The sequence below is a fragment of the Trichosurus vulpecula genome, chromosome 8, assembly GCF_011100635.1.
Source record: "Trichosurus vulpecula isolate mTriVul1 chromosome 8, mTriVul1.pri, whole genome shotgun sequence".
Taxonomy (NCBI): Eukaryota; Metazoa; Chordata; class Mammalia; order Diprotodontia; family Phalangeridae; genus Trichosurus; species Trichosurus vulpecula.
In genome coordinates, this window is record NC_050580.1 from 200915012 (window position 1) to 200987100 (window position 72089).

Consider the following 72089-nt stretch of genomic DNA (forward strand, 5'->3'; position numbering starts at 1 on the left):
GGTCTCACTGGGATGAGAGTGGAGCACAATCCAGCATAGACAGCACTTTATCAAGCCTCCAGCAGGCCTTGGGGGCAACTGAATTGGCAGTGGTGGCTTCTAGGGCAGAGCTCTCAGTCCTCAGACCATAAGGGGATTTGCCAACTAATCAGAAGGAAATTACAGGGGATCCTTTGCTGGCACTAAGTGAAAAACTCTGTTGCATTGCCCACACATGATTCTAGGTGGCAGTCCCAGGGTGAGGTGGAACACTAGCACACTACAGCGTGTGGCCACAGGGAAGTGGGGCCCCTGGTCACAGTTTTAGGGCAGAAAAGAGTGCTTGTGGTCATGCATAGACCAGACAGGCACAGGCCAGGACAGCAGTGACAAAATCTCTCCTTAGATCATACCACCTTGGAAGAACTGAAAACTTAGAATCTCCAAGAGCTAGCTCTGAAAATAGCAGCACAAAAAACTTAAAGTTTGGGATGGTGCCTCCTTCACCCCAGTATCAGAGCCCAACTTTAACACAAAATTAAAGGCAAAGAAATAGACTGGAAAAATGAACAAACAACAACAACAACAAAAAAGGACATGACTGTAGAAAGCTATTATGGTGACAGGGAAGATGAAAACACAAACTCAGAAGATGACAACAAAGTCAAAATAGATACATTCAAAGCTTCAAAAAAAAAAAGTGAATTGATCTCAGGACCAAAAAGAATTCTCGAAAGAGCTCAAAAAGGAGTTTAAAAATCAAATAAGAAAGGTAGAGGAAAAATTGGGAAAAGAAATGAGAGCAATGTGAGAAAATCATGAGAAAAAATAGAGTCAACAACTTGGTTAGGATAACACCTTAGAAAACAAGTAAGCTAAATGGTAAAAGAGGCACAAAAATCCATTAAAGAGAACTTAAAAAGTAAAATTGACCAGATGGAAAAGGAGGTACAAAAACCCAGTAAAGAAAATAATTCCTTAACATTTAGAATTGGGCAAGCAGAAGCTAATGACTCCATGAGACAACAAGAAACAATAAAACAAAATCAAAAGAATGAAAAAATAGAAGAAAGGGTGAAATATCTCACTGAAAAAACAACTGACCTGGAAAATAGTCCAAGGAGAGACCATTTAAGAATTATTGGACTACCTAAAAGTCTGGACATCATGTTTCAAGAAATTATCAAGAATAACTGTCCTGATATCCTAGAACCAGAGAGTAAAATAGAAATTGAAAAAAATGTAGTGATCATCTCCTGAAGGAGATCCCAAAAGGAAAACTTCCAGGAATATTATAGCCAAATTTCAGAGCTCATAGGTCAAGGAGTAAATATGGGAAGCAGTCAGGAAGAAACAAAATCACATATCATGGAGGCACAATCAGAGTTACACAGGATTTAGCAGCTTCCACCGGGCTTGGAACATGATATCCTTGAGGTCAAAGGAACTAGGATAACAACCAAAACTATCCAGCAGAACTGAGTACAATCCTTCTGGGGTAGGGGATGGAGGGGGGGCGGTGACAGAATTTAATGAAATAAAGGACTTTCAAGCATTCCTGATGAAAAGACCAGAGCTGAATAGAAAATTTGACTGTTAAATACAAGACTCAAGAGAAGTATAAAAAAGGTAAATAAGAAAGAGAAACCATAAGGGATTCAATAAGATTAAACTGTTTACATTCCTAAATGGGAAAATGATATTTGTAACTCCTAAGAACTTTATCATTATTATTATTAGGGCAGTTAGAAGCAGTATACGTAGAGAGTACAGGAGTAAGTTGACTACAATAGGATGATATCTAAAAAAAAATTAAGGGATGAGAAAGAGGGATGCACTGGGAGAAGGGAAGGGTAGAGGTAGAATGGGGGGGGGCATTGTCTCACATAAAAGAGATGTGAAAGAGCTTTTACAGTGTAGGGGAAGATGGGTGGGGTGGACAACACTTGAACCATACTCTCATCAGAATTGGCTCAAAGAGGAAATAACATATACATTCACTTGTACATAGAAATCTATCTTACCCTATAGGGAAGGAGAAGAAGAAGAGAATTTGAGAAGGGGGAGAGGGGGCTGTTAGACTGAAGGACAGATTGGGGGAGGTGATGCTCAGAAGCAAAACACTTTTGAGGAGGGATAGGGTGAAAGGAGAAAAAGAAGGATGAAGAGGGGGAAATAGGATGGAAGGAAATATACAATTAATAATCATAATTATGAAAAAATTTATAGTGAGTTTCTCTGACAAAGGCTTCATTTCTCAAATATGTAGATAGCTGAGTCAAATTTATAAGAACACAAGTCATTTCACAATTAATAAATGGTTAAAGGATAAAAACAGACAGTTTTCAGAGGAAGAAACAAATCTTATCTATAGACATATGAAAAAATGCTCTAAATCACTATTGAGTAGAGAAATGCAAATTAAAACAACTCTGAGGTACCACCTCATTCCCGTCAGATTAGCTAACAGGACAGAAAAGGCAAATAACAAATGTTTAAGGTGATGTGGGAAAATTGGGACACCAAAACACTGTTGGTGGAATTGTGAACTGATTCAACCATACTGGAGAACAATTTGGAAGTATGCCCAAAGGGCATACCACTCCTAGGTCTGAAAAGATCCCCAAAAGATTTTTTTTTAATTACAAGAAAGAAAAGGATCTGTATGTACAAAAACATTTATAGCAGGGGTATATATGTGTGTGTATGTGTGTGTGTGTGTAGGCAAGTCATTGGAAATAGAGGAGATGCCCATCAGTTGGGAAATGTCTGAACAAGTTGTGATATATGATTGTAATGAAATTCAATTGTCTTATAAGAAATGACAAGCAGAAGAACCTGGAAGGACTTACATGAACTGATACAAAGTGCAGTGAGCAGAACCAGGAGAACAGTGTACATAGTAACAGCAATATTGTATGATGATCAACTTAGTTGCTCTCAGCAATACAGTGATCCAAGACAGTTCCAAATGACTTTATGATGAAAAATGCTATCCACCTCCAGAGAAAAAACTGGTGGAGTGTGAATGCAAATGGAAACATATATTTTTTTAAAAAAAACTTTATTTTTCTTGGGGCTTTTTTTGGTCTGTTTTCTTTTACAACATGACTAATATGGAAATATGTTTTGCATGACTGCATGTGTATAACCTATATCAAATCCCTTGCCTTCTCAATGAGGAGAGAAGGAAGGGATGGAGGGAGAAAATTTGGAACACAAAATTTTTTAAAACGAACGCTAAAAATTGTTTTCACATGTAATTGAAAAGAATATTAAATATTTAAAAACAAATCACTTTGACAACTGTATGGAGAATGGATTAAGAGACCAGAGACTGGAGGCAGGGAGACCAATCAGGAGGAAACTGGAAAAAATAGTCTAGAAGAGAAATGAGAGAGCCTGAGCTAAGGTGGTGGCTGTATGAGTAGAGAGAAGGATTTAAGAGACAATTGTTGGATATGTGTTGTGAGAGAGAGTGAGGAGCCAAGAATAAGTCTGAGTTCATGAGCCCAAGTGTCTATCTGCTGGTACTTTTAACAGAAAAAAAAAGTTTGAAAGAGGTATGGGTTTGCAGGAAAAAATAATAATGTTGGGGACACATCTGGTTTGAAAAGTCCAGTAGGTAACTGGTGATGTGAGACTGAAGCCCAACAGAGAGACTGGGAGGCACATGTAAGTCTGGTAATCATCTACACAGATGAGCTAATTAGACTGTGCTATGAGAAGTCCAGCAAAGAAATCATACTAACTAATTTATTGTTGTTGTTGAGTCGTTTCAGTTGTGTCTGACTCTCCATGACACCATTCGGAGTTTTCTTGGCAAAGACACTGGAGTGGTTTTGCCATTTCCTTCTCCATCTTATTTTACAGATAAGGAAACTGAGGTGAACAGGGTTAAATGACTTGCCCAGGATCTCACGGCTAGTAAATGTCTGAAACCAGATTTGAACTCAAGTCCTCCTGACTCCAGGGCTGGTGTTCTATCCACTGTACCACCTAGATGCTCCCATTGCTGCTTCATAATGAAGTCAGTCAGTTGGTGAGTCAGTGGCATTTATTAAATGCCTACTATGCATGTGTCATCAATACATTATAACTGCTTCTGAATATTTGTATGATGTTATAGTCCAAATAATCTCTTTTTTTTTAAGCCAGCTACTATAAAATGACAATATTCCTCCTTCCTTTACACATTTAATAACAGTTTGATAGTTCATACTGTTCCTCTATAACTCTTTACCCTGAAACACAGTGGAAGACTTTGCTCCTGAGCTGACCAGTAAGTAACCTGTTTTCTTTCTGACTCATCATGTTCTTCCTCACTTTCTACCTTGATCCCATAGCCCTTGGGATCTTTAACTATGCTTACGTGCCTTTTGCTACAATAGTGGTCACAGAGGATAGGTTGTTTTCAAAAAAGGTGACTTCCTGGTCCAGCCCTTTTGGAAATCTACTTGGAACTATGCCCCCAAAGTCACTATACTGTGTATACTCTGACACAGAGCTTCTATTACCAAGCTTATACACCAAAGAGATCAAAGAAAGAGGAAAAAGACGCCTATTTATAAAAGTGCTGATAGCAACTCTTTTTATTTGGTCTGTATGGTATCAAAGAGTTGGAAACTAAAGGGGTGCCCACTGATTGGGGAATGGCTGAACAAATTATGGTATATAAATATGATGGAAGATTATTGTGTAATAAGAAATGAAGAAGGGGGAAGTTTCAGAGAAATCTGGGAAAACTTATATGAACTGATACAAAGTGAAGTGGTCAGAATCAGAATAATTTATATAATAATGACAGCATTGTAAAGACAAACAACTTTGAAACTCTAAGAACTCTGATCAATGCTGTGACATTCCACATACACACACACACACGTATATGTCACTATCCACTGTATTGCTGTATCTTTCTATCTATATCATATATATCCACATGTGATAGATATTTGTATAAATCTATATATCTATAGATACGCCTCAGTCATCCTGATCTATATCTGGCCACTGGCCCCAGATGGCTCCAGAGGAGAAAGTGAAGCTGGTGACTTTGCACAGCCCTCCCTCACTTAAATCCAATTCACTTGCATGTCATGGCATCATCTCCCTGGTGTCATGGTCCTTTTTGAAAACGAAGTACAAAAAACAACATATGTAGATATTTCATATCCATATGGAGATATATGGTGTGATATAAGATAGATACACATATAGGACGTGGTCAATGCGGTAATTTGTCTTGCTTAACTATGCATATTTGTTACAAGGGTCTTTTTTCTTTCTGGATGTGGGAGGTAGATTTCATTAATTGAAAAATAAAATTTAATTTAAAAAGAAATAATAGGATTTAGAGCTGAAAGGCATCTTATCAATCATTGTCCAACCTCCATGTATATAAATGTTACAATTAAATACTGAATTCTTCTTAATATGTTTTTAAAAAGTGACTTTCTTTCAAGCCTAGTTTTCCTGGCTTTGTCCTTGAGATTTAAAACATTCAGATTTAGTTAAAATGCAATGAAGATTTATGTGAAGTGATGCAGAGCAAAGAAAGCAGAACTAAAAGAAAAATTTATACAAAAGCAATAACGTTATAAGTTTAAGCAACTTTGAAAGACTTAAGAACTCTGAACAGTGCAATGACCAACCATAATTCCAGGCTGTTGTTGTTTGTCCTTCAAAGAAGACCCTAACATGAGGAAGATGATGCCCTGACTTGCAAGTGAATTGGATTTAAGTGAGGCAGAGATGTGCAGAGTCATCGACCTCATTTTCTCCTCTGGACCTATCTGGGGCTGATGAGGTACAGGCTGTGGGAGCCCTCTTGAACTCTCCTTGAATCTTCCCTCTTGATCTGGCCTTCACCTGAGGCCATAAGCCTTCCATTGTGACTAGGCCCAAATCTCTGTTATCTTTAAGCTAGCCTAGCCCGGCTTTGTCTGTTACTTCCGGATTGCCTCCAGCTGCTTCCCACCCTTGATCCCATCAAAATCTCATTCTCTTGGTTCCAGAGTCCGACCTCTAGTCACCCCAGTCCCATCAAGATCCTCCTTAGACTCTTCCTCAAGATCTTCCCTGGACCCCTTCTCCCATCACCCCAGACTACTTGACCAGCCCTTGATCCCTCCCACAATCTTGCAGTATGCAAATCTCATTTTGCCTCCCCGAAGGCTGTCAGATTCAATCTAGCTCAGCTTGGATTCAATCTGGCCCACTGGCATTAGGGTCATAAATGCTCAGGCTCCCTAAGAGTCTACCCATTATGGGGAATCTTTAATAAACTTTGTTTTCCTTTGGCTGAAAGAAGGTTTGAGTTGAATTCATTCGGCAGGACCTAGCATGTCAGTATTTTGGGGTCCCGAGCTCCCCTACACCCCCAAACTCAACATATGGTTCCCTAAACCTCAACAGGTCCAGTGGCCAAATATAGATCAGGACAACTGGAGATGGCTCCCTGGATGCATTGGGAGACCTTGGACTTTTTAAGCTAAGGTCTTTCCTAGTTCTCACTTTGACTGAGGCAACCCCCATTCAGTGATTAAGGCTTTTTAAAGAAGTGAGCCAAGGAATGACCCCTTTTACCTAATAAAGAGGTTCCCAAACTTATTTGGCCTGTCCCCTTTAAAAAAAAATACTTAGTGCCCCCTGGACATCTACTTTCTTTAACCTTTTAACATTTTTTTTTAATTTGTGTCATTTCAAAAAAAATTTTTTAAATGAAGTATCTTAAATTTAATAATTTATTGTAAACTTGTGGGATTTTTCCTGCATTAAAATTTTGGTGATGCAATATTGTGTCATATAACCATATGGTATGAAATTGTAAACCAGTCATTACGTGTACATATTCCTGCCAAAGCATCATCTTTCAAGAAATTCTCAAGGAAAACTGCCCTGATATTCTAGAACCAGAGGGTAAAATAGAAATTGAAGGAATCCACCTATCACCTCTTGAAAAAGATCCCAAAAAGACAACTCCTAGGAATATTGTAGCCAAATTCCAGAGTTCCCAGGTCAAGGAGAAAATACTGCAAGCAGCCATAAAGAAACAATTTGAGTATTGTGGAAACACAATCAGGATAACACAAGATGTAGCAGCTTCTATATTAAGGGATCGAAGGGCCTGGAATATGATATTCCAGGATTCTAGGATTAAAACCAAGTATCACCTACCCAGCAAAACTGAGTATATTGTTCCAAGGCAAAATATGGATTTTCAACAAAATAGAGGACTTTCAAGCTTTCTCAATGAAAAGACCAGAGCTGAATAGAAAATCTGACTTTCAAATACAAGAATCAAGAGAAGCATGAAAAGGTAAACAAGAAAGAGAAATCACAAGGGGCTTACTAAAGTTGAACTGTTTTGTTTACATTACTACATGGAAAGATGATGTGTATAATCCATGAGACCTTTCTCAGTATTATGGTAGTTGAAGGGAATATACTTATAGATATAGACAGAGAACACAGGGTGAGTTAAATATGAAGGGATGATATCTAAAAAAAATTAAATTAAATTAAGGGGTGAGAGAGAAATATATTGAGAGAAAGAGAAAGGGAGAGATAGAATGGGGTAAATTATCTCACATAAAAGTGGCAAGAAAAAGCAGTTCTATTGGAAGGGAAGAGGGGGCAGGTGAAGGGGAATGAGTGAATCTTGGTCTCATTAGATTTGACTTGAGGAGGGAATAACATACACACTCAATTGGGTATCTTACCCCACAGGAAAGTAGGGGGAAGGGGATGTAAAAAGGCATGATGATAGAAAGGAAGGCAGATAGGGGGAGGAGGTAATCAAAAGCAAACACTTTTGAAAAGAGACAAGGTCAAGGGAGAAAATTGGATAAAGGGGGATAGGATAGGAAGGAGAGAAATATAGTTAGTCTTTCACAACATGATTACTGTGGAAGTGTTTTGCATAATGATACATGTGTGGCCTATGTTGAATTGCTTGCCTTCCTAGGGAAGGTGGGTGGGAAGGGAAGAGGGGAGAGAATTTGGAGCTCAAAGTTTCAAAAGTAGATGCTCAAAAAAAAAGTTGTTTTTGCGTGCAACTGGGAAATAAGATATATATGGAATGGGGCATAGAAATCTATCCTGACCTACAAGAAAGTAAGGGGAAAGGGGATGTGGGGTGGAGTGGGGTGACAGAAAGAAGGGCTGACTGGGGAACAGGGCAATCAGAATATATGCCATCTTGGAGTGCTGGGGAGGGTAGAAATGGGGAGAAAATTTGCAACTCAAAATATGGTGGAAATCAATATTGAAAACTAAAATATTAAATAATAAAATATGAAAAAGTTTTTAAAAAAAGAAATGAAGAAAGAGACAGTTTTAGAAAAACCTTTGTATGGACTAATGCAGAGTGAAGTGAATAGAATCAGAAAAACAACTTATACTATAGCATCAATATTGGAAAAAAAAATAAGTAATTCTGAAAGACTTCAGAATTCCAATCCATGTAATGATTAACCATGATTTCAGAGAGGATTAACCAATGATGAAGCAGGCTACCTTCCTCAGGACAGACAGGTAATGAACCAATATTCAGAATGAGACACATTATTTTTGGATGTGACCAATGTAGGCATGTTTTAGCTAATAATGCATATGTTACAAATGGGTTTTTTTTTTTGGTAGTATTTCTTTTTTCTTTTTCTTTTTTTTCCCCAGAGGGGAGGTGGCAACTCAGAGGAAGAGAGAAAATAAATGCTTGACAAATAAAAAAAAGTAGGCACTCAAAACCTTTAAATAGATGAATAAATAAATAAGCACAAAAAACCAAGTTGCCTCTTTTTGAGTAAAGATTTCACACAAAGGTTTCAGAGTTTTTGCTTTGTTTTGTTTTATCAAAGGATCAATGTATTTGTACAGAAAAGGGAAATAAGTTTTATGGCACTCAGTTTTAGCAAACATGCTTAGCAATCTGAGTCAGTGGCATTCTCTTTGAAAGATGCCAAAAAAAAAAGAGCAAAAAATAAGATAGAATGTAAATGCAAATAATAAAACCAAAAAAGTTCAGAAGGAGGCATAAGCAGGAAATTTTGTTACTACTACTCTGTTAAATTTAATATATGCTTATTTCCTTCAAAAAATCAAATAGCATGGAAGAAACCAACTACCTAGGTTTTCTCTGTGACAAAATTAAGTGAAAAGAAATAAGAATGATGTCATTTATACAACACTTTGTGGTTTGTAACGTGCTTTCTCCCACAATTTCATGAGTTAGGGAGTACAAATGTTAGCAGCACCATTTTACAGACAAAGAAGCTGAGATTTAATAAAGTGACTTATTCATGGTCAAATGTTTATTAAGTACACTCCCATATTCAATGAGTCACCAAATCTTGCTGTTTCCCCTTCCATAACGTTTTTGGTATCTATTTCCCTTCTCTCAATTCATATGATCAGCACTCTAGTTCAGAGCCTCATCTCCTATTAATGCAATTCTTCAATTCTTTCCCTTCTACAATCCATCCTCCATACAGCTTCCAGAGTGGTATTTCTAATACACACGTGCCCTGATCAAAAATCTCCAGTGGTTTCCTACTAGCTAGGGAGGTGTATGAGGTGTTGAGGGAGAACTGACACGTCTCGTATGATCCCTTTTCAGGGCTGTTCACCCACCTTTGGTGTCCACCTTTCACCCCACTCTCTCACCTATGGCCCCAAGAAGCTGTAGCATGTACAATGGCCACACCCCAGTCCAGGCAGATGAGCTAAAACCAGGCTGAGGGTAACCAACATGCCTCAAACCCATTGGTGAGTTAGGGGGATGTCTGCCCCAGCATGTGAAGACTTCCCCTGGTAGAACAGGCAAATGAGAGCAATTTGTTTCAACAGCCATAAAGGTGGCTGAAGCAGGTGTTATGGAGCGCTTATGGCTTGGTCAGACATCAAAGAAGCCAAGGTCATCCATTGTAACCCTCACCATTATCAGTCGTCTTGACTTTTGTCCTGCCCCTGGACTTTGATGACTCTGGAAGAGAGAATGAGGGGGATAACTTTGCACAACTCTGCCTCATTTAAATCCAATTCACAAGCAAGTCATCACCTGTGATGTCATTGGTCCTCTTCCAAAAGGAAGCATGAACAACAACAACTAACTAGGAAAATTCAAACTACTCAGCTTGGCATTTAAAGCTCTTCCAAAACTTAAAGTAACATATTAATGCTATTATTATTATTATCATTATTATTAAGTCCTACTGGGGGTTTATTATGCATTTTCTCTCTTCATACATTCTATGTCCCAATCACACTATTTGGTCCAGAGTTTCCTATGCATTCCTTATCTCTATCCACCTTTGCTTGGTTTTCCTCCAAGCCTGGAATCCACTCCCTCCTTTCATCTGCCTCATGGAATGCCTAGCTTCTTTCAAATTTAATTCAAGTGTTACCTTCAACATAAAGATTTCCCCAGCCCCTCCCCCAATCATTGCTAGTGCCTACTCTGGCCCTCTGGCCCTCTGGCTCTCTGAAATTACCTTGAAATTCCTTTTTTTAGATTCTCCGTTCACTAATATATGTAAAATTTCCCCTGGGAACATATTAGGGGAAACAATACATTTTTTTTAATGTGTATTGTTTTTCCCAGCCCATAGAAGGCAGGGGGCTGTTCTTCCTCCCCTCCCCTGTCCCCTTCCTTCCCCTGTCCCCTCCCCCCCTCCCCTCCTCCCCTTCCCTCTCCTCCCTTCCCCTCTCTTACCCTCCTCTCCCTCCCTAGCACAGTTCATGACATATGGTAGAAACTTAATGATAAATATTTGTGGATTGTTTTATTAATTCGACAGATCTGAATTTTTGTCCTCATTTTACCACTAACTAATCTTTGGGTTTCAGTACTCTAACTGGTAAAATAAATTTGCTGAACAGGATGCTATCCAAAGTCCCTTTCAACTTTAAAATTTTATTATTCCTGTATGAAAGAATACGTGGGGAAAGAATTCGGCATCATTCTTTTTGTTAGTTATTTACATTTTGAGAAAGTGTTACACGTTCAAACATGTGAATCTATCATGGTTATTTTACAGGGAGATGTTTCACTTGTTATTAATCTGAGAAAGTAGTGTCAGGAGGCTTGGATTCAAATTCCCACGTGCTGGGCAATTTTCTTGACTTTTAGCCTTATCTGTAAGAGAGGCCTAGTGGTAGGCCTACTATCTACTTCTCACGGCTATTGTGAGGGAAGCATTTTGTAACCTTAAAATATTTTATAAACATGAGTTGTTCTTATGATATTATTATTACAGTAACTAAAATGAATGGGTTAATAACTAAAACAAATGCATTCTAAAAGTCAGTTATTAGCTCCATGGCTCTGACAGTTGGAACCACTCAGAACAAATACCAGGCTCCAGCCTGTCTGTGCTTTGTTGTAAACAGACTCTGATTTTTTGCCAGCCATGGCATCCCTCGTCTCTTCTGCCAAATGCAGTACTGGCATCTCAGACTTGGTTTAGAATCATAGAATATCAGCACTGGAAGGGACCTCGGATTTAACTTCAATAAGCTTGCCCAAGTCTCTATTTTTGTCCTATGAACTGGGGTGAATGGTATCGGTTGAATAATCTTAAATGACCGTACGTACCACAGACAAATAATTTGGGTGGGTGCATCTAACACAATTTTCTGATATTAATGGCAGTTTGCTGTGTCCATGCATTTATGTCTGCCCCTCAAAGCTCTTTATCCTGGAAAGTCATTTTGGCTTCAAAACTCATGAGCTCATCCTTCCGAAGTCCCCTCTGCCCCAGGAGAGTGATCAGAAATGAGATAGCTGCCACAACTTTCGTTTAAGGAGCCATCTCTTCATTTCCCATCAGGTTTCACTCCTCTGAACTTCTCAATCACATCCCTGCACTGGGTATCTTCTACCCCTTTTCAGTTTCTTTTTTATGCATAATCTTCTCCATTAGAATGGAAGCTCCTTAAGGGCAGGGACTTGGATTTGTATTCCCGGTGTTTAGAACCGGGCACATATGGAATATTTAATTAATGCTCGTTAACTGAATGACTCAAGGTTAATGGTAATTCCCAGAGATGGTGAGTAGAATCACAGAGCAGTAGATTGTTATGTCCTTACAAGGAACTCCAGTATGGATTTGATTATTGTTTCTTAGAACTAGAGGTGGAAAGCAGGGGAGGCACCACATGCACCCACTTTAGAATAGTGCATAGACAAGAACCATAGTGTAGGAACCTGATAAAGAAAAGATTAAGGTTCAGGGTGGTTTGGGGGTGGCTTCAGGAGAACAGGTGCATGGTATGAAGATGGCCAGAAGACAGTCCCTTGCTGTCTTTCACACCCCCACATAAACAATATGAGGGTTGCCATCTAGGCAAACAGTTCTCTTTAGTAACAGATTTCCTAGTCCCCATTGATTTTTCATGGCAGTGTCAAGTCACTATTCTAGGCAGGAAGTATGTTTTCTAGGCATCTTACTGTCTGGTGAACTTTGGAATCAATTGTGTGACGTGGGAGACACTGGCACAGTACTGCCCAGCATGGTGTGCCCAAATCAAAGATGGCACTGTACTCTATGGGCAAAGTAAAATTGCAGTAGCTCAAAAGAAACGTGAGATGAACAAATTTCAAGATATCTCCACACCAAATGGTCTGTGGACTATTTGTTCCCGATCCGTGGTAGAAACTTCTGAGCTCATATTGATCTGATCAACCACAGGTGGACACACCATTTCATTTAATAGATGAGAAAATTGGAGCATTGAGAGATTAAATAATTTGCTCAAGGTCACATAACTGGCATATGTTGGAGGCAGGATTCAGACCCAGATCTTCTTTACTCCAGTCCAGCACTCTATCTCGGAAGAAGTATGCTTCGGACATTGATCTTGGACCTAAAAGGAATTAGAGAGGAGCCTCATTTGTGTCCATACCTTACCTTTGTACCCACATCTTTTCTTTGCTCCCTCTCAGATGCAACATTTTGGGCACATTTTATATTGCTCTTGTTTGTTTGACATAAGGGCCTAGACCACTAAGGATTTCAGCAATTTGTCCAAAGGCACAGGGCTGGTATGTGACAGATACAGGACTCCCACCCACATCTTCCTAGCTTCTGGGCCAGCTCTCCATCCCTGGCTGCCTCCTCTACCCAATTTATATGTACACCGTATTTTATATAAAATTTGATTCTTATAAAAACTCTGTGAAGGAAGTGACATAGTTTTTATCAACCCCAGGAAACTGAGGCTTAGAGATTAAATGACATGCCCAAGGCCGCATAGCTAGCTAGTAGATGTTCCGGGATGGACTCAAAGTTGGGTCTTCCTGAGTCCGTAATATCCTTAATAGCTAGCATGTACGTAATGTTTTAAGGTTTTCGGAGCATTTTACAAATATTAACTCTTATCTTCACAACAACCTGGGAGGTAGGTGCTATTATTAACATTCCATTTTGACAGATAAAGAAATTGAGACCGACTGAGGTTAAGTGGCTTGCGGGGGGGGGGGGGGGGGGTCGTACAGCTAGTACCCATCTGAGTCTGGATTTTAACTCAGGTCCTCCAGACTTCACTTCCAGTCTTCCATCTTCTAAACATACCTTTCAAGGGTACATTTTTTTTTGTCAAATTCAAATGGAAAAGAAGATAACACCAATATCTACTTTATACAGATATTATGGGAAAATAATTATGCAAGGTATGTGTCTTTTTCCCCCCTTTCAATTCTGGTCACTAATGTAAAGAAGGAAGGGAAATGTATAATCCATTAAACTGGGCTGTTTAATCTGCAGATAACTGAAATTTGACTTGTTTGGTTAAGCCCATGCCTAGGGTATAGTTCACCTGGCTATTAAGATATAACCATAATAACAACAAAGCAGGGGTTGGGGCATAATTACGCTGACACATATCATCCCAAGGCAAACATTTTTCTAGCTCAAACTCTCCTGCCTCACAGCACGTCTTGCAAATAATGGGCAGTCAATAAATATTTGCTGATTAATTCATTATGGAAGAGACGGATGATTTTTCTTTCTTTCTTTCTCTCTTTTTCTTTCTGTCTTTCCTTCCTTCTTTGTCTTTCTTCTTTTATTTTTAAAATTTTATTTATTAAATTATCTAGCATTTATTTTGTCTTATTTCCACCTTCCCCCAAACAACAAAAGAAAAAAAAAGTAAATCCCTGTAACAAGTAAAACAAATAACCAAACTGGATGCCCAAAATATATACATATATATGTCTCAGTCTGCACTCTGAGTACAACACCCCTGCCAGGAGCTGGGTAAGTTGCTTGGGTAATCTTGACTGGTCAATGAATTGATGAATCTGTATTTTCTAATAATAGCTCACATTTATACAGTACGTTAAGGTTTGCGAAGCACCTTAGAAATATTATCTCATTTGATCCATCGTTACAAAAACCCTGGGAGGTGGGTGCTATTATTGTCCCCAGCGGTACAGGTGAGGAAACTGAGGAAAGTTTAAGTGACTTGCCCAGGGGTACTAAGTGTTTAAGGCTGATTTGAGATCAGGGTCCACTGGACCATCTACTTGATTCGTTTTTTTAAAATTCTGGTGGGCATTACGCCGGGATTTAATATAGTTGCAGAACTTGGTATAATTATGAAGAAATTACGGAAAAACAAACAAAAAAAGCGAATCAGTAGCATCCTGAGACTTGACTTCCCCTGCCAAACAGTACAGACATGCAATCAGTCAGCCCTACAGAAAAGAAAAAAGAGAAGAAAAATGAAAACATTAACAAGAAACTGGAGTTCTGCCTAAGAGAACCCATCGGTCCCGCTCTTTTATAAAGGGGCTGGGGGGTGGTGTCTTCTACCACGCTGCCCCCTCGGCATTCTTCAGCCAGAGGCGGGGCCTCCTGACGTCCGGGGGAGTGAGTGTTGCCCAGTTAGGGGCGGGACCTGGTGACGTCCGGCGAAGTTTGGGTGGCCCGGTAAGGGGCGGGGCGGGACGAGAACGGATACTCTGCCCCGGAGTCTCTATCTCCGCCAGTCACTTACGCTCGCGCTCCAAAAAGGGGGTCCCTCCAACTCTGTACGCTGGGCCCGTCCAGTGCTGGGTCGATGAGCCCAGCGCAAACTCGTTTGGAGCTCGGACGGTGCTTTTGTTAAGTGGACTCCACTCAAAGAGTTGTGGGCTGTTTACCCTGGTTCCATCTCTCTCGCAGCTGCTGGTGCGGCGCCGCGCCCCCACCCCCGACCTCTAGGGGCTGGAGCCCTGGCACCCCGGGGGCCTCAGGCTGGGTGTCTGTCTCCAAAAGTTGCTCACACGCCGCCTCCAGTCCCGCACGCTGGGGCCGCCGAGGCTCCTCTCCACTCGGGAGTCGCGATGCCCCTGGGACACATCATGCACCTGGATCTGGAGAAGATCGCCCTCGAGTACATCGTGCCCTGCCTGCATGACATCGGCTTCTGCTACCTGGACAATTTCCTGGGCGAGGTGGTAGGCGACTGCGTTCTGGAGCGCGTGAAGCAACTGCACTGTAACGGGGACCTGCAGGACGGGCAGCTGGCTGGACCCCGCTCCGGGATCTCCAAGAGGCACTTGCGGGGAGATCAGATAACCTGGATCGGGGGCAACGAGGAAGGCTGCGAAGCCATCAACTTCCTCTTGTCCCTGATCGACCGGCTGGTTTTGTACTGTGGAAGCCGCCTGGGCAAATACTATGTCAAAGAAAGGTCCAAGGTAAGGGCGCTGTTAATTTCAATTGGGGACTGGGAAGAGCGGCGCCCTGACCGATCCCAAAGTTAAGCACACCACTCACTGTTTGCAAGAAACTTTCCTCCTGCCCCCAAACTGTAATACAAAAAAGACTAGGTTAAAAAAAATACAAAAATACTGGTTTGGGTTAAAACCTTGGACCATCGCTCCTTTAGCTGACGCTTAATTTTAAATGAATTAACCCCCCGGATAGTGCGGTGCAGGAGAACGAACGCTGGATTTGGAAATCTAATCCCGATTTCTCGGGCAAGATGTTTTTCTAGCTGTCGTCCGAGGTCTTTTCCTGTTCTAAAGTTGTGTTCAGCAGCCCTGCCTTTGAATGAACCTCTTTGATTGCTGGTAAAACACTAATCAACTTTTGTTCCTCTGTATTTTGGTGATAATTTGATACTGAGAACCAATGGATTAGGTAGGAGAAGAGGTTAGTATTAGGGACGTCTTAGTGATTTCGGAATAGGTGTAACTTTGTTATTATTGTGTAGCAATCCCATAGTCCCTTACCTGTTGCTCAGGTGTCCCTCCAAATTTAATGTCTTTGAGGACCCACAATTGTGATTTTTTTTTTGAAAGACGTCAGTTTGTTGAGTTTGTTGGACTCAATTCTAGTGCAAGGTGTAAGCTCTTTCCCTCCCTCTGTTTCAGTATGTGCGTTTGGCCCTTTGACCCCAAGGCACGGGGTCAAATTAGTTGAGCTAATTTGTTGGTCTTCAAGATCATTTCTTGCTTCAGCCAAGCCCTTCTGTAGCAGTAAATAGATGGTGAAATCCACCCAAATAACTAACTAATTGATCATGAGAGAGTAGTCTAGGACTTTTGGAAAGAAAAGAGGTTTCGGTTCTCTTATCCCTCAAGAGACTCCCTTGATGGCAATTTCTTAGATATGTTTACAGCGTATATTGGCAGCATCTCTGCAGAGGTGAGAAGTTACCTTTATTGTAGTACATACGCTGTTCATCTGCAGACTCGAGGGGTTTGAGGGCAATCTGTCTTCAGGTGTTTATTGGTCCAGCCCAGGTTGTTTCCGGTAGCAGCTCCAAGTGACTCTCCATTTTCCTTTATCGTAAGTGAGGCTGAAGGGTAGATGAGCATAAGTAACATTTAAAAGCTTGAGGTGCACAGAGGAAAGCAAACTGGCCATCAGGTACAAGGAGAACAGTCACCTAGGTATTATTTAGGGGGGAAATAGAGTATTTCACAATTCAATATTGATTCTGTGATAAAACAAGCCACCACCATTCCATTTGGCCCATGAACTGAGATGAGTGCTGTTAAGACGAAAAATAAAGGACAAGTAGCAAAGATGTAGAATTGAGTTCTTGGAGAAGTGAAGGAGGGAGGGAAAAAGGGACAAGTATTAATTAATTAAGTGCTTACTATGTGCCAGCCATTGTGTTAAGTGCTTTACAACCATTTGGTTGTGGGGAGGGTTGGAATAGACTATATACTTTCTGTATCCCTGAGCAAACTAGAACATTTTTTTAGGAGTTCAAATTCTTTGAAGGCAAAAACGACCCTTAAACATCTGCTTTTAACTTAGGGAAGATTACATTACCTTCACAGAATTCTTGAAGTCTATCAATAGGCATTTCTTAAGCACTCAGTGAGTCATTTTAATTAATCAAGATACTAGACTTTCTGGTCCTATTTTGAAGGACACTAAAGATGCCTAAAGTTCTTTCAAACCAAGATTGTACAAAGTTTGAAATAAATGCTTCTTGTTGCTACCTCCCCTTCCCCCTAAAGAAAAAATAGCTTTGAGGTAGTGAAGAGTAAGTAACTATGAAGGAGACCCATCATCACATATAAACCTCTCCAAGTTCTAGCTTCTTATGAGTACCAGCCTGGCCTACCTATAAATTTAGAGCTAGAAGGGACTGTAGATAATCCCTGACCAGCCCTTCCTTTTACAGAGAGGCTACTGTGACTTGCCTGAGTTCTCATAGTTACTACTTAAGTCAACAAGCATTTATTAAGTGTCTACTATGTATCAGGCACTATGCTAAGCACTGAGGGTATACCAAAATTGCCACCACCCCCCCCCCCAAGTAGCCAAACCCAGGTCCTGATTCAAACCAAGTGCATTTTCCACTGGACCACTCTGTTTTGCAAGGCCTGTCTTTCAACCCTAAAAGTTTAAGGGTAAGATTTCATTGGCAAGAGTTTGAAACTCATCCCGGGCAAGAAAAAGCTTATGGTTTCAGCAGAATTTGATGGTTTTATTAGTGTGATATCCTCCCACTATTGGAATAACTATTAAGTGTAATCCATCCAAAATGTAAGTGGATTATAAAGTCTTTACTGGATGGATCACTCAAATACTTGTCTTATCTGTCTTTGCACCCTCCTCTAATTGCCGGCCCCCCCCCATGCTTTCACACTCACCTATCCCACCCCACCCAGTGCTGCACCACTTAGTGAAAGTAGATGTTTGTTGAATGAATGCTTTTTGAAATTGAAGCAAGGGAATTTGATACTGATGTCCATTCTAAGAAGTGGGTTTTAGGAGGAGATCTCTCACTGGGAAGACTGCCTTTTTCTAGAATCTAGATTCTCATCTGTTGTCCTAATACATAGTTCCTTATTCTCTAAATGTATGATTAATAGAAAAAGTAAGGAAAACTATTCCCAAACCAATTAAAATGTGTATATATTCACACTTTAAGTGAAAAGCTGGATCAGAAGAGAAAGTCTGACAGAGATAGGGTCATATAAAGAAAGCTCTTTAGCTCTTTTGGGTTAGAGGGATAGAGGTGGCCATTCAGCTCCTCATTTAGTAAATTTTGGTAGAAAGAAATCCATTTTCTTTCTAGGAATTTTCTTAACTTTGCCTGTTTGTCTTCCTTCCCTGTCCTTTACTTATTTCCTTCAATCTGTCCAGTATGGAGAGTACTCTACCCTAGGCATGGAAACCTAATCAAACATAAAGCAGAATCTGCTACATTTATTTTTAGGTTTCCTACTGTTCTTAAGGCTGAGGTATATATTTATTCGTATGAGCACATGAATATACCTTTCTTATTTTTAATGTGTCTTGTGAGGGAGCAAGAGCCATCAAATTGTACGTTTGTCTAAACAAGTAAGTCAGCAGGCTGCAAAGCAGAAATATTGGTCAGACTTAAGTTGCTGAAGAAATAAAAGGCTGTTGAGATATTAAGGGAACCCTTCATTAAGTTACCTGGGCTGAATTGACCTTGGCAGTTGAACTTGTTGGAAACATTTTTTTAGGGTCTTAATTAAGGAGCCTTTGGGGAAACCTCCTGGTTGTAATTTCTTTGCAATGTGCAGCAGCATGGCGCCCCCTAACTTCAAGTGTGGTCCCTGCTCAGAGACCCTCCCTGTATTCATTTGCTCCCTCCTTTTTCAGGAATGTAGGAAATCTCCAAGACAAATATTGGTCACCACTTTCTCCTTTTACTTTACTGCATAAATCTTAGAGAACAGGGATTTATTTTCCACCGGGATTTTAATTTATAGAACCAGGAGTTCTCTTGCTCAGCAATAGTCAACAGCTAGTTAGATTTCTCACAGTAATTCAGCAGGTAAAAATGTCACCAACTCACAAAGAATGGGTATATAAATATGTGTGTGTATACACATACATACATATATATATGTTCTTATGTATATGTGTATATATATATCATATATGTTTTTGAACTTTAGGCCCAATTCTAATTTACATTTTCACTGATTGCCAAGCCTTTTCCTTAAACATCTGTAGAAACTGATTTTGAGTTCTTAGAAAACTCAAAGGCAAGAGATTTACTAGTGTCTCCCATTACTATTTTTAGAAAATCCACTTATTAACTGAGTTGATCACAAATAGCCTTTGCTGGATTAGCTCCAGACCATCATGTGTTTGAGGACATCTAGGAAGTAGCTTCCCCACCCCAAAGGGATTCTTGTGTGACCCAGCCAAACAATCTCTTAGGCAAACCTCTCCATTTCATCTTGAATTACTCTTGGAGAACAATTAAATTAAAAAGAAGCTTATAGAAAGTCAAAAAATAACAACACCCACCAATCCGGGTGTAGACTTTTGTGGATTTTGTTTCTGTGCTGATGAGTGGTCTTTCCTATCTAGCCTGGACCACTCCTTCGTGGGCCTTAGGGGAAGATTGAAGCCAGATATAATGGGGGCGGGGCAGGGGAGAGAGCTAATTTGCTTTTATTCTTGGGATCTGTGAATGTAGGCTCTCCTAGGTGTTGATAAGACGATCTTGTCGCCCAAACCTCTGTCTCTTAACCTGGATAAACAATCTAATTCACACGCCAGGAATAATGCCATTAATGTAGAGACTTTAAAGAAAAAGGTTTAGGTTAAAAACATTTGTACTTTCTTCAGATAGTATGTGTCACATCCTTATGCAAATACATCCTTGGGGCTGCCAATTTTAGTTTTTCTCGAGAAAGTGCTTTGATCCATCTGATCTCTGAAAAAGTCACAGTGTTGGCTTTTTGGAGGGTGACTTTTGGCATGGGAAGGCACTTAGAAACTTCGTATTTGTGAATTCTCAGTTCCAGTTGTAATGGACTGAGTAGCAGGGATAGAAGTAATTTTGAATGAGCACTTCCTTTAGAGAAAACCTGGGTTTGGTTTGGTTTTTTAACTTATACAATCTTGATCAAGTCTCTTTTTGTCTGCTGTGAATTGGGTTGAACTGTACTGGATCTTAGATTACCTTATATGCCATAAATAAATGACTTTTATAAGGTAATGCTCTGATATAAATGGCTGCATCTTGCCATTAAATGTTGAGATCTTTTAATTAATAGATATAAACCTTCCTCTAAAACCTTCAGTGGTTAGCACCTTGGTAGTCTAAAACAAAACAAAACAAATTTTTGGCTTTTGTGTGGAACACACCCAATTTGGAAGTTTCCATCTAGGGAAGCAAAGCATCTCTAGAAACCTATTTCACAGCCCTCTTTGCTTTATCCATTTGCAGTATTGAATTACCTTTCTAGGCTAGAAGTGTGTGTATATTATTTATTTCACTCTCTTGCCTAGTTTATAGCCATTTCCCTACATTCTGTGTTCAGTGAAGCTAGACCAGATGGCAGCAATTTGTTTATAGCTGCCAACTCTTGTCTTCTCCCTAGACTTAAAGAAATCTAATTTTATTAATTTCTCATATATTCTTTAATCTTCTTTCCCCTCTGGACCTGCTTAAGTTTTAGGAAAAGAAAACCTGTAGGCTTAGAAAAAGGATCTTGGAAATCCTGTATTCTACTCATTTAGACTTAACTAAGCTTCTTTTGCTTAAAGAAAAAATAAGTTTTAAGAAGGGTATTTAAGTAGCGGAAGGACGTGAGGTTGATAAGAGGCCAGTCCTTTTGGAAGTAAGCTGTATTGAGAAATCTTAGAAATGGGGAGGAACCCAAAATTGTCCAAATAGGTCATAAAGGACATAGAAAACAAATTAGCTAGGGTGGAGTAGTCTGTTTGGAATATTTGAGTACTATTTAAAATTTTTATTTATTTATTATTTTTATTCATTTATAAATTCATTTATTTATTTTGGGTGAATGAAGCTTTTGTTAAACACTTCACTTTTTATTAAGCACAGGGTTGAGTATCACAAATAGAAAAATAAGACAGTTCTTGATTTAAGGAGTTTATATTCTAATGGAGGAGACAATATAAATGGAAGGTTTTTAGCGGCAACTCCCTTGGGAAAGTCCCTTATGGTGCAGTGTCAAAACAGATGGCTAATGCCTTTTCTTTAATGTAATTTTTGTTTGGAATATTTGAAATAATTTTCATCCCTTCGTTCATATGAGTCCTTAAAATGGTAGCCACTCATGGGATCATCAATTTAGACTTTAAGCGGATCTTGAAGGCTATTAAACTATTGAGTCCAGCTCCCTCATTTTGCAGGTGAGGAAACTAAGGCATAGAGGTTGTGACTTGACAGAGCCAAACAGAGCTAGTGAAATATCTAAGATAGGACCCTTTCTGACGCCAAGGTCAAACTTTTAACCCTTTCATCACCTAGGTACTTCCAGCCATCTGGTCCCTCTAATCACCTGTATATTCAACTTTTCCCTGTGTTCTTTATCTTATTTTTCACTCCACCCCCCGCTCCCGCCTCTCCATTCTTCGCCTTTCCTCTGGTGAAGTGAATCTTTTCAACTCTGACCCCTTTTTTGGAATTGATGGTGGCCATTTCAAATCTGCTCTGCACCTTTCTGTATTTTCCCCATTTGACGGCCATATCTTACACTGTTAACATAGAATGGGATTTGTATAAACATGAATCCTTAAGTATCTTTTAATCAGTCAACAAGCCTTTATTTAGGACATCAGCAACATGGTACCCTTGAGTCTTTTAACTTTTAAAAGGTTACTCAATTCTCTTTCCTATGAGGATTGGGGTGGACGGTGCTGTTGGAATATTTTTAAACTGTATACATATAAAGTGGGGTGTGTGTTTGGGTGGGGTAAGGGGTGGGAGTAGGGCTTCATGCTAACTACTAGAGATACAAATATGAAACCATTGCTGAATTCAAGGAGCATAGGAAATTACATGCACATGACTTAAAACGTTTGGGACATCCTGGACTTTGAGAACTGTATTTCAGTATATTTGGTTTCCTTTGTATTCTGTATTTTGTTTTGTGTATTTAAATACATTCAGAGAGAAGAGGTTCAACTGTTGGTCAAAAGGATCCATGACAAAAAAAAAAAAGACAAGAATTCCAGATATTAGATGTTGTTAGAAGGTGGCACTTGCAGTGCCTGGGAAGAAATCCAAGGGATACCAAGCCCTGGAGGACTGAACATTTTTCTTGCTTTGGGGTCCCACAGTTCTGATCATGGAATTGCCTCCTCCCTTTGACTGCAACACCTAGGCTGGTCCCAAGCACTTTATTCCCTGACCATCTACTCACCATTGACCTTGTACTTGTACCCCTTGACAGTTCTGGAGCCATGTACCAACAAGGCAATAAACACAACATCAATGATAGTTGTGAATATGCCTATGTAGTTCTGTATCACAAAATATAAGAGACTCTCAGTATAGAAGGTAGAAGAAGTAAACAATTTATTGACACCAGATAACCAAATCCCATAACAATAAGTCCAACCCATCCAAGCAACAACCAACTCCTAAAACAAGTAAGCCCACTTTATCATAACCTAAAACACAATATCACAGCATGGAGCCTTGCCATCCAATAACCTTCCACCCCCCTGCTGGGACCTTGCCACCAACAATCACTCACAGCCCAGCACATGTCTGCTCTCACCCTCAGCACTAACTGCTCTTTCTCTGTTTCCTGTGACACACTTTCCTTTTCTTCTCAGCAATCTCTTCCCACCACATGTGATGGATTCCTGTGATGTGAGCACGTCACATGGTCTATTAATGGATGGGAAAGATCTTCAAATCTAAATTGTCATTACAAGCCATAATCAAATCAATACTGTCCTCCCTCCTAGAAAAGGTTTGCCAGTCTCCTCTATGGGCCACCATCTCTATAACTTGACAACCAGAAGACAAGCCCTTCCTGCTACTTATTCCCCCTTAAGTGATGGTATGTGTTATCTTCCTCTATTGGTACCTTAGCTCTTTGAGGAAAAAGAATTTTTTTTTCCTTTTGTTTTTCTTTCTCTAGTGCTTAGCTTCTGTGCTTGGCTCACTTCATGGTGCTGTTCAATCCTGTCTGACTTCACTGACCCTCAGGCCATAGCAAGCCAGGCCCTTCAACTATTTCTAAGTCTGTCCAAGTTCATGTTCTGTTTCACTATCTATTTCATCTGAGTGCTAAATAGATGCTTTTTCATTCATTCAAGGTAAGAGTGAGTGGAGGTATCACCTGTAAATAGGCAGTGATTGAGGAGAATGGTAGACTGCCTCCTTAGTATCCATCTATGAATTAGGCTGTATAAATAGATGAGTCAATGGAAGGGGATAATTTGTAGGAAGATGACAGGTTGTGAGACTTAAATGCCAGAGCACTTTATATTTGATTCTAGTGGTAATAGGGAGCCATTGAAGTTTATTGGGGGGTGGCAGTGATATTGTCAGAAGCTTATAGTATAAACCCTATGGCAATATATTTTACAAGTGATGGTTTGGTTTGGAGGCCCCTAGCTATGCTACTCAGTACTAGCTTTGCCACTGACTCACCTTTGTGACTCTAGGTAAATCAATTAACTTTCTGGTCTTAGCTACTGAAGATTAAAAAGTAGTTTGCACAGGTGATTGTCTGCAAAGGTGGCTTTTGTTTCAGTAGGCTTATGAATTCTTCCATAGCAGCATGAGTTGCAATTAGTTGACAATGAGATCTGTTACATATTTCTTCAGTAGTAGTACAGTAGCTATCATTTTTCTTTCTCTAGCTCTAATCACATGCTATATTCTGGCATAATAGTGGGTTCAGATCTGTTCTCCTGGGCAACTGCCAGGGTGCCCAGTGTGGAGTTGAGTCTACAGCCACTGGAACTGTAAATACCGAAGACAAGTCATTTTTATGATATCCAGCTAAGGAATTCAGTTTTGGCAGAGATCCAAAGAGCCAGTGATTTGGCATAGATTCAGAGTTGATGTTTTATATCTGTGTTAGTCAAGCAAGATTAGTTAGCTTGGTTAATTATACATAGAATTTGTTGGATTTTTTTTTTTTTACCTTGTCTTATCTTGTTATTTACATGGTTGAGAGTTTTTGGTTGTTCTTTCTGTAAATGTGTGATCTCATATAAATGTGAATTCACACCCTCCTCTCTTCCCGCCTCCAACTTTTTTTTTTTTTTTTGGCAAGGTACAGACTATAATAAACTATGGATTTCTTGAATAAATATTCAGCAAACATATATTGAATGTACTTTAAATATGAAGCAATGTGAATACAACTCTAATGTCTTGTCCTAAAATGGAACCATTTGAAAGCTGTGTTGTTTTATTATCATTTTGGTCATGACTTATGATTCTATCTGTGTGGAGACCTTCCAGTCGTAGTGATTTTCCTGGGTCATTGAGAAATTCAGTGACTTGGTGTCACAGCTGGTCTATGTCAGAGACTGAACTTGAACCCTGGTATTTCTAGCCCTCTGTTTAAAGTGCTTTTTGGAATGTTACACATTATAGAAAATTCAAATTTAATGATTAATATTTTTCAAGATGTAGATCAGTGTTTCATTTGCAAAAACCTTTCACACTTATTCAGAATGAGACTAAGTAGGGTAATAAACATGATATAATACAATAAATATTTCCATTTGCTTTGAATAAGTTTATGCATAAAATTCAATATACGTAATTTGAAAAGGTATCTTTTGCCAAAAAAAAAAACCCCAGATGGGATAACAAAGAGTTGAACACAACTGAACAACAACAAATTACAAAAGAGGGGAAGGAAATAAGCATTTATTAGCATGTATGTGCTACTTACTATGTACCAGGCATAGTACTAAGCTTTGGGGATATAAATATAAATAGTACCTTCCCCTCCAGGAGTTTACATTTTAAAGGAGGGAGACATCATATAAAAAGGAGTCAGATGCTTGTGAAAGAGGAAGTGGGGGTGTGCATCTAGGGTGGAGATTCACCATGATAAGAGGATAGCCCGTGAAGAGTTGAAGAAGAAATCTGGAGTAGAGAATTCTGGGTAATACGTTGATATTAGGTGATCTTTTGAATGAATGAACCTCTTTCTGAATTACTGTGCAGAGAATTACTATGTAGGGAATTTGCACGTCCTGCTGAGCAGTCTACAGTAGAATCTGGTGTTTTAACTGAATAAACAAAGATTATGCTGCTGGAACTCTTCCCATGACAAACACGATATACCTAATCATACCTGGTGTGATCAATATCCAGAAAATTGAATATTCATATGATCAAATTCCAGTTCATCTGTATTTCAATAGCTACCTTTCCTTTTCTTTTAACAATTGTACTAACACTCCTCCTTTGCAATTCCTTGGGAAATAGCGATTCATTGTAGGAATAGTGGTGGGAAAAGACTAAATTTTATCTGCTCATCAAATTATCAATCAACGAAAAGCATTTACTAAGTAATAATAACTAGCATTTATATAATAGTTCTTTAAAGTTTGTCCTCATAGCAACCCCGGGAGGTAGGTGCTGTTGTTATCCCGATTTTGCACATAAGGAAACTGAGGCAAACAGAGTTAAATTCTTCCCCAGGGTCACAGTGCTAGTAAGTGCCTAAGGCAGAATTTGAACTCAGGTATTCCTGATTCCAGATGCAGTAGCTCAGTCTACTTTACCCCCTAACTCCCAACACCATTTAACTCTACATGGGGAATGTTTGGGAGGAGGGTAGAGTTAAACAGCCAAACGTTTGAGGCATTCAAGAAGCTCAGAATTTTGGTAATATTTGTCTCTGGGGCAGATAAAACTAGCACTTTAGCCATAATTTTTTAAAATCATAAAATAATCCTTGGTGTGTGTTGAATGAAAGAGATCTTTTCACAGGTCTCTTCCCTACAAAGAATCTCAAGTAAATTTTTTGTATGTAAAGTGTCCAAAACTCCACTATTTGGGATGACAGTTGTCATCATTGTTTCAGTATATCATTGACAATTTTTTTACAGGATCTGTTTGGAGCCTCCCAACAACCTATAGGTGCTATCCCCATTTTATAGATAGGGAAACTGAAACTCAGAGTAAGTGAAGTGACTTGCTTATGGTCTCAGAGCTATTGTGGGGATTTGAACTCAAGTCTCTCTTGTCTCCAGATCCAGAGGTCTTACTGCTACCTGTATCCAAACAGAAGACTAGTAGAGAACTGTGGTATTAGAGGGTCTTAGAGAGCTTGGGGAGGCAGCCAAGGGTAGGATAGTGAAGATAGGTTATATATAATTAATAAATTATATATCGGCTTCAGGATCTGGATGAGCTGGGTTCAAGTCCTGCTTATGAAACATACTGACTGTGTGGCCCTGGTCACAACACTTAACCACTCTGTGAGCTCAGGGCCACTCTGTATTGCAGAGCAGTTGCTAGTCTGCATTGGTGGCAGGAGTGTCCTTATAGGAAGTTCCTCACATCTGTAAAATCACAGGTCTGGTTTAAAAAGCAAAGGAAAACAAAACTCAGTTACTTTGGATTTATATTTTTTAAAAAAATTAAATGTGCAAATTAAGTGATTAAAATGTCTATGCCCTTTGAACTACAGACTTGATTACTAGACTTATATACCCTAAGGGAAGCCATCAATAAGAACAAAGTCCCCACAAAGTCCACAATTTTGTAGCAGCACGTTTTGTGATAGCAAAGAATTGGAAACAAAGCAGATGCCCATCAGTTGGGGAATGGCTATACAAATTGTGGTACATGAATGTAACGGAGTGTCACTGTGCTATAAGAAATGATATATGATAAATACAGAGGAGCATAGAAAGATCTATATGAACTGACGCAGAGTGAAGGAAGCAGAGCCAAGAAAACAATATACACAATCACTAAACAATGTAAATGGAAAGAACAAATCACATGCCAAAAAAAATCAAAAGTGAATAATAAAATTATAAAGGTCAAGCAGGATTGGAATGAATACATGAGAAGACACCCCCAATCTACCCCTTCGTGGAGGGGGGAAGTCCACAGCTGTTATACATTGCATATGTTTTCAGACTTTTTCAATATATCCAACAGTTGTGCTGACTTTTTTTTGCTTTCCAAAAAAAAAAAATACTGCCTGTTATATGGGATGGCTCTCTGGAAGAGGAAGAAGGAAGGAAACTTGGTAAGAAACAGAAGATCAATTTAAAAAAAAAACTGAAGCAAAAAATTTAGAATAATCTCTATTTTTCAAGTTGGCAAATTTTAGATGCATTCCCTCATCTGGCAAACAGGTGGTTAGACTAGATTATCTTCTAAACCAAAGATTATAGATTTCTCTCCTGTTTTAAGTATATTAAGTCAAGTCTTTTGAATGCTAAGGTCTGCTAAGGATAATCAATAGGACTGGAGTACTCACTTCAGTTACATTCCTAGAACAAACGTACATACCAATCTTCCGGAGTTTCAGACTACATTAGCCTTGACATACATGACAGTAATCCTCAGAGGTAAAACCCAAGACTTAAGATAACAATACTAGAAAAAGACTTGAAAAGTTCCTGCCAGGTTTGTAATCCAGAGATGAAGGGAGCCAAAGAAGCTTCTTTATTATATAGCAATTCTCTAACTTTTTGGTTTGAAACCCCTTTATAATTTTAAAAATAATTGAGGGCCCCAAAGAGCTTTTGTTGTCTATCAGTATTTACTATATCTGAAATTAAAAGTCTTAGTACTATTAGGAAAATAATTTTGACTTCACAGAGCCCACTTTGAGAACCTGCTGCTCTAGATCATTTAGAACTTTCTTTAACATGCTTCCCAATATTTAACTAACTCAGTTAGATAATTGTCCTTTCTCCTTACTGTTGTGAGATGAGATATTTAGACGAGTGAATGCTTCAATTAAATTTGATGCATTTGCTTAATGGTGAAAAAGTTGCTGAGAAATAGAAGGCTGAAGAACAATTTTGTGGTCAATTCTAAGAGTCCACTAGCTAGCAGGACAAGCAGTTCAAACCTCTTTAATCTCCTTGATCATATCCTGTTTAAAAATCTGTCATGATTAATTAAAGTACTAATATACTTTGAGTGGAAATTGTCAGCATTAAACATACAGCTGGTCCTTGAACTTAGTATTAGCTGTACTGATAAAATTGAATTAATCAGAAGAATGATGCTACCAAGGCCAAAAGTCTGGGATTGCGTTCTCCCTGTGTGATTCCATAGAGAAAACCAGTTTGACTCCATAGCTTTAGCTAACCCTGACCAACAACCTTCATCAAAGCCCCACTCTTGGCTGTTGCTGCTGTGTTTATGCATTTCAGTCATGTGCCACCCTTTGTGACCCCATTTGGAGTTTTCTTGGCAGAGATACTGGAGTGGTTTGCCATTTGCTTCTCCAGCTCATTTTTTACAGATATGAGGAACTGAGGCAAACAAGGTTAAGTGGCTTGCTCAGGATCAGACAGCTAGTAAGTGTTTGAGGTCAGATTTGAACTCAGGAAGATGAGTCTTCCTCATTCCAAGCCCACTGTGCTATCTACCATGCCACCCAGCTGCCCTATAATCCTGGCTAACAACCTTGCAATTATATGTTGATAGTCACAAGGGAGAATAGTTGAAAGTAAAGGCATAGCTCAGTTCAGGTCAGCAGACATTTATTTTGTGCCAGTGTGTTCAGAGCATAGGGATATAAATGGGAAAAAAACAACATTGCCCCTGCCCTACCAAACATTTATAGTCTTCTAAGGTGGTACCCTTAGTACACAGGTCAGTATAATTCTAGGCTAGACAATGACGGGACTAAAGAGAGATCCTGACAAATGTTCTTGGAAAATTTCAGGACATGAGAGAACCTTAAGTTAGAGCAGGGATGTCAGGTGGAAAAGAGATCAAAGAAAGCCTTCATGGAGCAGGTGGCACTTGGACTGACTCTAGAGGGAAGCCAAATAGTTTATTAGGTGAAGAGAAATGAGTGCATTCCAGGCATGGGGTTGTTGGTTGAGAACAAACCTGAAACCTAAAAAAGGTTTTCAGAAAGAATTTCATTAAGTTGGTTTGGCATAGGAGAGAGCTGGAAAAAGTAATGGCTGGCTTCCCCACCCCTCTCTCCTCCCCCAAGTCTCTGTAAGTTTTACATTACATAGAGCTCAAACAAAGGGTATAAGGAATGTTCTATAGATGGGTAGTGTCTGAAAGGGGTAAGAGCACATAAATTGCCACACAAGGTAGGCAGTTTCTAGATAAGGCACTATTTGAGATGTATACCAACAGGTAAGTATTAACCTTCAATAAAATTTGGCCTACCTCAAAACACAAGCTTTGGGTGGGGTCCTAACCATTCCTTGAAGTAATGTCAGGCTTCCCCTGGAGTGTCTCTGGGATCAGCATGACTTTCATGACCTGGGTTAAATAATATCTCACTACATTAGTCTAGGTTCAAACAATATAATAAATACTATTTCCCTAACAATATTATATTATAAAGGTTTTATGATATTATGAAGTCTTAATAAACACTTAATAAAGTTTTATTATTATATTATAATTATTTATTATAATAAAGACTTGATGTAATATATTAATAATATAATAGATATGTATGTATAGTACTATGCTAATAATATAATTTATTATAATAAAGACTTAATAAAGTTTTATTATTATATTATAATTATTTATTATAATAAAGTTTTATTTATTACAAATATTGTATTATAACGTTTTTCCCACAGGGTACAGCCCATGCAAATGTGGAGAGGTGGGAGATGGCATTTTGAGTTCAAGAAACAGTTAGACTCCATTTGGCTGCAATACAGAGTAGAGGGAGGGAAGCGGGGTACAATCAAGCTAATAAGGCAGATTGGAGCTGGCTTAAAGAGGATGCTGAATGCCAGGCTAAGGAGTTTCCATCTTTTTAGGCTTTAGGATAAAATATTCTGAAATTTCTTAAGCAGGGGGATATCATGGCTTGATTTTTGTATTAGGAAGATTATTCTTGACAGTTATATGAAAGCTGGACTGGAGACAGAAGGGATTGGAGGCTGAGAGACCACTTAAAACATTCTTACTTACCAACAATATTCTTACTTACAATCATACTTAAAATATTTGAGGCAAAAAAAGGCATTTGAGGATGTGTACAGGGGTGTTGGCATTATAAAAAGAGGTTATGGAGTGCAGCGCATAGGACTTGTCCTTGGGACATATGTGTGTGTAATGGGGAGAAGGATAGGGAGGAAAGGTAAGACAAAAGTTAAGCTTATACTTCTTTCTAATTCATTTAATAATCATTCGACTAGCTAATATTATGTATGTGCTAAGGTCTGAAGAGTTTGTCTGGTATAGAGGAAAGTACTTTTGCTTTTATTTACTAGCTGTATGACTTTAGGAAGCTTTCTGAACCTCAGTCTCTTCATCTTTCAAAGGGGAACACTATATTATCCACCACTTCCTTTGGCACCAACTCAGACTTGAATACCCATGTTGATAACTTTTTTTTTTTTAAAACATCCTAATCATTTCCTAAGTTCTTTAAAAGTCCTTCACTCATGGTGCAATGGACGTACCTGCTGGAAGGAAGCCTCAAGTTCATACTCTGCCTTACTTAGTTGCTATGAAACTCTAGACCAGCTACCCAACCTTTCTGTGTCTCAGTGTCCTTATCTACAAAATGATGACTTGATAAGGTCCTTTCCAGCTCTCTATCTGTGTCACTATGATCTCCTGTTTCCTCCATCTCCACTCTACAGCAACTAACTGCCCATCATGGTGGTTTCACCTTCGCTCTCAACATTGTCACCATCTATGAAAGCTCTCCTACCTTAAAAGGCCCTAAACTCTGGTTCTACTGGTTCTGCCTTTCCCAATGCCTTAGTTCTCCCACATGCCTATCTTTTAATATCAGTGGTTTGTCAATCCACCTTTGGCCTTATTTCCTTCTCAACTATAAGTAAAGTCAGTGATTTCTTATAATCTCTACCCTTGAAACCTTGGATGCCCTGGCCTTCTACTGTCTCTGATCCTGCTTCTGAGCTGCAGGACATGTTAAAGGCCATTTGGACACCAGGTGTCTAATCTTAACCGTGCTTTCATGAAAGGCTTTTTATTCATTTTCTTAAAACTCTTACCACATTCTCTGTTCCAAAAATTCTTTTCTCTAATCCCTAAATCTCTCTTCCTTTGCCTTCTGACATATAACCTTCTTGTACTCTGACATCTCTCTCTCTCTCTCTCTCTCTCTCTCTTTCTGTCTGTCTAGATAGATAGATAGAGAGATAGATAACCTCTTCTACTTTATTGAAGGAGCAGTTGGGTGGCACAGTGGATTGAACTCTGGGCTTGAAATAAGAAAGACTGGTCTTCATGAGTTCAAATCCAGCCTCAGGCACTTACTAGCTGTGTAACCCTGGGTAAATCACTTCATCCTGTTTGCCTCAGTTTCCTCACCTGTAAAATGAGCTGTAGAAGGAAATGGCAAATCACTCCAGTATCTTTGCTAAGAAAACCCCAAATGGGATCACAGAGAGTCTAACAGGACTGAATTGTAAACATTTATTGAGGTCATCTGATATGAATTTCTTCAACTCTTCTTCCACTTCTTTAAAGAGGCACTTATTAAGTCAATAAGCATTTGTTAAGTGTCTACCATGTGGTTGATAGAGTTTAAGCCTGAAAATGGTTTCACCTCCCTCTTATTCCTTTGGTTTGCTTCTTGTGAAGGGTAGCACTTCTGGCATATCTTACACCATCTTCTAACTATCCACGATTGCCCTCAACCCTGTCTTTGAATCCTTCCCTCTCTATTCATTCACTTTTCTTCTGTCTACAATCATGTTGCTCTTTTTCCTGCTCTCTAAAAACAAATAAATCAAAACAAGGACAAACTCTTACCTTTCCTATTAAGTCTTCCAGCTATCATCATACTGACCTTCTCCCCTTTCAATGCCAAATTGCTGGAAAGAGTAATCTGTCACTGCCTTCACTTCTTAACCGCCCATTTCCAACTTTACTGAAATACTTTCTTCAAGGTTAACTAGGGACCTTATCAGTAAAACATAAGAGCCTTTTTTGGGAGGGGACCATCATCCATTATGTTTGTGTGGCATTTCACATTGTTGTCTACCTTCTTTCTTGATGCCTATCTCTCCTGTCCTTGATTTCCATGACGCTTCATTTCTGTAGTTTTTTTACCTTTCTGACCAGTCTTTGGAACATAGATTTTAGAGTTGGAAGGGACCTTGGGCAACTAGGTAGCACAGTGGCTAGAGCACCAGGCCTTGAGTCTGGAAGGTTCCTCTTCCTGAGTTCAAATCTGACCTTAGACACTTACTAACTGTGTGACCCTGGACACTTCAGTTTTCCCAATCTATAAAATGAGGTAGAAATGGAAATGGCAAACCAATCCAATATCTCTGCCAAGAAAACCTCAAATGGGGTCATCAAGAAAAATCAATTGAACATTAAAAGAGGCCTTGAAGGCCATCTAATACAACCTAAACATTTTACAGATAAGAAAAACTAAGGTCGAAGAAGTAACTTGCCCCAAGTCATGTGGTAGCAAGGATTTGAACCTATTTTCTCTAAATTTAAGGCTCTTTCTATACCCATGCTGTTTCCTTGTTCTCTTTCAGCTCATTAAACAGTTCCTGTCCCCCAACAGTTCTGTCCTTGGGGCCTTTTCAATCCCTTTTTTGGTCCCCAATTCTCATGCCTTCAGGTACCATTTCTATGCAGATTGATGACTCCCAAATCAATAGCTCTACTCTGAATCTTTCCCCAGGGCTTCCAGTATTTCATTTCCAACTGCCTTCTTTTCCACATTTGTAAATCAAAGCCATTATCATCTCCCCAAACCGGCTCAGCCTCCCACCTTCTCTATCCATGTTGATGGCATCACTTTCTCAATTCCTAAACTCATAATTTCAACTTCGTGACTCATCGGTTGGTGATTTTTCACCCTAAGCAAAAGTATTTAATGAAATAGAATGTTTAGGAAAACAGATCTTTGGCTTTGGAGTCTGAGTACCTAGATTCAAATACTTCCTTTGATGCTTGTTGCTACCTCTGTGACCCTGGACAAATAACCTGGGTCTCTGGGCCTCAATGTCCTTATCTTGGATGAAGGGGTTGGACTAGATGACCTCTGTGGACCCTTCCTGCCTGACATCAATAATCCTATCATTCAGATATTTTGTGCCTACTCTGTCATAAATACACATTGCACAAATGGGAGGAGCCAGGACACGCATATAGAAAGGCAGCTCATAACACCAATGCACCGGTGCTACCAGTCTGTCCTGGCTATTCTTTGACTTTCTGTCTAATTGAATTTCCTCTCTCTTCTCTCAAATCCAATGAATTGCCAAGATCTGCCTATTCTAATGTGGTAATATTTCATCCACTGAATCCCTTCCACTTAAAATACCCTCTTTTGGTTTTTCCTGTTTGGTTTCACTTAGGTTTTCACTTCAACTATTGTAATAAATAGCAGCCTAATCTTCTTATCTTTTGGCCTGATCTTTGTTCCCTTTCTGCATACTACTTTCCAGCCAAAGTTAGACTGTATCTATCGCTCTCCTCTTCTCTTGCTATTCCCTATGCTTACAATGTCTCCTTCCTGCCTCTTCCCCTTCCCTGACATCTTTTATCTGTTGAAATCCATCATTGTAAGACCCATTTCAGGTACCATTTCCTCTATGAATCTCCCGACTTCAATGTTTCAGTTTAAATTGCCTTTCATTTTGGGATAATTCAGGTACATGTCTTTCCTCTTGCCTCTCAACATAACACCTTATTTTGACACATATCCAACAGGTAGAGCTTGAACTCTCTCTCTGTAAGTCACAAGTGTCTTTTCCTTAAAGTACATCAGCCCTGGAAAAATTGAAATTATAAGTAAGATTTTTTCCCAAGCTATTTTTATGTTTCATCCTTAGAGGTTTCATCCTTAGAATGGCTTAAGTGTTACATATGTCCTGTGTCAAATTAGACATGTACCATACCATGTGTCTAATTTCTCACCCTTAATGCTCTAAGGGAAGGACAACTAGCTTTTCTTTTTGAATGCATGAACGGGACTAATTTATTAGACGTTTCTATCAGTAGCCTCTTATTTTAAATTCCCAGAGTAATTTGTCCTTCATCCAAGATTTTACTGACCTTGCACCAAACTCAGAATCAGCCTTTCACCCAGGTCAACAGGAAGAGTCACTGAAGGGTTGAAAGTTTTATAGACTTCCTTCCCACAGGACAAGGAATCCGAAAGAGCTGAATACAGCAACCAGCTCTCCCTGAGGAGAGTCAATAGAAACAGAGAAAATAGCCCTAGGTTTGGAGCGAAAGGAACTGGGTGTAAGGCACATTTCTTCCAGCTTATCACCTGTGTGACCTTAGGCAAATCCTTTAACTGCTCTAGCTTCAGTTTCCTCCTTTATTATTGTTGTTCATCCTTCATTCTAGTAGAGGACCCATGACGTTTGTAAGTGAGAAGGTGGACTAACTGACCTCTAAATCTGTGACATCAACCCATTAGGCATTTTCAGTTTATCTTCAGGACTTGGTCACTGTGCAGACAAGTACAAAGTCAATTTTAAGAAAATTGCACAGTGGAGAGGCCAGGAAGTTGGTGACAATAATAACACTTATTCACACTTGAAGGTTTGCAAAGGGCTTTCCTCACCACAACACTGAGAAATACAACTATCATTTCCATTTTGCAAATGAGGAAAATGAAGACCCCCAAGAGTCACTTACAGTGTTCACACAGTTACTTAGAGAAAGCCATTTTCCCAATTGAGGAAGCCACTACTTATTCTAAAATGCCAATGTACATATTTTGAGAATTTTACTGTCTCATTTAGGCAGGTGATATTAATGAAGGCCCTAGGTCAGGTCATTTATGCCTTGTAACAAGAGTTAAACTGTTTAATGTTAGATGCTTTTGGTATAGTAAATAGATTGTTTGAGAAACCCAGATACTGAACTTGCTAAGACTAATTAGAAAATACTCCTTCATGGGTTAAGAATTAGAGTTGCAGCTTCTTCTCTGTTCTAGGCTTGGCATATGCCATCAAGACACATCCTTTTTAATCTTGGGTTTTTTAATATGCATAGTGAAAAAAGACACTTTTGAATAGGAAAAGGGACAATAGGAAAGGGATGATAGGCATTTAACATCAAGGACACAGAGTAAACGTAGCTTTTTAAAAAATATTTAGGGTTCCAGTTTCTTAATTCTTAAAGTTATTTTATGGTGATAAATTTGGATAGTATTTATGGGAGTTACCAATTAATAAACATTATTTAGAAGTATTTAATAACTAGCCTCAGTTACCCCATTTGTAAAATAAGTTAGATCGTGATGACTTTTGAAACCTATTCCATTTTGAAAGAAGCTGTGAAACTGATAAGAAGCTATATTTAATTAGCAAGCCTTGGGAATCACCAATAAATGGAGCTATCTATCCATTAGTTGGTGATTCCCAACTCCTGTTAATTACATTGCTGTCACAGTGCACTTCCAGGAGTTAAAGGATTAATTTCAGAGGGAAATTCGGCATGTACTAATCCTACTTTTTTAAAAAGACTTTAGTTTAAAAAAAAGTAGCTTTTTGGTTTTGTTTTTTATAGTATACATTAGTTTATTATTTTTTAAGGTATTTTCACTCCTTTCGGGAACAAGTTTGGTATTTGTTTAAGTTTCACTTGTGAAATTGTTTTTAACAAGTTGTCTTGAAGAAAGGCAGAATGGCATAGAGCCATCTTCAGAGTTCCAAAGACTATGGGTTCAAGTCTCATCTGTGACAGCTTGGTGGCTTAATTTCTCTGTGCCCTCACACAAATCTCTGGAATTGCCAAGTTTCTGAATAATTGTTGGTCTGTATCAGCAGAGAGAGTTTCCTCACTGGGAGCTAAGTTCAGACCAAAAAAAATGGTAACTCGAAGGACCCTCTAAGTAGCCTGAGAGAGACATCAGAAAATCGTCTTGTGCTGGGTCAATTTCTTGGTTTTTTTGATTTCTCTGTAACTAGGGGAGGAATCCAGAAGGATGTGGCGACATCCCTAATTTCAATGTAACTCAAAGCTGGGGAAACCCAGAGTCGACAGGCTTTCAAGAATATAAGGAATCCTAGATGAGGTGGATGACAGCGTTAATGGACTGTTGACTGTGAGAGGGGGCAGGTGAAAACCAAACTGAGGAGTCTGTGGAGACTGCCTCAGTCCTCCCCATCCCCCAACAGTTTCTCTCTGCTGTGTTCTCTGGAACGAAGTTGGGTGTTTGATTGCTGATACCCTCACGCACTGCACGTAGCCCTGTCATTAAGCCATCACCCAGCTGGCGGGGAGCCAGGCCTCCGTGGCGAAGGGGCTGACTTCCTAAACCAAAACAGCTTTTATTGATAAATCGATATTGCAGCGGCTGTTTACAGTTGCTAATTGGTGGGCTGTAGCTGAAACTCCTCCTAGGAAAGTAATTAACCAGAATCTGAAAGTCATGACAATGGCCTCTTAAATTCCTGGTCTCCTGTGGTTTCTTTGAAAGGTTTGGGGGGTGGGGGTGGGGTAGGGTGAGGAAGAGTTAAGGAGTGGGGAGGGCTTTGGGGCCGAATGAAAGGAATCCCCCGAGCCTCGTCTTAAACTTGGAAAAAACTGAATGCAAAGTTCTGTAGCCCTGAGGCTTGGGATGCTACTAAACCCCAGACCAAAGTTCATGGTAGAGTCAAGGTCCTGAAAAATGTCAACTCTGAGACACAAGTGTTAGAATAAATTGGGAGGAGGTCATGGGAGCAGTAGTGGCTTAGCCAAAACATTCCTCTGTCTTCCCAACACATTCATCTCTAGTGCCAAGAAGAGGCCAGCCGATCCAGTACCTTCAGAGTGTTTGGAAGTCCCAATTAGACAAAAGTGACTTGCAGATTTCCATTTTGATTTTCTCACTTGCCTCTATCCTTTATACTGAAACCCAATTATTGTAGTTGACGGATGATGTTGCTGTTTTTAAGGGGGATATTGTCGATCTGGTTTCGGGAGGGAAGAGCAGGGACCCCTCCTTCATTTTTCCATCTGGATATACTGAAAGAAAATAAATGAACTTTTTGGGGGGGAATGTCTGAATTAAGATAAAAGAAGGAGGTGGAAATAGAGCTGGGCTTGGTTCAGTGTCTGTTTATCAGAAATTTTTGGTGGAATTGGTCCCAGAAAGTTTTTCCTTAGAGATTTGAAAGAAAAAAATTAAAGGTGGTTTTAATGCTCAGTTTAGGAGTGGAGGAAGAAGGGTGATGTGGGATATCACTGGGGGATTACAGTGAACATGACTCACCTGGAAGACATTTGGACCAAATGGGAGTGGATCTGCCCATGTGCTGGACTTGAATAATAGCATTAGGGTAACTTTTTTTCTTTCTGTTGTCACAAAAAGGCTAAGTAATTTACTTTAAAAAAAAACCCACAAAAATTAAAGAGGGTGGTGGTGGGGTTCAAGTAATTTATATCCCCAGTCAAAAAAGATTTTCTGTTTTGGAGGTAGGTGTTTTTTTCCTCTCCTTTCATTTGTTATATTGCTTTTCAGTAGGAGCAGTAATGAAAGTTTAAGCACCATACATATATGCTTTTCTTCTGAGCTTATACACTTTCTAAGAAGCATTGACACGTGGCTCTTTTGGTTTTCCTAACCTAGGTGGGTCAGGGGTGTGGTGGGAAGAAAAACATTGCATTTATGCAAGGCTCACATAGAGTTAATATTTACCACCCTCTTTGCTGAGGAGTACCTAACACCACTAGAGCAGTCATAAAACCCACAAATCTAAAAGCGTTTTAAAGGTTTACAAAGTACTTTTTAAAAACCACCATTTGGAGTTTTAGAGACCCTTGAGCATACCTTGCTTATCTTACAGGTGAGGAGATTGTTCCCCAGAGGGGTGAAGTGATACCAAGGTGACTTTGCTGACTGTTGTTCAGTCATTTCAGTTGTGTCCAACTCTTTGTAACTCTGTTTGGGGTTTTCTTGGCAAAGATACTGGAGTGATTGGCCATTTCCTTCTCTAGCTCATTTTACAGATGAGGAAATTGAGGCAAACAGGGTTAAGTGACTTGCCCAGGGTCACACAGCTAGGAAGTGTCTGAGGACAGATTTGAACTCATGAAGGTGAGTCTTCCTGACCCCAACCCTGGCACTCTATCCCCTGTACCACCAGACTACATTGACATTACTAACTAGTGGTCTCCTTGTATATTTGTCTTGTGGGTACTTCTATCCTTATTTAAATACCCAGAATTTACTAACAGAGTAGTGGGTTTTTATAAGCCCATATTCAGTGATTCTTCACTTTTCCTCCATTGCTTCCCATCTAGCTTACAATAACAGAATAATAGAACTACACAATCACCACCGAGTTCAACTCAGTAAACATTTACCAAGTTGTCCACCACACCCAGTGCTGGGCACAGCTGATCCAAAGGCCACAGCAATCTCTAATCTTTAGGATCTCCAGGAATTTTGTTCTTGGGGGAAAAGAGGGGAAGAAAGGAAGGTAGAGGGATAGAGTGGGGGAGGGCATATGATGCTGGTATTCACAAAAAGTAAATAGTAAATGATTAGTAAATGCTAAGAGAGAACTAACTAACAAGGGTGGTATGTGGGACAGGAAGGGAAAAGAGAATGAGAGTCAGAGACACCATCACATATCAACAGAGTGAAGAGACACAGAAAGAAAGAGACAAGAGACCCAGAGACACATATACATCTGAGGGAGAGAGCTGGAACCCCCCTGAGCTGAGCCTTGAAGGAAAATTCAAAGAGCCAGAGATGAGGAGATGATCTCTACTCTTAGTTAAGCCCCACTCTTTTCAAAAGTGAGCGTTCAAATGTCTGACCTAAAGCAGCTGTTTAGAGTTATGAGTAATCTTCATTAATTATCATGTTTATATTTTGGATTTTCATTTCGCTATGTATTGATTATGTATGGGAAGGGATGATCAGATGCCAGACAATTTTTGTGCCAGTTGCCTGCTATGTGAAATCTAAGAAACAATAATACTTCCCCACTAACCCTGCCCCAAATACTTGTATGCCTTACTAGCTTCTCTTAGTGTCTGTTTTGAAGGCACTCAAGAGAAAACATTGGATTCGTAAAAGGATTCTTGAAGCCCCACTCTTTGCAATGGGAACCTAGAGGGCAAGAAGAAACATTTTGTGTGTGTGTGTGTGTGTGTGTGTGTGTGTGTGTGTGTGTGTGTGTATATACATATATATATATATATATACACATATCTTTTCATTTTCCCTCTAGACCTAAGTTCTTTGCCCTTGCAAAGGATTTCCAGAGGTTATTTTTCATCCTTTTCCTCCCCTCTTGACATTAGTCAAATGGAAAATAACTGACATTAATATTTTGGTTTTATTTGCCATTAAAAGACCTTGCCTCTTTCAGGTCTTCTCATATTACACAGGGCATTTTGGTTACTTAATTAAAATTTTCTTTTAAAAGAGCCTCAGTACCTGGGCTAGTTAAAAACCAAGCTGTATGGGAAAAGATATATTGTAAACGTTTTAAGCATGGTGATGAAGAGAGGCTTAATTAGCTTTTCTTCCAAAATTGTCGTGTCCCATCTCTCCCTTTTCATTCCAGAGTCATTCCAGATGTTCCCAAACATCTTAGAATCAGTACCTTTCCAACACAAAAGTTTTGTGTCCATTTACATGCCCTTGACTTTGCACTGTCTGTGGTCCTCCATGCCTGAAATGCTCTTTCCCCTCACTTCACCTTGGAAATCCCTGGTTTCCTTCAAGAGTTAGTCTCAAGTGCCACCTTCTTCTGAGGCTTTTCCTGGTCCTCCCCAGCAGCTAATGCCCTTTCTCCCTAAGGTTATCTTCTATCTGTTTTGTATGACCCTTAGAGCTGGGGATGGGGGGAAGGAACTCCAAGCTGCTCCACAAACAACACGTCTCATCACTCAGCTCCAGGCATTCTCCCCGGCTGTCCCACATGCCTGGAATACTCTTCCTTCTCCATTCACAATACTGACCTCGACTGACCTTCCCAGCTTCCTTTAAGTCCCAGCTAAAATCCCACCTTCTACAGGAAGCCTTCCCCAACCTCTCTCAATTCCAGTACCTTCCCTCTGTCTATTATTTTCTATTTATCTTGTATATAGCTTACTTTGTCTATATTTGTTTGCGTGTTGTCTCCCCTATTCAATCGTAAGCTCTTTGAGGACTCCTTCTTCTGCCTCTGATTCCCCATCTCTTAGCACAGTGCCTGGCACATAAACACTTAATAAGTGTTTATTGATTTATTGAAGATGAAGCCACTAGTAGACAGTGCTACAAAGGATCTTGTAGCCTCATGTAAAAGGTGAAAACAAAGGGGTAGAAGAAATGTTGGCTGACAAGTTTGGGGGAAATCCGATAAAAGAGCAGAGGTCCCAAAGGGCACAGTTAAATGGGCTAAGTGTTGGGTGAATTGGTTTGAACTTGGGTCTAGGACGAGTAAGATTCAGGAGATAATACGGGCTTATGGTTTATACCCATAGCTTTGAGACTTAACGACTGAGAAGTTGGGATCTAATACATTAAGAAGTAGATTGGGGTGGTGTGTTCCTCCAGTGGAGAGCTTAACAAGATTAATATGTTTGTGTTTTGGTGCCTCATCTCAGGTTTCTTCCTTTCAATTATCAAATGATAATTTTGATTAATAATAAATCTGATTGATGTTTAAAGGAACTTGGTTTCTAGGTTGGGAATGCAGAGTGTGGCCTTCAAGACATTTCTTCCTTAACCATACAAGAAAATGTCATCTCTATTCTGTAATGTCAGTTTGGGAATGTTCACCTTTTCTGGTGTTTGACTTCCTGGATTGGGGACCTGAGACAAGGCTCAGGTCCAGCCCTGACACTGACTCTGAACTGGACAGCCTCTGTTTCCTTATCTAAAAAATGGACCAGATGGTCTCTGAAGCCCCTTCCAACTCTACAACTATGGCCCTAGGGTATTTTGCTCTCTTTAGGGTTCCTGGAGCTTGTCGTTGGTGTCTTGGTTCTGCAGGCCACAGAGAAGAGGAGCCCATGGCAATGGATCAGCCGTGGAGCTGCATTCCAAGAGGCTTGGTCAAAGGCCTTTAGCAGTTATTGGCTGGAAGGTCATTATATCACAAGGAAGTAGTCCCACATTTTATTTTGTGGTTACCATCTCCTAATTAAGTTATTTATTAGAAAGGCCATATGGCATAGTCATAGAAAGCTAGTCTGGCAGTAAGGAAGACCTTACCTCTAAGTAAGGAAGTCTCACCTCTGAGACATAAATGGCTATATAAAGCATTTACTAAGTACTTACTGAAGATACAAATGAAAGCAAGCATGACAATCCTTGCATTAAAGAGATTACCTTCTAATGAGGGAAGAAAACACTTAAAGGCGAGCTGGGGGGAACAAAGGGAGGTGGGGTACCATGTGGTATGGAGGTGGCCAGGAAGAGACTGGGAGACCTGGTTCTGGGCAAGATAAGGCAGAAGCTTAGCTATTAACTTTCCCATGGTTGGTATTTGGAGTTCTGGTAGGAGGGAGATAAGGATGATAGGCATAATGTAGATGACATGATGTAGTGATAGTTAGGAAGTATAGGGGAGGTCTTTTTGGAACAAGATGGAAACGACAACTTATCTATCACATCCCAGTGTCCCAGGGTGAGAGTCCAAAGTTCCAGTTGAAGGGCAGATGGTGGTGAAGATCAGAGTTGAGAAAATATGGTAGGGAGATGCTTAAGGAACACATTAACGGAACTCGGGGCAAGTCATTTACCTCTCAGTACCCCAGGAAGCTATAAGTTTCAGGGAAGGGTTTCCTTATTGAGAGCCCCCCTTGCCAATAAAATCAGAGATATGGTTAAAATCAACATGAAAATTTTATAACTTAAGGCCATTTCAAGAGATATAGCTTGGCATTTGAGGAAATTAAAAAGTCAGTAGCATCCTTTCAAGTATTGCTTTGCGTGTTTGTCGCACTGTAATCAAGGCACTTTGGCAAGACTCTTATTGTCTTGAAGCTGTCTTCTCCCCTCCTTCCTATGCTCCAATACCCCGACACCCAGCTGAGGGAGGCGGAGACAGCAACTCAGTTGACCTGCTTAGCTTCCGATGTTGGGAGTGGCCTCGTGCAGCATATTGGCATCCATCATGGCCGGTTACAAAAATAATGTTCAGGCTGCTTGTTTAGGTTTCTCTGGTTACTTTAGAATATGTTGGGAATTCCAGGCAAATAGCTGGGAATCCAGACCTCTGTCTCCGATGGCACTGAGCCAGGCAACACTGATAAAATTGGATATAGTTTCAACAGGCTCTAGGAGGCTCACAATGATTTCCTTTCATTGTTTCAAGCTTTAGTCAAATGACATCAGGTGCAAGCCAGAAAGGATGAATATTTTACCTTTGCGATTACTGGTCCTAGGAACTTCCTCTCCCTTCCCATAATACCCATGGAAATTGAACCAGAATTTTAAGTTCTGTAGCATGCCAGCCAATACTTAGGTAAAGATCCTCCCATTTTCATGTATAACCTGTGTCAGGTTGCTTGCTGTCTTGGGGAAGGGGGAGGGAAGAGGAGAGGGAGGCAAATAAGGCAAAAACTTCATTAAAACTAGGGTTTTCAGCTGTATTGTAATTCACCATCTTTTTGAGAAATTTGCGTAGAGTCAGAACATCCCATCACCACCCAAGAGTTTGCAATTACCCAGTACCAATGTGTGGGGAAGCAGAAGTAGAAGTTATTTCTTTTTCTTTTCTTTTTTGTAAATAGTATTTTATTTTTTCCAATTACATGTAAAGATCGTTTTCAGCATTCATTTTTATAAGATTTTGAGTTCCAATTTTTTTCCCACCCCTGGTCCCTAGGCTTCTGCCAAACAAATCATAACACCAAAAAAAAAAAGGTTTAAAAAAAAACTAAGTAATTCATGTTAGGAGTTGCTTTGGCCAAATAATGGCTACAAATAATAATCACCCATCATAATTATATGTGGTTGGGATAGGCTGAAAAGCAGAACATCTTCTAGGAACACTACCACCTTATGGGAAGCTCTTTTTTTAAAAAATGTTTTGTTTGCCATGGTAAATTTGGAACTCAAAATATTATAAAAAATGAATGCTAAAAACCATCTTTACAAGTAATTGGAAAAAAATAGAACACTATTTACAAAAAAGAAAAGAAAAAGAAATAACTTACATTTCTGCTTCCCCACGCGTTGGCACTGGGCAATCACAAACTCTTGGGTGGTGGTGGGATGTTCTGACTCCGCGCAAATCTCTCAAAAAGATTTGTAAACAAGACAAAACTTCATTAAAACTAGGATTTCCACCTTGATTCTAATTTACCATGGCAAATAAAACATTTAAAATTTTTTTTAAAAAGAGCTTCCCACTTGGTGGTGGGAGTGCTGGAAGATGCCATATTCTTTTCTAAATTAGATCTTGTAATATAGCATATGATATACTAAACGATGTCCTGAAAATGTTGGCTCACTTATACAAAAGACAGAATGTCATAACTGGAAGGGACCTCAGATCCTCTGGCCCAACACTGTTATTTTCCTAGAGAGGAGACTAGCATAAGTTCATGCATCTAATTGGTGGTAGAGTTAAGGCTGCAGTCCATGTTTCCTGACCCTTTCATTCCGTGTTTGCTTCTCTACAGAATCATCCTTCAAGAATTTTGAGGTTTTGTTCTTTCTTTTATCCTGTCCCAACTACATATAATTATGATGGGTGATTATGATTTGTGGTCATTATTTGGCCAAAGCAACTCCTGAAATGAATTACTTAGATTTTTTTAAACTTTTTTTTTTTGGTGTTATGATTTGTTTGGCAGAAGCGTAAGAACAAGGGGTGGGGAAACTGTGACCTCAAGGCCACATGTGGCCCTTTAGGTCCTCAAGTGATTGTAGTCAAAAGACTGCACTCGAGAACCTAGAGGGCCACATGTGACCTTGAGGTTCCCCACCCCTGCTATGGATCTTTTCTCAGAATAATATTTTTAATTGCATAAGATAAAATGCATAAGATTACATGAGAAACTATCCAATCATATTATAGTTACTAAAAAAAAAGATCAGAGACCTCAGCTTAAGAATCTCTACAATTAGGGGATGAAGGGGTTGAAGAGGTAGTGCCTACATTAGTGAAATGCAAGAGCTCTTAAAATATTGAAATCTATCACCCACATTGTGAAAAGAAAAGTTCTTAAAATAATGGCTCTCTTCCAGAGGTAAGTAGTAGCTGTTCTATATTATTTCTTTCTTTCTCTTATTAGGCATATTCAATAAGGTTGTACCCTCCCCTCCAACTCACAGAAAAGCACATCATTGAGGCAGTTTTTGAAAAGTGAGGACAGAAAGAAACACAGACAGTACTCTATGACCTTTTACAAATCTCAAGTCGTCTTGCAAAGCATTCATTCACATGATCCTAAATTCTTATCTATTGAAAGAGGTACCAAATTCCCATGATGCCCACTATGCCACAGGAAACTCCAAATCCATTTCTTTTTTGTGTTCAAAAATACTGATAGAAGCTCCAAGAGACACTCCTCTCCTCCCCACCCCCCATCCCCGCCCCTAATTGATCATAGAGGGACCCTGAGATTTAGAGCTGATCTGTGGTCCTTAGGAATGATCTGGTCTAATTGTTTCACTAAACACTAAAGCCCAGAGGTCACACGGCTAGTTATTAGAGCCTGGGATCTCTCCTTCAGCAGAGCTCAATGAGTAACTATTGAACCCATGAATTGCAATTGCTATCTGTGTGTAGGCGACTCACACTATGTGTGTTGTATGTGGAGAGTGAAAGAGAGATCCAAGAGTTCTCTGGGTTGTGGGGCATTCCTGTAATTTATAGGGGATGGCTTTTGGACAGTATTTTATTCTTCTAACACTACCAACTAAGGATAGGAGCCTTCATGGGAGATACTGACTTTATTCTTCATTGAGGCAAGGAAGGGGCTCCCACTATGAAAACTGCGCAAGGATTTTCTGAAAGGTTTAAACCTCTTCTGTTACTGGGGATTTTGTTTTTGCTTTGCAAAGCTCCTCCTCCCAAACATGCAAAGAGCTCAGGATTTGGAGTTGGAGGGCCTGGGTTCAAATCCTGACTGTTGTTTCCCTTCCTGTCTTTGAGTTGTTTTTCAGTCGTGTCTGACTCTTTGTGACCCCATTTGGGGTTTTCTTGGCAAAGATACTGGAGTGGCTTACTATTTCCTAGGAGGAACTGAAGTAAACAAGGTTAAGTGACTTGCCTGGGGGTCACACAGCTAGGAAGTGTCTGAGGCCAGATTTGAACTCAGGAAGTTATGAGTCTTCCTAACTCCAGGCTCGACACTCTATCCACTGCGCAACCTAGCTGCCTGTGTTATTTTACAGCTTTGTACAAATCACTTTACAGGGAGGTGGGACCAGATGGTCTCTAAGATCCCATGCCAGCCCCAAATCTGTGACAATAATGGGGATGAGATCTGAACCCCTAAAAGGAAAAGACCGTGTCTTTGGTATCTGGACCCCACAAAGGAAAAGCCCTTGGCCTTTCCCGTGTGGCCCAGAACCTTTTTTTATGGCTTTTGAAAATAAAATGGCATTAAAGCCCTGGTGATGCAGCAGACAGAACACCCGACCTGGAATAAGGAAGTCCTGAGTTCAAATCTAACCTCAGACACTTGGCTAGCTCTGTGAACCTGGACAAGTCATTTAACCTCTGTTTGCCTCAGTTTCCAAATCTGTAAAATGGGGATAATAATTAGCATTTACCTCCCAGGGTTGTTATGAGGATCAGACTAAATAATGATTGTAAAGCGCTTAGTAAGAGCTGTATAAATGTTGGCTACTATTAGATCCCCTTGCTCTTTCTAAAATGAGGTGATACTGTGAAATAATGCGTTTAATTCCTTGTATTGTAGTTTACATCCAAGCCAAAATTACCATTACTTACTTTTTACTCTAGTAGGAACAGAGTAGCAGGAAGTTGGGAGCATTTTAAAGGGCAGCCCAGGCTTTCCAAGGACTCTTAGTTGCGATGACTTGGCAGACTGTTGGTTTCCCTTCTGTGCCTTGAGTGTAATCTCGACCATTGTCCCAATGATGGTGAGATTTCACTTGTCAGGAAATATGACCTGAAGATCCTGCTAGATGTGTGTGCTCTAGGTTTTAAAATGGCTGAAAGAACGACTGATCTAGCCGCTTAGGAACTGAATTAGGAGGCAAAGGACTTCCAGCCTGTGTTGCTAATCTGTTTCCCTGACTCAGGATGTACAAATTCTTAATGAGATATGCTTTAGGAAAAAGAAAAAAAAGTACCTTTAATATTTTCAGAAATAGTAATGTGGGAAAGTTTTGCTTGACAATGCCAATTCGTTACAAGGGTTTTCTTTTCTTTTTCGGTGGGGGTGAGGGGCAGTATTGATAGGTTTGCAGAAAGAGAGGAAGGAGAAAAAGAGAGATAGAAAAAGAAAAGGAAGGAAGGAAGGAAAAGAGAGTTCATGGAAACATATTTTTTTTTAATGTACAGAAAAGAGCAGAAGAAAATGACCAAGAATAAAGCTTTGAAAGTTACAGGTTTCCCTCTTTAAAAAAAAGCAGTGGTGGCCGGGGCAGGGGGGGGGGGGGGGGGAGGGAGGGTGGAGGCAGCTAGGTGGTGCAATGAGTAGAGAGGACCGGCCCTGGAGTCAGGAGGACCTGAGTTAAAATGCGGCCTCAGACACTTGACACACTTACTAGCTGTGTGACCTTGGGCAAGTCACTTAAGCCCAAATGCCCTGCCTTCCCCCCTCTAAAAACAAAACAAAACAACAAATAAAGAAAGTTACAGGTTGAATTTATACTGTAATATGTTAAAAAGGAAACTTATTAAGCTGTGTATAATAGAGATTCACAGTTTCATGTTCAATCCTCCTTTTTTCTATTTGACTCTATATTTGGAAATGTTCCTCTTGGTTGATGTTTGTTATGTTCAGAACAAAAAATTAATTTCAAAATACTTACTCTAAGGGACAGGTATGATACTTAGCAGTACCTTTTTGCCCTTGTCCTCTACAAAAATGTCCATGACATCACTGAGTTTGTGTTGTCTAGTAATTCACATTGGGTTTGGGGCTTGGCTTCTGGTTTCTTCCAGAGAAGCCTCTTGACTATCTGAAAATGATTAGCAAGGAAAAAACAAAGAAGTTTCAGAAATGTTTGATTGCTTACGTGTGCAGCTAGGAGGAAGTGGAGTACTTGGGAGGTATTGTGGGAAGAATGAGGAAAGGGTGAGGAAGGTTATTGTCTTTCATTTTGCAGATGAGGAAACTGAAGTTCAACCCTTACCTTTTGGACTAGGAAATCCCACAAAAAACACCTGAGTGATTTCAGAGTTGCATAAAGCAGTTTCCGGGAGCACCCAGGTTCCTATGACTTCAGGATGATGCGTTCTCTGCTTTGTGCTGCCTGTGACTGTATCTCAAACATAATATTCTAACCACCTGAACTTCTTAGAATGCCAAAGACAGGCAGGCGTAGTACGGTATTCCTTGTTCACCTGGGTACTTCAGTTTTTGACTTTCTTCCAAGATTGCCCACTGAAAAGATACTACTGTTGGTTATGAATTTAGGAAATAGTGTTCAGTGGTGGGTACAGGGATGAGTTGGATTTTTTTTATGTTGAAAATTCTACATCAAGGGAGAATTAATTGTGAAAAACAGTAAGCCACCACATACCAAAGACTGCATATAAACAAATGTAAATGGTGATATAGAGGATGTCCCAAAAGTCTCAATTGGAACACCTTTATTAATAGGATTCTGTCTGGAGAACAATTAGCTGTGTCAACAGCTCCTTATTTATCTCCGCATTTCTCAGTGTCACTGTGTGTACTCCACCACCAACCCACCATCCAAAACAACTCTCCAACTCCCCTTTATATGTTGTCTTTCCCCCGTTTGAATATAAGCTCCTTGAGGGCAGGGACTGTCTTGTTTGACTTTTATTCATATCCTTAGTGATTAGATCAGCACTGGGCATACAGGAAACCCTTGATAAGTGCTCTGTCTAATCTGTCTATTAGGCAATGGTGGCTTGCTATCCTGGGAATGGGACCGGTTATGTTCGACATGTAGACAATCCCAATGGAGACGGACGCTGTATCACCTGCATCTACTATCTGAACAAGAACTGGGATTCCAAGGTACTTTGGGGACTTTTTGGACTATGTATAAATGTACATTGAGCACAGGGCACAGGGAGAGGATTATGCTAAGAATTAGTTTTGGGGGAAAAATTCACATAAATTAGAACTAGGAAAAACTTTGAAAATACTAAGATGTTCATTATCTTCCAGTGAGGAGCCTTTCCATAGTATTTTGGGGGAAATTGTCCTCCCATCCTTGAAAATCTAGACTGAAGGAGCTAGGATAGAAGTAATGATTGTAAAGCTGAATTAGTAACCACCCTACCTCCCCACCACCCCTGCAAAAAAAAAAAAAAGTCCCATCCTTGATTACTTGTCTTTCAGAGCAGAGGGATCAGATTTTGAGCCCAGCCAGAGCTGACATGACTTAGACTGCCGAAACCTAATTAGTAGCAACAAAATACACTTTTCCTCCCAGCAGCAATATTGAGAGAATTTCACAAAACTGATGCTCTAGGATATAAAAGCATCCCCAAGAGAGAATTTCCCACACAGCCTCTCTCACACAGAATAAAATATCTCATCAGTGGCCACTTGCCATGGTTTAGTATATGGGTATGAACTCCAAGAGAATCTTGGCTCATTTTATCTGTTCTCCGATATATGTAACTTATGTGTATGCTTATCTAGATTTAAAAAGTGATGCATATGGATTGAGGTATTTTTGAAAATTCAAGAATGATTTAGTAGTTTGGGAAGTGAGGGAATTATTCCAGCTTACTCGGCTTCTGAATCTTCAGCATCTCTACTTCCTGTCAGTTGGGGTCAGACACAGGCTGCCTCAGAGAAGTTCTAAGGTTTTTGTTTGGGGGCCAGAGAAGCTATTAAACCAGCAAGAAAAACAGTGAGCGGATGAAAACACCAGGGGAAAGTTCATCTTTTCCCTCTCCGCTTTCCTTCCTCCAACACGATGAAGCTAAAGTGTGTCTCTTAACACACATCAAATTTTGAAACAATAATAATTTTTTTTAAAATTTTAATTGTCCAATATGTTGCATTGGCACCATGGCATTGTGGATAGAGAACTGGCCATGAATATACCTACTGACTTTGTTTGCCCCCAAAAGTCACGTAAGCCTTCAGTGTTCTAGTCCACTCACAGACTCTTTGAATTGCAGAGAAGGTGCCAACCTGCATCGGTAGGAGGAGTTTCCTCACTCAGCTAATAAAACCACAGGTCTTTTCCTTCTCCCTATCAAATATGTTACTTTTATGTCCCCCAAATTATCTTGTGATTGTCCTGGAGGCCTTCACATAGCACTACATTTTGAAGTCAAAGACTCACAAAATTTTACCTCTCTTTACTCATGTATAATGTTGTCACTCAATATCTGATACAGTAAGATGAAAAGATTTAGCTGAGGTCACAAATAGGTATATGGTGCGACATTCCAGTGAAGAATGTGTGTGTGTATACACATGCACAAGCATGTATAGGGGAATCAGACTCCCTTTTCTTCACCAGTAGGAGAGTACACTAGTATGTTCATCCCAGCTGGGGAATTATATCTGTGCTCAGGAAATAACCTTTATTGTGTTTTTCAGCTGCATGGTGGGATTCTTCGGATATTCCCAGAAGGAAAGTCCTTTATAGCAGATGTGGAACCTATTTTTGACAGGCTACTCTTCTTCTGGTCAGATCGTAGGAACCCACATGAAGTACAGCCTTCCTATGCTACAAGGTAAAACACTGAGAATGACAAACACCCCCTAGGACAGATTTTCTTCTGGAGTAACCAAATCATTGTTTCCAAACAGGATCACATACTTTTTTTTTTTTAAAGGGCAGGAAACGATCTTAGATAAGTAGTCCAATCTTCTCCCCCGACCCCCACCCCTAACTGTCATTTTATAGGTGAAGAAACTGAGGCCCTTATTTGGCTTCCTGTGTGACCTTGAACAGTTAATCATGCTATAGTTATTTTCTTATACTGAATGTGTTTAAAGCAAAAATCTTGGATATATAAGTTTGAGAAAACCAGAGCTGTCATTGTGAAATACTCATTAAAAATGAAATATTGAGTTTCCCTCTAATTTCCTGCCTCCCTCTCTCTTTTTTTTGGGTGGAGAGAAAATTAGCCCAAAGGAAATATCAAATGTAAACTTTAAAAAAAATTATTTCATTTAAAATTTTTATTTTATATATTTTATTACAGTTTCATTTATTTAGATGACACTTCTCCCCAACTCTGACTTGTACCAAATATAAATATTTAAGCAAAAGACATGCTATATTAGCTCCATTCTCATCTAATCTAATCCAATCCCCCCTTAAGAAACAGAGGCCCAAGAAAGTTAAACGATGTTAGTGTATTTGGGCTTCGGCTTGGAATAGAGAGTAGGAGAATCAGACTCCTTGTTTCTTGTCAGTGATAGGTTGATATGTTTATGGTTTCTACAGCACATTATGGCAGAGCCAGGGGTAAAAACCCAGATCTCTTAGTTGTCTAATGTGGTTTTTTTTTTTTGGCAAGGCACTCAGGGTTAAGTGACTTGCCTAGGATCACACATCTAGTAAGTGTCTGAGGCTGGATTTGAAATGAGGTCCTCCTGGCTTTAGGGCCTGTGCTCTGGCCACTGCGCCACCTAGCTGCCCCTCTAATATGCTTTCTAGTAAGTACCTCAGACCACTACTTCCCTGGTAATAAACCAATAAAAATAATTTGTAAGTCCTTTTGGAAAAACGATGATGTAGAAATAATAGGAAAATGGTTCTTAAACCATCGTCTCAGAAGTTGGAAGCACTTTTGGTCATGACCAGCTATTCCATTATGGGTTGAGAGGAATGACAAGAGCAAACTTGCCTTTTGTCAGTGCTAAGGCAGAAAGCAGGATTGAGAATTGTAAATCTGTGGTAGGAAGTAAATATAAGTGAACCTAAAAAAACCCTTTTTCAGTAAAATTAAAGCATTCCTTTGATACTGGAGGGAAACGTTTCAGTGTTTGGCTTTTAACACATGTGAACATTTAACACATGTGCCTTATTTCCACACTTTTCATCTCAACCTCATTTCCCTTGCCTTTCACAGATATGCTATGACTGTTTGGTACTTTGATGCAGAGGAAAGGGCAGAAGCCAAAAAGAAATTCAGGAATTTAACTGGTAGGTCTTCTTCCAAATTTCTCCAAGGGGAACTTGTCTTGGGTCTTTTTAATTAAAAAAAAAACATCATCATTTTTGCTTACACAATGTCGGAAGCAATCATCGTTCTCCTCCTCCTCAACATAGTTTATAATGACATTTTTATAATAATGTCATGTGTTCTTATCCTGTTTTATGAATTATAAAGCATCTACTCATTAGATCCTCAGAATAGACTTGTACAAAACAGCTCAAACAAGAAGTGATGACAGCACTTGTCTGAGTCTTTTCCTCCATCAGTCAAGGCAGAGCTAAGCTTGTGATTTTTTCTCCTAGAAATCTAACATCTCTACCTAAAGAAAATGGAAGTATTTCCCACTTTCCTTCTTCAGTGTATGGGTAGGAAAATGAGAGAGAAATCTAAGTAAGATACAAATGGGAACAGAGAAGGTGTCCCAAAGAAGGATAAAGAAAGGCCACAGGGGTGTGGGGAATGGAGGCTTTGGATGAGGGAAAGCGTCCCCTCGTTCGGTCATTGTTATCAGTTTGTCCTTCCTTCTCGAAGAGGACCATGACATCAGGAAGGTGGTGCCATGACATGCAAGTGACTTGGATTTAAGTGAGGGAGGGCTGTGCCAAGTCACCAGCCTCACTTCCATCTCTGGAGCCATCTGGGTCCAGTGGCAAGATATAGATCAGGACAACTAGAGGTGTGCCCGCCTGCCCCCCTCTTCCCCCCCTCCCCCCCATCATAAAGAACATTTCACAATAAAAGCTGGGGGTAAACATATGACCTCTGTAACAGGATTGGGACTGAGGCAGCAAGGTCTGACCAAAATGCTGGTTTGTAGGAATGAAAGAGGAGATGATGATAAATCATATTTATTATATAGTCCTCTGAGCTTGGCCTTATCCCATAAGCTCCTTTAGAGTAGGGCTTGTTTTTAATCTCTGTATTTATTTCCCCAGCACCTAGCACAGTGCCAGGCATATATGAAGTACTTAATAAATTTTTGTTGATTTATATGTCATTTCAGGAAAAAAACTGTCAATGTACCTCCATGGTTAAAAAATTGGCTGGAAAACCTCCATATTTACTTTAGTGGTCACTTAGTCTTATGAAAATCTAGTGAGGATGACCCTATCACAAGTACTTGTAGGTTTTTGTATTGTTGTTTTTTTTAAGCTTAAGATGAGATAGCTTGTGATACAGGTTACACAGGTTAATTTGTATACTTCTGTTCCCCTCCCTCCTATACAACTGTGTTAGAATCCAGTTTCCTAACCTTCAGTTCTTATTTCTGTCACCAACACAGGGAAGACAGAAACCTCCCCAAGTGAGGACTGACGTGGAGATTGGTTGGCACTGTTCTTTTCAGAAACACTGTCTCTGAACTGTCTGCAAGCAACAAGATCCAAAGATGACCTCTTCGTTGACTTGGGGGAAGGACACTCTTTCCCACATGCTAGAGATGCACCGTTCATGTCTCTCATCTTGCCTGTGGTACTCAGCATTCTTCTGCCAGGACTCTATTCATCACCAGACACTCTCTGTGACTTTGGAAGAACTTGAAGATTTGCCTACTCCAGAAATACCGTGGGGCAATGACCCATTGAACAAGTTTAGCAGATGACTTTTTGGCTACATCAGTTGTAAAGATGATGAACATGGAAACATAGGGGAGGGAACAAATCTTATTTGCACTTTATGTAAACTTTTCGGATTGAAAGAAAGCTTTGCCAAGAAATGCTGCCTCTGGAAGCAACGTGAGAGGTTGGCTTAAGGAAAGCGTTTAGGGTTCCTAGTGCGCCACTCAGCTAGACATCATTGGATGGACTTTCTGTAGCATTGGCTCAAGTGTGTGTTTTCGCCGTTTCTACAAAGGGCTGTCCTTGTCATTGTAATACTTTCACATATGGCTTGTTGTCTGAACACTTCTTATTTTGTTCTTTCTTCCTGATCTCGGAAGAAAGGCTTCTTGCCGCTGCTCAAGATGGGTGAAAATATTAACCTTGTATGAGATAGAAGTACCGTTTACTTCCCTTTTTATTTTTTTCCCTCAAGAGGTTGGTTCCCCAGGAGTCTAGCCAAGACTAAAAGTTCAGCATTGTCTTACTGCTTCTTTAATAAGGTAGAGTTGTGAATCTAAGAGTAAAAATCTTGTCTGGACCTTAGTAGCAATCCATAATTATGTTAAAATGAAACCAGATCTCTGGTTAACAGTACTTTTTTTGTAGTTAACAAAAATTTTCTCTCCCCATCTTCCCCTGTATTCATTAAAAAAAAAAGAAAAACAAATACTTGTATAACATATGCCTCATCAAACAGAACAAACTGCTGCATTGGTTATGTCCAAAATTATATTTCTCATCCTTGAACCGTCATTTCTCTGTCAAGAGGTTAGATAGTAACATGGTTCCATTGGGCCTCAGACCATATGTGTCTCCACTGGGTTCTGGTGGGAAGGAGGTCTCAGAAAAATTAGTAATGTCTTCTCCTTTAAAAAAATGAGGACACCTTCCTTTGAGAAAGTGGGGTGAAAAATAAAGTCTATATTAAAAAAAAATAGAAATAAAAAATTTATGGAAGAAAAAAACCTACGTTGAGTCACTCAACTCTGTCTATCTCTATCAGCTTTCATTCCCACAACCAGCATTTTGGCTAGACCTTGCTACATCAGTCTCACTCCTATTGTCAGTATTACAGGGGTCATATATTTACCTAGGTGTAATTGTGAAATTGTGGGAAAAAAAAAATTGTGTTCTCTATGACTGTGCGAGGGAGCACTTTCCCTCATCTTAATAATCCATTTCCAACACCATTGTGGCCTTTTTTCACCTTTCTTTGGGGTACCTTCTAGTATTCCCTTTTGTATCTTACTCGAAATTGTTTAATTTCCCTTCCCTTAACAGTGAAGAAGGAAAATGGGAAACACTTTCATTTTCTTTAGGTAGCCATGTTGGATTCCTTGGGGAAAATCATAAGTTTAACTTTGCCTTAATTGATGGTTGAAAAGCCTCAGACAAGTGTTGCCATCTCCATCTGGCCCCACATCAAGCTTTTCTACATATATCTTTGGACACATAAAAATGTGTCCCTTCCTTTCTTCTCCGTTTGTGTGTGTGTGTACCCAACTTTCTACTGTCATACATTTGTGAACCCAGGAGATAAATTCTAGAGTCCTTTTGGTGTCATGATTGGTTTGGTGAACAAAACTGAGCTGATTATTCACCAAATGGTGGAGTGTTGTAGAACATGCTGTTGGAAGTTGGAAGACAGACTCTACCTTGGATCATTAAGAATATAAACTTAGCTCTGATGAATGTAGCTTCAGTTGCACTGAGAAAGGATCCTTGACAATTAACTGAAATATCACAGTGAGAGAAAAAGGGGTGTACTAGCTACTCTGGCAACAAGCAGTAACTATATATTTTGAAGTTGGCTGTTTTGCTTTGGGGTTTTTTTCCCCCTTCCTTTTCTTTTTGGGGGATTTCATCAGTATAGAGAACTCCTAGTGAGGAATTTCCTTTACCAATGCATCGGCATTATCTTTTGCATCTTATAACCTTGGTTGCCTGGGGAACCAATAGGTTAAGCTGCTTTCCAGTGGTCACAAACTCCTCCATTGGCTATTCTGGAGGTAGCCCAAAAGCCTACAAAATTCACTTAAAGCTTTTCCCCAGTCTTCCTCATGTACACTAATGGGTCATCTGATTACTGGGAATAAATGCAGATTAATTGATCAAGTAGCAGGCTATTAAAATAGTACAGCCCTGGTACTGTGAGTTGTCTTTCATTTTTTTTTTTGGCAAGTTTTTTTTTTTTTAAACTTGTCCAAGGTCTGATTTTTCTTATATCCTACCTAAACCCTTGGGAGAAAGGTACTATACAATAAATGTTCAAAATAATCTACTTTATCCTTGGCTGATTTGTTTGGCTGAATTATCCCCTTAGAAATCAAGCCCAGAACAGGTTGAAGATGAAACCATATACCCAGGGACCGTTTTTTGTTATTCCCTTAGACCCTGTTGTTTGGGAAGGACTGCAAACTGCCAAGGGAAAGTCATTTGTTGAGTAATCAAATCAATTTCATTTGTATTCCTGGCAATGGAAATGTTAAGAGCCTTCCTAACCATTACATCATCTAAATAGTGCAGGGTCCTTAGCAGTAGATTGAATTTTGATCCAAAGATCCAATTTCATGAGAGTAAAAAGTCTTACCTCAGTTCAGTAAATAGATCTACAGTAGAGTAGTTAATACCAATTAAATGCAGAGCTGTCTAAATTATGGATCATCTGTTTGAACCTGATATCTTTTCATTTTTAAATTACTCTGGCTTCTTAGTAGCAGAATTGTCCTTATTATGGCTGATCATTTAGTCCTAATATTTCCTTTAAAAGAAGTAGTGATGGGAAATGCCCATGTAGGGTCAATAGTCTTTATAAAATAGCTTACAAAATATAGAGATTTAAGGTGCTTTCTTTTCAAATATTTGCTTGGCCCCTGAAATGGTCAGCTATGGTGAGGAGACCCCAAAATGGCCTTGGTTTCTTTAGTGTTAGAACTCTTGAGCTGACAGAGAGAATGATCAGCTATGTAGCTTTAGAGAATCTCAGCATTAAAGAAAGACGAGTCTTAAATAATTACTTTAAAGACAGTAATTGCCTGTCCTATGCCCTCCTCAGTTTAAAAAACAGCTGACACAGTTAAAGAATTTATAAAAGAATCTTTTAAACTCATTCTACCAGCTCCAAATGTGAAGGTCTGCAGCTAGTGTGAGCAGGGCAAATGATTCATTTTTCCAGTAGTTGGAACAGGTTTAGGGTTATCCATCCATCAATTCTTAGCTGATAAATGGCCGGGATTACTTTAGGGGAATGCAGTATTTTGCCATAAGGCCAGCTTTAGTGAAGAGAAGATGAAAGTTTTGCCCAGGTTCTCAAATCTTAAAGCTGAAAGGGGGTACTCTTGAGATAATATAGCTCAGTGTGCTCATCGTCAAGTCGAGAAAATGAACAGGAAGTTTTAAAAGGGTCCTTCTGACCCTTTGCTCTGTATCTCTACACAACTTTAGAATGACCATTTTCAGTCATTATGAAATAACAAGAAATATGGTTGTATTTTAAAAGGCACCTGGGCTGTCTTTTCCTTGAAATTATCTTTTTAAGGCTGACTTTGGAACATGGATCTTGACCTGAGGTCCATGAATTTTTAAAAAGTATTTTGATAATGATTTCAATAGAATTGGTTTCCTTGGTATTCCTATGTATTTTTATTTGATGCATATAAAAACATTCTGAGACAAGTCCGTATAGGCATTGCCAGTCTGCCAAAGGGTTCCACAAGACCATTACATTAGAATGAGGTCATATGCATCTGTGTATTAAGTATTTCTACATTTTGTATGAACAACAAAAAACTGCAAAATTTCTTTTTGTTTGTTTCCTGAGAATTCCTCAGTGCTGCTGTTGAGTCAGAGAAAATCTCATCTTAAAAAAATTATAGTTTTAGAGTTTGAAAGAAAACTTAGAAGTTATCTAGGTCACCGTTGCCGTTTCACCTATAAAGAAACAGCCTCAGGGAGGTTAAATGACTTCTCCACAGTCACACAAGCAGAGTTTGGGGTTCAGATCCAGTTCCAATGACTCCAAGCCCAGCAGGCTTTTTTTTATTCAGCATTTCAGCGTGTTTTCCTCATGACAGCCTTTGGAGGGAAGTAAATGTAGTTACATTCTACATTGCTATAAGGCTAAGAGGGGTTGTGATTTTTTTGCCCAAGTTCACACACTCACCAGTAAGCAACCCCCATGCTTACCACAGTGTCTGGCACATATTAGGCACTGAATCTCGATTGATTGATGGATTGATGCTAATCCAATGAACTCTTAACTATACTCCATTTAATTTGTTAAACTGTAGGAGACAGTGGATAGAATGCCTGGAGTCAGGAAGATTCATTTTCCTGAAGTTCCCTAGTTCAAATTTGGCCCCAGGCACCTACTAGCTGTGTGACCCTGGGTAAGTCATTTCACCCTGTTTGCCTCAGTTTCCTCATCTGAAAAATGAGACGGAGAAGGAAATGATAAACCACTCTGGTTTCTTCTCCAAGAAAATCTCAAATGGGACCCCAAAGTGTCAGACACATGACTGGAACACAACAACCATAAAACTACCAATAAGGGGATAATGAATGGGTTGACTTGAGACTTGGGGGAGGAGGGAGCCAGAAGAGAAAATGTTCAGTGGAAAGGAGATGATCCTCCAAGAGACATAGCATCTCTTGGCCAGAGCTGAACATTATTAGCCCTGCTCTCTGTTGGGTTCTGGGTATTAGCTGTTAGGTGTGAACATACACACATCATAGCTAAGGAGCACTTGCCATCTGGAGTGAAAAATTTGTGGTTTCCCTACTGTATTGAATTTAGAACTCTCCCTTAGGCACTGCAATGAGTTTAAACATTGGTTCTGGCATATTGCTATTCTTTGTAAGACTGTGCCTGATATGAGCAAAGGATTTATTCCTCCCCTCCCCACCTTTTTTTAAACACTTGCCTTCCCAGCTAGGATTTACCTACACATAAGTTAGGAAGAGAGATCTATAGAGCTTAGTTGCCCTGAGGCATTATTCCCCCTTCAGATGGATCCTACAAGTAGGCAGCCTCAATCTTTCTGACCCTTTGCTTCCAGTACTCCAGGGACCATTTTGGAACGACTGAGTTCTAGTGAGGATGGACAGCTGCAAACACTTGTTTTTTAAAGGCTGCCTTTTCCTTGCGATTTTGCAAGATTGGCTTTAGAGTAAAGATTGTTAACTTGGGGTCCACGTCTCCCCAAAGGGTCCCTGGATAGATTTCAGTGGGTCTGTGACTCGTATGAGAAGAATTTACATCTTTATTTTCACTAACCACTAAACTTTAGCATTTCCTTCAATTATGAATTATAAAAACAGTTCTGAGGATGGCTTCATAGCCTTCTTCACCAGACTACCATTGGTGTCCGTGACACAACAAAGGTTAAGAACCCCTGGATTAGAAGAATATTTAAATGTCCCAGACAGTTATTTGAGTTTTTTTTTTTGACACCATCTGTACATTCTGAAAGTTGAAATATGGCTTCCAAGTGCTTTTTTTTTTTTTTTTCTCTTAGCAATTTTCCTGACCTTGCTGTAGTAGAAAGCTTTGGAAAATAGTTGTTTTTTTTGTATCACTCACAGGTAAATAATCTTCCATTCATTTCAGTGCTTGAGTATTTTCAGAAAAATCTATAAAGACCACTTTGTGATTTCAAAAGGGACAAAGGCTGCCTGAGGCTGTGTGTGTGCTGGTCACCACCACCTTTGGATTGTGGCTGATTAAATGTGTGTATGTTGTCCTTGCCAACCCTACAGGTCGACTTAAATTGTGAAATGAAATCACTTCAGTACTGCAAGAATCAATAAACACTGGGTTATGTTCAAATCTATGTTTAAGCCCTTTATTTTAAATGTTTATTTCTTCAGAGAAAAATTGGACCTCTTTTTCTTTTAATTTTTATTTTCAGCTCCAAATTCTTTCCCTCTTCCCTCCCCTACCCACTGAGAAGGCCAAAAATGATGCCCATTATAAATACGAGGTTATGCAAAACATTTTCATATTAGCCATATTGCAAAACAAAGAAATTAAAGAAAAATGAAGAAAGTGGAAGAAAATGTGCTTCAATCCACACTTAGAGTTCATCAGTTTTCTCTCTGGCAATGAATAGCGTTTTTCATCATGAGTCTTGGATCGTTGTCTTGATCAGAGTAGCTAAATCTTTCACAATTGATCATTGTTACAATATTGCTGTTATTAGGTACAATGTTCTCCTGGTTCTGCTCATTTCACTTTGCATTAGTTCATAGAAGACTTATCAAGGCTTTTCTGAAATGTCATCTTTGTAATTTCTTGCAGCATAAAGTATTCCATCACAATCATATACTATAACTTGTTTAGCCATTCCCCAATTGATGTGTCTTTTAGTTTCCAATTCTTTGCCACCACGGAAAGAGCTGTTATAAATATTTTTGTACATATAGGACCTTTTCTTTTTTTCCTTTGATCTCTTTGGGATTCAGACCCAAAGTACCAGGGGTGCTGCTGGGTCAAAGGATTTAATGACCTTTTATATCTAAATAATGTACCCATTTAGAGCTTATCTTGTTGGGCTTCCCTTTTAAAAGTGGACACTAGGTGGCAGAACCAAAGAGAGGAGAGACCAGCTGTTCATAGAACTGATGGAATGTGGATTGTCAACTAGCATTTATTAAGTGCTTACTATGTGCCAAGCACTGTGCTAAGCATAAGGAATACAAGTACAAAGACAGTCCCTGCCCTCAAGGAGCTCCCCTTCATAATGAGGGAGGACACCACAAGAAAGGAAGCTAAAAAGGAATGGGGAAGATCAGGGTTTCCAGCTTTGAGAGTACGACAAGGTCCAGAGTACAGCCTGAAGAACTCTTAGCCAAGGCTGGCCTGCAGAACTTCTTTAAATGGGAATTCTGGGAGGAGCCATACAATCAGAGGGAGAGACTATAGGGAGAGAGGGTTCTTCCAATGTGTGAATTCCAGGGCTGAAGTGACACTTCTGGAGGAAGACGTGAGTTATGGTGAGGTTTCAGGATGGTAGAGGAAGTCTAGAGTACAGCCTGGAGAAGATGGACTACCTCCTTAAAATGGAAAGGAAAAGATTTATTGAATTATCAAGATCAAAGATTAAAACTGGAACCTTAGAGGTCATCTAGTTTGGAGATATCAAACATGGGGCCCAACACTCCAGAGTACTGCCCAAGCTAGATTAAAATGTAATTTGAAAATGTTTAACAAAATACAAATACAATAAAAATGTCATTTTATAGTTTTCTAAGTCTATTCATTACAAGGATCTGTTTCTATTTGAATTTGACACCATTCATCTAGTTCACTGCCCACCCCTCCCCCCCCCCCCCCCATTTTACGGATGAGGAAACTGAGACCCAAAGAAGTGACTTGCTTTCAAAGTCACACGGGTAGAAGTGGCAACATTGAGGTTTGAACCTGGGTTATCTGACTCCATGTCTCATAAATATTTTCTTTTTGAGTTCTCCTGGGATATGTGGGTCAAATGAGCACAGATTCTACTGGGCGCGATACATGTGTGTCACCTGGCATATAGTAAACACTTTATAAATGTGTATTTGGTGAAAAAGGTCAATAACTACAGGGGAGACTCTCCCTGGAACTGGGAAGGCCTGGGATCCACTCCAAGCTCTGCCACTAACAGCTATGTGACCCCATGTAAGACACTTCTGGACAGCACTGGTCATGCTTGTTCTAACCTAGATGATCTCTTAACCTCCTTCCCGCTCCAGCTGTCTGGATTTGAGAAATCCCCGCCATAGCTACAATGCTGGGATGGGAATCTTAGAGGAATTTCAATTTCAATGTCTAAGTTATTTACTGAATTATCAAGATCAAAGGATCAGAGATTTGAGCTAGAAGGGACCTTAGGTCATCCTTTCTCTCTTCCCTCATGCCTCCCCCATTTTTCAGATGAGAAAAGAAGACCAGAGAAGTTATTCTATTTGCCCCCAGGCAAAGTGGTTTTTGTTCAGTCATTTTTCAGTTGTGTCTGATTCTTTGGGACCCTATCTGGGGTTTTCTTGGCAGAGATACTAGAGCAGTTTGCCATTTCCTTCTCTAGCTCATTTTACAGGTGAGGAAACCAAGGCAAACAGGGTTAAGTGACTTGCCTAGGGTCACACAGCTAGTTAGTAAGTATCTGAGGCCAGATTTGAACTCATGAATATGAGTCTCCCTGACTCCAGGCCTGGTGTTCCATCCATTGTGCCACCAAGAAGTGGTAGAGTCAGGATTTGAATCTAGACCTTCTGACTCCCCAAGTCATGAAGAATCCTGGCTGGAGCAATCCTGGAAAGGCAGCACCTTGAGAAAAGCAATCGTGACTGCACTTTGCAGGTTTGGCACCTTCTTGTGGGCATTTCCGCCTATTTTTACGGTTATTCATCCTGTAGACTAGGCTCTCCTTGAAGTGCCTATTTTTTTTCTACTCTCCTGTTGGGCGAGATAACATTTTCAGAATTTAATCCTCATCTGATAAGTTTATTTTTAACTACATCCTTTCCTCCTCGCTTTTTATTTTCTTTAACCCCCCATCTCGTCCCTTATTGACTTTCTCAGGAGGTGTGAGTACTAAGAGGTTTCTCTATGGTTACAATAACATGGGAAAAACTGAATGGGAGCCAAGGTTTTCCCATACAGTAGCAGCTCGCTAAGAATGCTGGGAAAATCTACCGAGGGCTCACAGCAGCTTTCTCCTCCGCACGTGTTCCTGTTTTCAACTGAAGCTATAGTCATCCTCTGCCCCTCCTCTGGGTGTGTATGGGGAGTCCAGAGTTTGGCCATCAGAAAGTTTGTGTCATCCCCAGAGAGGAAGCTTGCATTAAAAAAAAAAAACTGTGAAACAAAGGTTTATTACCTCCAACAAAGTCACGCAGCTAGTTAATGACTTTACAAGGCAACCACACTTTGGCTATGGATGCATGATTGAGAGATAACGCATCTATTAAGCTCTGGACACTATGCATAAAAACTGGGCTGCCTCCTTGGGCTATAAATGTTTCTTGGTTTCAGGCTAATGAAACTGGCTGCTTTCCATTTACATGTAGGGAAGGTTTGTGTTTTTCATGTGACCTCTGACCAAAGTTTTCCCCAGATAAGCTTGTCAGGAGTAAATAATTATCTTGCAGCTTTGGGGTCTATTTTTTTCTCCCACATTTTTTACCTTTTCCCTTACCTCCCTCTTCCCTAAAGGATTACAGATGAATAGGGTTATAAGAATTCCTATGACTGTGCAAAGTGAAGTGAAGTGAAAATGGAAAACCTGTGCAAAGAAATGATCTTTGAGTAAAGAGATCATTTCCCCAGAGTTTGCTGTACGTGGGAATAATTCTTTGAGACTTGCTTCCGACTACATTTTAAACTATATATACATTTTGACATTTCCTCCATGGGTCAAGTGTCACTGAAGTATACTTCATTGTTCTATGATATATGGGATCATAGATTTAAAACTAAAAAGAATTTTAAAGCTCATCTAGTCTAATCCCTAAGGAGGTTGTGGTCCCGGAGGTCGTAGAGGCTAAAGTTGGGATTTGAAATAAAAAAATAAATACAAAATTTTAAAAATAAGGAAAAAAAGATAAAATTGGGATTTGAACCTAAGTCCCTGGATGCCATATCCATTATTCTTTCCATGGCATTAAGTTGGTCAATCAGCACTTATTAAGCATTTGCATATATTTTCTCATTTGGAAGTTACAACAGTCCTGGAAGGACTGTGCTAAAAATAGTCCCTGCCCTCAAGGAGCTCACCACCTAATTTGGGGGTTGGGGAGGGACAATATGCAAACAACATAATGTGCAAACCAGTTATATACAGGGTAAATTGGGAGTGGTCTCAGAGAGAAGGCACTGAGATTAAAAATAACTGGGAAAGGCTTTCTGCAGAAGGTGGAGCTTTCACTAAGGCTTGAAGATTGTCAGGGAAGCTAGGAGGCAGAGAGGAGCGGGGAGAGAGTTCCAGGCATGGGGTTCAGTTAAGAAAAATTTCCAGAGTTTGAGGAAAAGCAAACAGTCCTTTGTCACTGGATCACAAAGTGTGTAGAGAGGTTATTATTCAGCCACACTGAACCCCTTTTTGGGGTTTTCTTGGCAAAAGATACTGGAGTGGTTTGCCATTTCCTTCTCATTCCTTCTCATTCCAGCTCATTTTACAGATGAGGAAACTGAGGCAAATGGAGTTAAAGGAACTGTCCATGGTCACACAGCTTGTAAGTGACTGAGCCTGGATTTGAACCTCCTGACTCCAGGCCCAGCACTCTATCTACTACACAACCTAACTGCTCATGTACCTAGACAATGGCCCTCATAGATGCCTTTGTCCAGGACACCTGCTAGGCCTATTCCATGATTCCTTTGCTAGTCAAAAGACCTTCACTCCCACTCATATAGCCTCCTTATTCCTCTGTTCCTTCCCCTCATAGCTTCCCTTATCCACCCATAAGAAGTCAAGTAAAATGTTCTGCTGCAAAATTCCATCACCTTCTGTGCAATTTTTAACAACACCTATAACTGCTCTCAGAAGTTCCTCGGGAATTCAAATTATAACATCATTCTGACTTCATCTTCTATAAATGTATAGTGCATAACCCCAGTTGGACTCTGCTAGACAATCCTTCTATTCTGCTATGATTAACTTTATCATTCTCTACAGTAACTGTTTCAAATAATTTTCTCTGTCCTTTAGACCCTAGCTTTTTTCTGAAACCTAACACATATCCCTTCTCCATTGTGCATCTTTATTCTCCACTAGCTCCTTCCCCACCTTCTTCAAACTCCCCAGTTGTAAAAAAAAAAAAATAAAAATAAAGCTTTCCTTTGCCTATCCACCCCATCTGGATACCATTCCAACTCTCTCTTTTACCTTACCTCTAAATTTCTATTAAAATATTTATTTTTGACATTCTTTTCTTTTTAAATTTTGAGCTCCCTCCCTGCTACCGTTCCCCCATCCACTGAGAAGGCAAAAAATACGATATCGACTATACAAGCAAAATCACGCAAAGCGTATTTCCATTTTAGCCATATCACAAAAAAGCAAAAAAAAAAAGCAAGAAAATTATGCTTCAATTTGTTTCTCTGGAGGTAGATAGTAATGTTTCGTCATCAGTCCTCTGGAATTGTCTTGGATCACTTGTCTTGATCAGGGTAGCCAAGTCTTTTACAGTTGATCATCATTACCACATTGCTGTTGATGTGTGAAATGATCTCTCAGTTCTCACTTCATTCTGCATCAGTTCTTTGCTTCATATATGTCTTGCCATTTTTTTTCTGAAACCACCCCCCTTGGCTATTTCTGATAGCATAATAGTATTCCATCACAATCATATACCATGACTTGTTCAGCCATTCCCCAATTGATGAGCATCCCCCCGATTTCCAAATCTTTGCCACCACAAAAGGAGCAGCTGTAAATGTTTTTGAGCATAGAGGTCCTTTTCCTTTTCCTTTGATCTCTTTGGGGTACAGACGTAGTAGCCATATTGCTAGGTAAAAGGGTATGCACAGTTTTATAGCCCTTCGGGTGCAGCTCCAGATAGTTCTCCAGTTGGACCAGTTTATTACTCCACCAAGAGTTTTACTACTATACCTATTTTCCCTTATCTCTCCCAGAATCTGTTGTTTCTGATAGGTGTGAGGTGGCACCACGGAGTTGTTTTAATTTTCCTTCCTCTAAGCAGTAGTGATTTAGGCCATTTTTCTCATATAGCTCTGATTTCTTCTTCTGAAAACTACCTGTTCATATTCTTTGACCATTTATCAATTGAGAAATTACTCTTATTTTTATCAAGTTAACTCAGATCCCTATACATTTGAGAAATAGGGCCTTTAGAAGAAACTTGCCATAAAAATTTTTATATTATTTCATTGTATATTTTTTCATTTTAATATTATTTCATTGTATTTTTTTCATTTTAATATTACTTCATTGATTTTTCACAAAATATAATTTATTTCTCTGATTAGCTCTTTCAATTAGATCCAATTTTCCTTTTGCTTTGTCTGAGGTCATCATTGTCACTCTTGTCCTGTTCACTTCTACTGAAGCATAAGAGCTTCTGTTCCTGCCCTTCCTTTCAATTCTGTGTGTCTTTCTGTCCCAGCTGTGTCTCTTGTACACAATATATTTTCTTTTCATGATTATCTTGCATCACTCTCATTTCTTTTTCCAATTTTTCCTCTACCACTTTTATCTCTTTCCTTAACTTTTCCAGGAATTCTTTCTGGCCTTAGCTTGGCATTTTTCTTTGAGGTTTTGCCTATAGCTGCTTTCCACAGAGTTATCTTCTTCTAAGTTTATGTCTTGGACTTGTACCTCAGTCCTCTGACACCAAATCCAGTGTTTTTTTTTCTGGACCTGGAGTCAGGAAGACAGGTTCAAATCCAGTCTCAGATGCTTACTAGCTGTGTGACTGTGGGCAAGTCACTTAACTTCTCTGTGCCTCAGTTTCCTCATCTGTGAAGTGGAGATAATAATAGCACCTAATGCCAAGGCTATTACGAAGATTAAAATATAATTAGATTTATAAAACACTTTGCAAACTTTAGAGGGCTATGTAAATGCTATTATTATTATCTCAACGGCCATCTAACTCAACCAGTATCTTGAAAAGGATCCCTTTATATCATAAAGCAAGCTTGTAGAAGTGGATAGCAGAGTGGATCAAAAACCATAATCCTACAATATGTTGCTTACCAGAAACACACTTGAAGTAGAGAGACACACGCAGTGTAAATGTAAGGGGCTGGAGCAGCATCTATTATGCTTTAGCTGAAGCAAAAAAAAAAAAAGCAGGAGTAGCAATCCTGATCTTAGACAAAGTAAAAATACAACTAATTAAAAGAGATAAGGAAGGAAACTTCATCTTGCTTAATTAAAAGTACCATAGACAATGAAGCAATCAAATTAGAGGAACAAGAGATATTCTACCTGGCAGACCTATGGGGAAGGGAAGAATTCATGACCGAACAAGATAGAGTATTATGAAATATAGAATAGATAATTTTGATCATGTTAAATTGAAAAGCTTTTGTACAAACAAAACCAATGCAACCAAGGTTAGAAGGAAAGCAGAAAGCTGAGAAACAATTTTTACAGTGTGTCTCTGATAAAGGCCTCATTTATCAAATGTATAGAGAACTGAGTCAAATTTATGAGGATACAAGCCATTCCCCAATCGATAAGGGGTCAAAGGATATGAACAGGCAGTTTTCAGATGAAGAAATCAAAGTCATCTATAGGCGTATAAAGAAGTGCTCTAAATCACTTTTGATTAGAGAAATGCAAATTAAAACAAGTCTAAAACGCCACCTGACACCAATCAGATTAGCTAATATGACAAAAAAAGGAAAATGATAAATGCTGGAGAGGATGTGGGAAAATTGGGACATTAATGTACTGTTGGTGGAATTGAGAACAGATCCAAGTATTCTGGAGAGCAATTTGGAACTATGCCCAAAAAGCAACCAAACCATGCATACCCTTTGATCAAGCAATACCACTACTAGGTCTGCTTCCCAAAGAGATCATAAAAAAGGGAAAAAGGACTTACATGTGCAAAGACATTTATAGCAGTCATATTTGTGGTAGCAAAATATTGGAAATTGAGGGGATGCCCATCAATTGGGGAATGGCTGAACAAGCTGTTGCATATGAATGTAATGGAATGCTATTGTGCAATAAGAAATGAGGAGCAGGCAAATTTCAGAAAAACCTGGGAAGACTCGTACATAGTGATGCAGTGTGAAATGAGCAGAGTCAGGAAAACACGGTCCACAGCATCAGCAATACTATGTGATGATCAACGAGAGTGACTCAGCTCTTCTCAGAAAAACAATAATCCAAGACAAATACAAAGGACTCATGAAGGAAAATGCTATCCATATCCGGATAAAAAACTTCAGATGGACTCTGAATGCAGATAAAAGCATATTTTTTTACTTACTTTACTCTTTCTTATGTTTTCTTTCATTTTTGATATGTTTCTTCTTCCCCAATTGTGATGAATATGGAAATACATTTTACACGATAACACATATATAAACTATGTCAAACTGCCTACCATTTTCAGAGGAGGGGAGGGCAGGGAGGGAAGGAGAGAGAAAAATTTAGAATTCAAAATCTTGTAAAAATTAATGCCAGAAATTTTCTTGATATGTAATTGTGGGGAAAGTAAACTACTATTTAAAGCAAAAAAAAAACCCTAAGCTTGTATAACATATAATATTTATATGACACATAAACAAGTGGTAATACAATCTTTGTTTGAAGATACACAATGAGGGAGAACTCTCTGCTTCCCAAGACAGTCCATTCAACTTTTGGATAACTAATTCTCAGGAAGTTTTTCTTTACATCAAACAAAATTGCTTCTTTGCAATTTTTGCCCTCTGGGGCCAATAACAGACTTTACATTTATCACTAGTGAATTTCATCTTATTAGATTCAGTCCACTGCTTTAGCTTGTCAGAATCTTTTTGGCTTCTGACTCTGTCTTCCAGTGTGTTAGTTATCTCTCCCAGCTTGGTGCCATCTATTAATTTGATTCGATTTAAGTTCAAATTGTGCTACCATCTTGCCCACATCATTCCATAATGTCCTTAAGAATAGCACAAGAGACTATATTAATTGTTGTTCAGTCATTTCAATTGTGTCTGACTCTTCGTGACCCCATTGGGGTTTTCTTGGTAAAGACACTAGAGTGGTTTGGCAAGTCCTTCTCCAGCCCATTCTATCAATGAGGAAATTGAGACAACTAGGGTTAAGTGACTTCCCTAGGGTCATACAGCTAGTTAACTTCTGAAGCTGGATTTGAACTTGTGAAGATGAGTCTTCCTGACTCCAGGCCCAGCACCCTATCCACTGGGCCACCTAGCTATTCCAATCAAATTTTGCTAAAGTCCAGGCAAATCATATTTATAATATAGAAGTTCTCTGACCTGCCAGTTTACTAACCCAGCAAGAAAAGGAAAAAATGTTAGTCTGGCATGACCTATTAATTAATGAATGACAGATGGTAGAGTTGCTTAATTCTTTTTTTTCTCTCTCTTTTTTTCTCTGCCAAAGAGAATGACCTTGGGGCAGGAAAAGACAGACCAAAAATGACTCAAGATACAAAGGGCTCAACATTAAAAACTCATCACTTGGCTGTGATGAGTTTGTGGCTTCAAAGAAATCCATCCCAGAGCAATGAAATAGCTGGTGGATAGAATGGCTAGCCAGCAATATTTGAAAGATAATGCAGAACAGGAGGAGTGCTAATGGACCAAAGAAGGGCAAGTGTTCCAATCTTCAAAACAGGAAAGAGTTTGGAGTCTGAAACCCAGAGGCATTTGAGCTTGACTCTGATTGTTGGTTCCAAATTTCAAAGGGATTTTCCACATAGAGATAAGGTTTATGTCTTATAGCAAGATGGCTTCACTTTATCCATTAAAAGGATATCTGACCTTTCAGGTATTGGACAGAAGTGGTAGACAAGAAAGGAAATGTTGATCGGGTAGTGGCAAGTTTGGAGTTGGGAAAGAAGCAAAGAAGAAAGAACTAAATGCTGACTGCTTCCATTCTGACTGCTTCCATTCACCTCCAATTTAATTTAGTTCAATTCCACAAGTATTTGTTAAATCCCCTCATAACAATAAAGCAAGGTACCAAGCAGGAAAGTGTCTAGGGTAGTGAAAAGAATTAAAAAAATAAATATTTTTGAATTTATTGTGAGTTCTTTATGGGTAGAGACAATATTTTATAATTATGCTTAGTTTACAGCCTTCAAAGTTGAATGAATGAATCAATGGGAGGATGGATGGGTGGATAGATGGATGGATGGATGGATGGATGGATGGATGGATGAGAAATAATTCATTTGGAGCCCTACTCTATTCCAATCAGTACTGATCAGTTTGACATTCTATATAAATCATGTAGGGTTAGATAGCTTTTTATCATGGGCCTCAAACTTTAATGTAGTGTTCACTACTTGTTTACCAAGTTATGAGGCTCATTTGTGCAATCACAAGAATGCTGACAAAGATATCTCCACCTCATTTTAATCGAATTCCATATCCAAACCCAGTATAGGTGGGATACCTGGATGCTTTGGAAAGTCCCCCAACTTATTTTTGTATCTCCAGACCATTATCTCTTGTCCAATATGAGCAAGTGACCATCTTATGACCATTTAGTCAGTGGAGATGTCCCATGTCTCACCCAATCTTTAAGTCCCCTTGCCGATATGTCATTTTTGGACCTCAAGAACAAGGTCTATGAGCCAATGAGATTCTGTGTTTCACTATTCCTCTTTTGCATATTTGGAAAACCTACAAAAACAAAGTGCTGGAAGAAGGGGCCATCTCCGATCATGAGGAAAATCTGAGGTCCTCTTCATTAGAGGGGACCATGGACCCTTTAATAAAATGCCATTGGCTCAGAGCTCTGCCTCAATCTGTTTTATTGTTGAGACTTTATCCATCTATGGATGGATAAAAAGATTAGAGAGACCCTCAGATCACATTTGATTTTCAATACCTTCCCTTTGGCTTTTATTTGAAGACTGATTTTTCTGTAGCAAGCTTCGTTCCTAAATGGTTGTGTGACCTTGGTCAATTCATTGAACCTCTTTGTAGAGCCTGTCCTGCAGAGAAAATGATCCCCATGACCTCTTCTCTATTTTTTTCTAGGTGATATTGCCAAACTCCCCTAAGTTCAGTGAACAACTTTATAAAAATGACTCCCATGTCTATGTATAGAGTTCTAATCTCTCTCCTCAACTCTAGTCCCACTACACCAATTACTAATCTTTCCTCAGATCTTCTGTTAGCACTTCAAACTCAACATGTTCAAAAGAGAATTCCTGATCTTTCTTCTTTAAACCTACCACCGCCCCTAATTTTCCTTTTCCTTCCAGGGGTCCCATCCTTATTTCAGTCAACTGGCTCTCATCTATGGAGTCATCCTTAATTCTTCCTTCAGGAAGATGAGCTAAGTTGTTCAGTACAAAGCAAATGTGCAGTATCAGAAATTGGACTCAAGGGGAAGCTAGGTGATGTGGTGAGTACAGCACCGGCCCTGAAGTCAGGAGGACCTGAGTTCAAATCCGACCTCAGACACTTGACACACGTCCTAGCTGTGTGACCTTGGGCAAATCACTTACCCCAATTGCCCTGCCTTCCCCCTCCAAAAAAACAAACAAAGAAACAAAAAAAAAAAAGAAATTGGACTCAAAACCAGGACACCTGACTCCCCATCTTGGTGTCTTTCCACTAATAACACTTCTTTCCATTGATAGAACACTTTCAATTTTAATCTTGTGCTTTCCTAAAAATAATCCTTTGAAATACCACCACTTTATATGGCATGATCTCACCATCCTGGTTACCTTCCTTTGGTGGCAAGTCATTTAACCTTCTCAAGCCTCAATTTTCTCATCTTAGGGGATTGGACTAGGTCATGTCTGAGGTCCTTTCCAGCTTTGGATCTATGATCTTATAAGGATTGAAGGATCCTTTATCAGGGATTCTTAACCTAGGGTCTATAAACTTAAAAAAAATCTTCCAGTTTATCAATGCCCTTCTTTAAATAGGGCATGTAGGAACTCTACACAATATTGCAAATGTTTTTTAACCAAGATACAGCAGGACCATAACCTCTCTCAATTCTTTTCTTAGTTCTTGAGATCATCACTTTTTGAAGGTGAGGGTTTGGGGTGGGGGGGGGTTCACTGTTGACTCGAATCAAGCTCATAACACTCTTCACAACACCCAGATTGTTTTCAGAAGAGCCGCTATCTAGCCAAGGCTTCCCAATCTTTTACTTAGGAAACTGATTTTTTTTAAAGTCCAACTGTAGGATTGTTATGCATCCCTATTGTAGTTCATCTTATGTGATTCAGCCCAATAGCCCAGCTTGTTGTTATGGATCCTGAATACTGATTTTTTGGATCCAATGTGTTACGTCTTTCCCCACCAACAATATAAGCATTGGCATTTGGATTACAAAGTGGTTGTAGGTTAAGGAAAAGTTTTGCCTGCTTTATAATTTTCCCAATGATGGACCTGACTCTCTCTTCTTTAGCTTACTTATCTGTAAGATGAAGAAACAGTGAGGTGACCCAGTGAATAGAGCACTGGACTAGGAATCAGGTTCAAATCCCACCTCAGATACTTATTACCTATGTGACCGGGGCAAGTCATTTAATCCTGTTTGCCTCAGTTTCCTAATCCACAAAATAAGCTGGAGAAGGAAATGGCAAACTATTCAAGTATCTTTGCCAAGAAAACCTCAAATGAAGAGTCAGAGGAAACTGAAATGACTGAACAACAACAAAATGAAAAGCATAGAGGAATAACATCTGACTTTGACTGACTTCCTAGAGCTTTGTACATTAGGTTAATATCTCTTAAAATCTTTACTCCCACTCCCCTAGGATCCTGGTTTGGGTAGTGATCTATATAAATGAAAGGTAATATTATTATGAAGTTATGTCTTCAAGTAAAGTAATTAAATCATGGCCATTTCTTCCCATATTAGATTATGGTTGACTGCCTCTTTATAGTCTTTATAAAAAATTACTCTGCATTTACTGTAGTTCCTAGTTAATGCAGCTGTAAAATTACAGCTACTTCCCCCTCCTTCATTACTGTGTCATAGAGGTCATCATAAACCAAAGACCTTTGAAGGCTATACCATCACCTTTGGAAGAATAGATATCTGGAGTATTAATATGTATCACTCAAGCTACCTTGGCAGTATCTGCTTCTTTTCCGTTATGAAGCCTGCATCGATCCATTTGGACTTTTCCACAAGTACCAACATAATAATCATTAGTTTAGAATGTATTATTCACACAAATTGGAGTTTCCTTGGAACTAAGATATATGTTTATTAAATTCAATTTTATCTTATTATTAGCTTTGAATTCTCTCCCTCCTACCTTGCCCTAC

At 39.4% G+C, this 72089-nt stretch overlaps 1 protein-coding gene across 1 annotated transcript; it reads left to right on the plus strand.

Moving 5' to 3' along the window:
* Positions 1 to 14962: 14962 nt before the first annotated feature.
* Positions 14963 to 57503, plus strand: EGLN3 (egl-9 family hypoxia inducible factor 3). Its single transcript, XM_036736839.1, has 5 exons — positions 14963 to 15664; positions 48313 to 48432; positions 49981 to 50117; positions 51465 to 51538; positions 52834 to 57503. Exons 1-5 carry the CDS (start codon positions 15308 to 15310, stop codon positions 52863 to 52865), a joined length of 720 nt encoding a protein of 239 aa, XP_036592734.1. The 5' UTR covers positions 14963 to 15307; the 3' UTR covers positions 52866 to 57503.
* Positions 57504 to 72089: the final 14586 nt, after the last annotated feature.

Bases quoted from the DNA above. Each gene is read 5' to 3' on its own strand.
- EGLN3 (XM_036736839.1), top strand. From the start codon at position 15,308: ATGCCCCTGGGACACATCATGCACCTGGATCTGGAGAAGATCGCCCTC. The intron at 48,433-49,980 runs GTACTTTGGGGA...TGTGTTTTTCAG, and splicing joins ACAAGAACTGGGATTCCAAG to CTGCATGGTGGGATTCTTCG. The intron at 51,539-52,833 runs GTAGGTCTTCTT...TCACCAACACAG, and splicing joins GAAATTCAGGAATTTAACTG to GGAAGACAGAAACCTCCCCA.